This window comes from Globicephala melas, chromosome 14 (genome assembly GCF_963455315.2).
Source record: "Globicephala melas chromosome 14, mGloMel1.2, whole genome shotgun sequence".
NCBI lineage: Eukaryota > Metazoa > Chordata > Mammalia > Artiodactyla > Delphinidae > Globicephala > Globicephala melas.
In genome coordinates this window covers 80,483,479-80,555,567 of record NC_083327.1, presented here as the reverse complement: position 1 = coordinate 80,555,567, position 72,089 = coordinate 80,483,479, and the positions used below count along the sequence as shown (strand labels likewise).

General features: G+C 45.0%; 1 pseudogene; it reads left to right on the top strand.

Moving 5' to 3' along the window:
• Window positions 1-33,205: 33,205 nt before the first annotated feature.
• On the top strand, window positions 33,206-58,728 carry LOC115851210 (coiled-coil domain-containing protein 86 pseudogene; annotated as a pseudogene).
• Window positions 58,729-72,089: the final 13,361 nt, after the last annotated feature.

The window sequence follows — 72,089 nt, the reverse complement described above, 5'->3', positions numbered from 1 at the left end:
ACGCTGGTCACAATTGTATTGACTTCTCAGAATCCATGGGACGCTTCCATGTGATTATGTTTAATAAGGAAGGTCCTGAGCACAGACTTGAAGAGGATAAGGCTCAGTGAACGGTAGAGGTTATTATGAAATACGCATGCCCCGTGACCTCTCTGTAAATCTGCACATTACTAACAAAAGAAAGGCAATGCTTTGTGGTTCCTGCACTGTCGAGATGCTAGTGGATCACAGGTTAGGTGTGAACAAACGTCCTCTCTCTCTTCGTCCCCACCCCCCGATCCAACCTTGTCTTCCGAGGATCCTTGTTCTTTGCAGCACCTGGGCAGCCCCGCATTCATCCAGTGATGAGGTGGGTCTGTCACTGTCATTTCAAAATGCTTGTGTCGTGACATTAACCAGATATTTGCACACGCCGTTTAGGATAAGGGCAAAGCACAGTGGATGCATCCTGGAATTTGAATTGGGTGAGCAAAGCTTTTTGCAGCTGGAACAGGGGGCCTCAGGAAGGTAGGAGCTTTCAGGAAGAAGACCACCCTGGTTATTAGTTGTTTCAAAGGGTTCTTTCTGGAAAGTGGGATCTCGGACGAGCTGATTTAGTGCTTGGAAATTGTCTGCATGAGAAACACAAAATCCAGAGACACTGACTTTTATTATCTATTGATCAAGTATCTGTTTAGTTAATTAATTGAGTTGTACCTGCCGCCTGGCTTTGCAGGGCTGTGAAGAATGGGGAGGAATTTAAGAGCGGGAGTGGATTTGAAGGTCATTAAAGGTGAAGGGGAAGTGGGACTGGTTAGACCCATTTTCATCTGTTGTCTCACTGCCCCGGGACCACTGTGGTTTGGGGTTTCTCTGCTACAGCACCCATATTGAGCCACCCTGCTCCCATCCCTCTTTTTATGGAATATCTTGCTTTACTTCCTTTATCAAAATTATGTCCATCCTTTGGCCCCTTCCTCCCAGGCATTTTGCTGGGTGTCTAACCAGCTGATCTGTGATAAAGAAATATGAGTGGTGCAATGAATGACCTGTCCTTCCCCCCAAAATGTATTTTAAGGGAGGACTCAGAGAAGCCTTACTCTCAGGTCATGACTATCCCTCCTCGGACAGGTGTAGAAGAATTTTTAGTGGGAGGATGGGTGGTGGTGGTAACTTTTGGGGGGGTCCCTCAGATCACACCCCATATTTGGTACATGCAGGGGATGACGGGCAGCAGAGGCTCTAGAGGTGGGTTCACACAGTCAAGTGGGTCTCATGGTCCTGGGCCTGGAATTGAGGACTGGCTGTCTTCACCATGTGCTCCAGCCACGTGGTGACCTCTGTGGGGCTGCAGCCATGGACTCTGAAGAGTCCCCTTAGGGTCCGGGGAGCTAGAGGTAGGAAGAGTCCCTGGAGAGGCTCCGTTTCCTCCCAGGCCTTTCCCGGGCTCAGCCCTGCCCTGGCCATGGCCCCAGTGCCATGGCTGCTGGAGGAGGATGTCCCTGATGTCCCCGGGTGTGACAGGCTGCGGGGTGGTGGGATGGGGACAGAAGCCCCTGAAAGGACCTCCTGCAGCTCCCTGACTCCTGTTGGTAATTCCCACACAGAGTGCAGGGAGCTGCAGGTCAGCAGTCACGTGAGGGAGGCCTTCCCGCTCCCGCCCAGCCCATCTCAGCGGGTGTGTGGGTGCAGAGCTGCTTCTCAAAGGGGCTGCCCCGCAGTCCCCGGCCCCAGGCCCAGGGAACACTTTGGGGCAGGAAAGGTGAGAGGGGCTGAGCCTGGCTGGGTGTCCAGACCTGGAAGAACCAGGTCCCTCCTTCCCAGTGGAAAAAAAATTAGGGGATTACTGAAGTACCACAGAAAACCCAGCATAATTTTATTTCCAAATTTGGTGTTTCTATCTATTCTATTAAAAAACCAAACCAAACCCACTGAGGTTACTCCTTGGTGGACGTGCTGGTGAAGGTGGATTAACGCTCTTAGTCATCCCTTCCCTTGAGTGCCCTGCGATTTCCTCAGGTCGGGTCCTCAGATCATCAGGCTATGAGTTCTTCTGACTGTGCTTCCCTGTGCTTCCCTGGGGTGGGAGGATGTGCTTTGATATGTTATGGTGTCGTGATGCCCTTTGACTTGACTATTAAAACTGCTCGCCAGTCACCAAGTATCTCCCGAGACTCCCTGACTGTCCGCCATGCTCCTCACCCTGCTTGGGGTCCTTGTATCTGTCACCATTTCACACCCCGAATCCTGCCCGCAAGATGAGAAAAATTTAACTATCATAGCGTGTCGTATAGACAAAATTGTGCTCCCCGTCGAGTATCTTAGAAACTTAAAAAAAAGAAAATTTCAAAGTGACTTTTCATACCCTCCAATCACTTGCAGATCTGGCGAAAGGTGAGCTTGAAAGGGACAACACATGGTGAGTCAAAACTCACTTTGTAACACATTCAAAAGGATCGTGTCCCCTCTTAGAGTGAGAGGTACTTGGGCAGTTGAGTCATCACAACAAGAGCCTGTGAACTCTCTGATTTAGAGACGGGAGGGGGCAGCGTTGATGCCACGCACCCTGTTCACCTCGAGGGCTTGCGGGGGAGGGTCTGAACCAGGGAGCTCAGTGCAGATACCCTGGGACATTTTTAATTCCTTTTAAGAGGACGAGCCATAAATCTCTCTGTGTTGTCACACATTTCCAAAGTGAAGGAGCCCCCTCAAGTGTCTCAATCAGAAGATGTTTCTGTTGGGGCCAGAAAAACGAACAAAAAGCATGACCGTCCCGGCCTGGGCCGAGTGCAAGACTCGGCCGCCAGCTTCAGGGGACTCGCAGGAGCCAGGAGCCCAGAGGCCAGCAGTGACCTCAGCTCTGCTCCTGCTTCCAGCCCGGGGCACGGGGCCTCAGGGCTTGACCTTGACGAGACCCGTGCCCCCTGAATCCCTCACTATGGCCCCAAACCCCAAGGCTCCCCATCCCTGAGCGTCTGAGGAGGTCAGAGGGTGGAAACTTTATTGACTCACCGTGGGACTTTCCAGTTGGGAAGCCAGACTCTTCTTCCCGTATATAATAAAAAATAATTACTGTTGTGATTGAATTTTTGTGCTAACCACACCGGTTCCAGACATCTACATTAAACTAAGCTGTAGAACCTTTCGTAAAGATTTTTCCAGAGCTGCAAAGCTCTGAAAAAACTAGGAAATGTCCAACAGCTGCTGCAGCCACGAAAATATTACAGGAATGAAGACATTTCAAATAAGAGAAATGGCTGATTTCATTAACGGCCTTAATGAAGAGTAGTTTCTTTTGGCTAATGTTACAGAAGTGAGGAATGAGCCATTAGTTAAAACTATGAAGATAAAGACCTTTCATTAATCAAGTAGGAGACTGGAGAAGGGGGAGAGAGGGTTGGTCCCGAGCTGGGAGATTACCTTCAAATTCAGCCTGAAAAGCATGCTGTTTCTGAGTATCCGGTGTAGTGTCATGGAAAGTAAGAAACTTTATCATTACCCGATACTTGTAGCAGTAAATAGGTATGGTGGTCCTATCTTAGAGTAGAATATTTAATTAAATGGGAAACGAATGACCTTTTTTAAAAAGAGCACAAACTTGTAGCATTTGTAGAAGTGTCTCTGCCTCTCTTGCTCTGTGCGCTCACAGGTCACCAGGCCCGTGTGTCCTAGGCAGGACAGAAGGCGTCTTAGCTGACCCGGCCACCCCTCCCCCACTGTGGACTCCTTTCACCTTCCCGGGTTATCCTTCTCCTGCGTCCTGTGAGATTATTTCAGGGGACACAAATCAGGGTTCTCTGGAGAAACAGAACCAACAGGGTGTATATGAGAGAGAGAGAGCGATTCGGGGTTGGCAAGTCTAAAGTCTGTAGGGTAGACCAGCAGACTGGAAATTCAGGCAGAATTCTTATGCTGTAGCCTTGAGGCAGAATTCCTTCATTTTAGGGAAAACTCTGTTTCTGTTCTTAAGGTTTTCAACTGATTGTACGAGGCCCACCCGCATCATGGAGGATAATCTACTTAAAGTCACCAGATGTTGACCATATCTACACAATACCTTCACAGCAACATCTAGACTAGTGTTCTACCAAACAACTGGGTACCATAGACCTGTCAAGATGGCACATAAAATTAACCATCACACCTCGTATCCGTCTCGAGAACATTCCAGAACGCTTTTGAATTCCCAAGGGAATCAGGTCCCCACAGCCACACTTGGTTGAGCACTGTGGAGAGCCGGGGTGGGGGTGGGGGGGCGGATCGTGGTAAAAGGTGGGTCAGTGGGATAGCGTTATTAATACTATTTCCCAGAGGCGGAAATGGAAATGTCATTTTCCTGTGTTCAAATTTTAATAAAATTTCCAAATTATAAACACTGAGAGGATACGACACGGATTATTTAGGGTTTAAAGGATATTGCCATTTAAAATCAGGCAACAGGTTGCTACAGCTGTGAAACCAGGTTATGAAAGTGTGAAACTCTGCCTGTCCTTTGTTCACTCAGCCACACCATTCACACTGGGTGGCTAGACGTGTGTGTGGCCGGAGAGACAGGCCTCCTGCTGCCCCTGGGCGTGGTGAGGCCAGGGCACCACCTGCGCTGCAGCCGAAGGGGATCTATTTGTGGAAGGCGAGCTTTTTAAGGCTCTCGGGACTCTGTGTTTTGCAAAGCGCCAGCCAGTCCTGGAGAGATGGGCTCCTCGGCCCCAGAGCCACAGTCGTCCTGTTGCTTCTGTCTGCAGAGCCCCAGCTTTGCTCCACCCTTCTTGCCCTTGCTGCCATCTCTAATAGGGACATTCATGACTTCCTGACTTCCGGATTCTTGGTCTCCAAATCCAGGAGAAATGATTTCTGGGATTCCTTGTTTCTTTTTTGGGGACAGGGTGACTGCGACTCTCTGCCTACGGAAACGTCCTCTTCCTTCCAGGGTGAGTGCTAACCCTTGTCTTCAGTTAAGCTCTCCTGGGCCCCTGTAGCCAGGGCTGACCTCCCCCGCCTCTCATCTCCTTATTCTTTCCATCATTCATTTAAAAACTGTCTGATCCGGCTGTTGTTGATTTTTAGGTCCAGATTTTGTCTCTTCAACAAGGTTGGAAACTCTTTGAAAGCTTAGCTCCAGTGTCATAAAACCTGCCCTGTACTGCACCCCGCTCTCCTGCAAACACACCCCCTCCCCACCTTAAACACACAAACAGCTACACCCACCCAGGCATGTACACACACACACACACACACACACACACACACACACACACTGTTCCCAGATAGAGCAGAGATATAAGAAATACCTATGAGTGACGCTGATGACTTAAACCGCTTCACAAACTGGCATAAAATTTGACATATAATGACAGTTTTTACAGAAAAGAAGTTCACTTCAGAGCGTTATTTTATGTAGTTTTACCACATTAAAATTGCATTTATTGAGCAATTACTATGTGCTAAAGACTATCCTTTATGTACGCTGTCTTGTTAAACCTCACAACAGCCCTGCAAAGTAAGAATTCATATGCACATTATTTAAATGGCCAATTGTGACTTACCATGCTTAAATAATTTGCTCAAGGTCATGCAGCTAATAAATGGTGGGATTGGGGGGTTTATACTTATTTGCAGCTACCAAACCATAGCTGTGTACAAAGTACAGTGTTGGCAAGGGGAGGAAACCATGAGAGATTCCCTTCACTGTGATATACTTCCATGTGGGATGGTAGGAAAAGGCAAGTCTGGGATCAAAGGGTTTGGCCCACATATGCATTGGAGGTTATATAAGCCTAGGCAAAATCTTAAAGTCATATGAGTCTAGAGGTTTAGATTTCTTAGTCCATAAAATGGGGGTGAAACTAATTTTCCTACCCTGTAAATGGCATCAACATTGCAAAGTACTGACTATAGTTCCAGGGTTCACTTAGAATCATCTTCTATTTGCTCTCGTGGAGCATTCTTGACTTTACAATCTACCCAAGATGTAAATTCTACATGAGATTTGGCATTTGTCTCTGGACACTTTTTGCATCAAACAAACATCTTGCCTTTCAGAGGCTGAAATCCAAAGATAGATGAATCGTAAGGAAAGTCAGTCCGACTGCTTCTCAGTTTTCTTCGCAATTCTTATTGTAACCACCTCTGCATCATACAGAGATCACTTCTGGTCTATTATTGTCATTTTCGATTTTAGTATATGATTTTGTTTTTCATTTATATTTTTATTAGGAAGTAATTTTTCTTCATGCAGTGCCACTTCTGAGGCAGTACACATTTGAACTGGCAAAGTTTGTCATACTGACATTAGCGTAGTAAGTAGAAAAAGTCATTCCTAGTTTATCCTTGATTGGTCAACAATAAATTGATGTACCAATGCAAACAGAGAATGGAGAAGGGGGTGCAGAGAGAGGAAGTGGACAGGCATTTTAGAATTCATCAGGATATGAATACTAGAGTCTCTTTCCCATTCTCTCTCTCTCTCTCTCTCTCTCTCTCTCTTCATAACAACAACAAGAAGCACTTTTGGGGGGAAGAGTTCTTAAAGGTGTACTGCACGTATGAGAGACTCATGTTTATTTTTTCTTCTAAAAATGGACCACTAAAATCATCATCAAATGGGGTACAGACTATTGCTGAACCAGACTGTTCAAGTGTCTGCCCACCCTGATCCCCTCACCCCACCCTGGTTGAATCCATCACCAACCACCACGATCAGAGCATCCCCTACTCCTCCCAACCCCCCCTGACTCCCATCTCTCTGTCCATCCCGTACCTGACCTGCCAGGGTATCATGGGTGAGTCTCAGAGGGGCCCACCGGCAACTATGGACACTAAGGCTGTTCTAAGAAGGAGTGTGTCATGGTGGGAGAAGTGTGACTCCATATTGCCAACTCGTCCTGGTTTGCCTGAAACTTTCCCACTTGTAGCACTGAAAGTCCTGTGTCCGGGGAAACCCCCCTCAGTCCTGTGCAAACAGCTGGTCACCCTACACCATAATCTCTGTCCATTGGAGCAGGCCCTACCCCATGTCCAAAAGATATACATTTTTAACTAGAATGGACTCAAAATTTGACTGTGTTGGTTCTCAGATGAAATTATGAGCCTAAACGTTTTCTGAAGTCGCTATTTTTTGTCTTAAAAATCTTCTATGGTCTTATTAAACCAAAGTGACGTAAGAAAGTAATGTTTTTGAGTTGTGCCCCGCCCCTACTACTGTGCTGGACTTTTTCTTAAGAACCTGCATTAGTCCTAATGATACTTCCTTTTTCCTTCCCTTATGCATTTGGAATGACAGGTACTTCTACGTCTCTATTGCCTCCTCTCAAAGACATTCCTTGTATGTGTTTCAGGGATAACATTTAAAAATAAAGCTTATCTTCTCTTTAGAGCAGCTCTGGTAGAACCTGACTCACGTTTGTATTGACCGATGGCTCTTCTAGAGCAGCTGTGAAACCCCATTCTCTAACCCTCAGTCGTTTTCTTTAGCCCTCCAGCGGGGTGATTTCCAGGTGCCACCAGATCAGCACCCAGTCGGGCCGCTCAGGATGCTTTTCTGTATTAACAGCTCCAATCACGCACACACAGTGTCTCGCCCTGTCCCTCCACCGTGCGCTCACCCTGAGACCAGGATGTGCTGCTGCTCCTTGCCTGATAATCACCTGTAGCCCTTCAGAACCACCCCTCCGTGATCTCACGCAGCCTCCCTGGAGAATGAGGGCACACACGGAATATCTCTTTGTGAGTCACAACCAGTGATCCTAAGCAAGTCACTTAATCTCTCGGGGTCTCAACCTATTTTAAATAGAGGATTAAAGTACCCAATGCGTAAAATTGCTAGAACATTAAATGACAAAATGTTCATTATGAAAGCACACTGTAAACTCTGAATCGCATACCAATATAATACACAACTATGCTTATTGGATTTAGTTGCCATATAGGATAAAAATAGACTACCATCTGGCTTAGTAAGGATTTAGTGTTGACCTGAGGGGAGGCAAGACCCCAATAACTTCTGGAGGCTCTGCTCTTATTTTGAAATAAGAGTAGATGCATTTAGGAAAAGGAAATAGTGAACAGACTCACTGTTTTATAACAGCAACAAATGTGCATTGAGTTAGCCTCCCATGGTGGGTCGGTTGGTCGGATGGGTCGTTAAGTTAGAAACAGGGGGGAATGGTGTATCAACTCAGCTATGGTGGTACAAAGACCCCTCACAAGAAGTCCACAGGCAGGTCCTTGCTTACTTCAATGTGCACCTAGCCTAGGGCACAGTAAAGGCAGGGATGGAGGGTGAGGGGATGCAGTGGGATGCGAGGCAGCCCTCCATTTCCAAGGAGACCTGAGAGCCAGGAAAGAGCTTGCAGATGCTTCAGGAGGAGCTCTGAGTAGGAATTTGCAGGACATCTAAAAGCAAAAATATTTGGTGAGATCCACTCAGGATGGGGGTTCTTGCTGGTGTCTTGCAAATCTGACAGGGGTCTCCTGCGGAGTCCCAAGCACCTTTATTCAGATGCAAACAGGGAAAACCCCCCATCACACTGCTCTCTTTGGGTTTTCAGTTACTACTAAATACAGGGTCCTGTATTCTGTAAAGTGTTAGTGACACAACTATCTGAGTAAATCACTCAAATCTTGTTTTAAGTACTACCCTACATGGGGTTAGGGTCTAATTCTCCTGCCTTCATGGTAAAATTCTCTGTACACCATCCAACCTTAACTAACCACTAGTAGGAACACTGTATTAGGAATACTTTAAGTTCCAAGCAACAGAACGTCTGACTAAAAGTGACTTCAACCCTAAAGTGGTTTAACTGTCTCACATAATAAGTTTGAAGGTGAGGGTCCAGGTTTGGTGCAGAAGTTCATAAAATGTCATCAGTATGCAGACTCATCCTTCCAGTCCTCGGGGTATCAGCTTTTTATCCGCAGGCTTGTACCCACAAAATAGCTGTCACTGAACCGACATCATGTCCTTGCAAATTTAGAAAGGAAAAAAGAGCCTGATTAAAAAAGGGATTTCCTTTTACAACAAAGGCAAGTATTTCCTGGACGACCCCCTAGCAGCTCCCTCAAACCATCTCATGACCAGATCTGGGTCAAATAGCCACCCCTGGTTGCAAAGCAGTCTGGGAAAACGGGTATGTGGCAAAGATGAAAGCTTGTCGTAATTGGCCTAAACCCATCATGAATCATTGTCTGGGGCTGATCAGATTGCCACCCTGAATACAATCAGGGTTTTGTTAGCAAGGAAGAAGGATGGGATAAATATTGGTGGACAGAAGATTTTACCACAACTGAATAAAGCAACTCTAAGGTTTTAAATTCCAGTGGTGATGTAATCACCTTTATTTTGCTACAAGTAAACTGTCTGTCTTAAGACCCAATGACAGTTGTGATGGATTTTAATATGTATGACTTAACAATAGAATTTGAAACAAAAGCAGAAGACATTGGACTGGTGTTATGAACCAACAATAATCAGACTGAAGGGGAATTTACTAGCCTATGTATCAACTATCTCTATATATTCAGAGCCATGAACAAGATCTTGCAAATGAGTCCAAATGAATTATTCGTATACATTTCAACTTCAGTTATTTATTCTTATAAGACGAATGCAATGATAAATTTCAGTGAAATATTTCTGAGGAACAAGATAGGTTGTGAATTTCTGTGTGGAGATTTATAAATATTGGCACAAGACGGAAGGAATATTTCCATTAAAGCAAATGACTTATAAACTGTGTCAGTGAGTAGCTGATCTCATAGGTTAAGTGCTATTGGGAAATCAGCCCCAAAGAACCTAAAGCAGGTGCTCATTCAGATTGTGAGTTTCAATCATGGGATAAATTCTCAAGTTTACTTCCTGTATGGAGACGAGACACCTTGAAAAAGTCACATCTGCTCCTGGTTACATTGAGTGCCAAGAAAGAAAAAAACTTAGCAAAAGGCATCACCATTATTGGAAATACCTCTGAGCAATTCTTACTTTCCCTTTGCTTTACTTTCTCTATTAATTTTTATCCTTCTTGCCGTGGTGTATGCAGCTGTTAAACCATCTCCCATCCTGTCTGATGCAGGAAGTAGGGTGTAAACAAACACATCCAATCAACCGAACTCAAAACTTATAGTCCACCTGTGTTCAGTGACATTGCAAATATAAAGAAAAGTCTCCCCACCCTTGTACAGGCCGTTTAAACCTTTGTGAAAGTTGTTCTTTGCATATGTGAAGCATCCCTCAAAAAGCAATGAGAAATACAAGTATATACATTTCAGAGTTCCACATCTAGAATGGCAATATGAGTTGCTATGTGGGCCTGTTGCTCTGCGAAACAAGCATAACCGAAGAAAACGATAAAGAACAACAAAAATCATTCAGACTCGCTGGAAGTTGTCCTGAGGGAACACAGCAAATCAAGAAAATTTACTCAGGAAAATCTGCCTAACATCTGTAAGGACAGTGAGAGTCTTTGGCATTTGAACCATGGCTTCTTCTTTCTCTCACCTTCTTTAAAAGACATAAAATTATATAAAGTAATAATTTTGCAATATGATTTTGGATTTCTCATATATTATATATGTGTAATATGCTTAACAGTAATAGTACCAAAAAGAGGGGGAAAGAATATAGCTATATAGGAGTAATGTTTCTGTCTCTCACTGGAATTAAGCTAGTATAAATCTGAAATAGATTCTAAGTTAAGACATAAAAACACTAAAGTAACCACTAAGAAAAGAATTTTTAAAATATAGGGAAAATCATTCAAGGAACAAAAATGTCACACTTGGCAATATTTAATTAATGCCAAGGAAAGCAGGAAGGAGGAATAGTGGAACAGAAAGGTCATATATGGAACATAGTGAAAAAGTTAAATGTCAGATGTAAACACCTATATCAATAATAACATTAAATATGAATGGATTTTGATTGGATCACAATCCAATCAAGAGGCAGAAATTGTCAGACTGGATAAAGATACAAGATTCAAGTGAATGCTGTCTACAGGAGCTACCTAAAGTGTCTTGAATCTAAAGTACTCAAAGATGTAAATAGGTTGAAAGTAAAAGGATGGAAAAGATATACCATACAAACAACAACTATAAGAAAGCTGCAGTGAACTTACTGATATCAGGCAAAATAGACTTTAAAACGAAAACATGTATTAGAGATAGAGAGGAACATTTTATAATGATAAAAGCATCAATTCATCTGGAAGATAAAACAATTACAAATATATATGCATTTAATAAACAGAGCTGCAAAGTACATGAAGCAAAACCTGACAGAATTAAAGGAAGAAATATACCATTCAACAATAACAGTTGGAGACATTCATACCCAACTCTCCATAATGGATATAGAACAACTAGGCAAAAAATCAACAAGGAAATAGAAGACTTTAGTAGCACTGTAAACTAACGAGACCTAATGGACATCTATAGAACATTCCATGCAACAGCAGAATATACATTTTTTTGAAGCGTACATGGAAACTTCTTGAAAATTGACAATATGCTACTCTGCAAAACAAGCCTAAATGAATTTAAAATGATTGAAATAATGCAAAGTATGTTTTATGAACACAATGGAAAGAAATTAGGGGTCAATAACAGAAAGAAATTTAGGAAATTCACGAATATGTGGAAATTAAATAAATACTCCTTAATAACCAGTAAGTCTAGAGGAAATCATAAGGAAAATTAGAAAACACTTTAAGATGAATAAAAATGAGGACACAACATACCAGAACTTATGGACTGCAGCTAAAGTAGTGCTTAGAGGGGAATGTATAGCTGTAAGTGCCAATAATAATATAGAAGAAAGATCTCAAATTAACAACCTAACCCTCCACCTTAAGGCACCAGTAAAACAATAGCAATCTAAAGATTAGGGTGGAAATTAGCAAAGTAGAGAATAGAAAACAATGGAGAAAAATCAATGAAACCAAAAGTTGGTTCTTTGAAAAGATAAAATTGACAAACTTGAGCTAGAAAAGTACGTGTATTTCAAGAAAATGAAATCAACGTTTACCTTATAATCTAGAGTCATCTCCCTGAAAATTCGGTTTTCTAGATAAGATAGAGTATAGAATGTAAAGTTGAAGGTCACAGCATAAATAATAAATGCCTGATATGGAAAGCATTTAACTGGCTTATATGATAGCTTCCTGTGCAACAGGACTCTTTCTTTCTTTCTTTCTTTCTTTTTTTTTTTTTGCGGTACGCGGGCCTCTCACTGTCGTGGCCTCTCCCGTTGCGGAGCACAGACTCCGGACGCGCAGGCTCAGCGGCCATGGCTCACGGGCCCAGCCGCTCTGCGGCACGTGGGATCTTCCCGGACCGGGGCACGAACCCACGTCCCCTGCATCGGCAGGCGGACTCCCAACCACTGCGCCACCAGGGAAGCCCAGGACTCTTTCTTAACAGGGCTCAGAACTGATGCCAGGTCGGCAAATCCTGTCGCCCCTCTAAGAGGAGGCACTGGGTCCAGTCAAGCCCTCCCACGTGGTCACTGCTACTGTGGACCTTCCCACAGGGTCTGCACAGCCCAGGACACAGCCGCACCAGCCCCCTAGACCCACACCCTCCTCTCAGAGGGCCCCTTTGCCATTTATTTCCTCGGTCAGTGTCGGTGCTCCAGTTGCCCTGGTGGGATGCAACACACCTTTTCTATATGTTATACTCTGGGGTAGGTTTGCAGTAAGAACATGAATGAAGTACAGTAAAGGGTGAACAATACCCACAGTGTATTCGGCTAAATGCCACGCTTCTTGGGATGCCAGATGTAGCAAGAAAAAAACCCCAAAAGAAGCCCAGTTAAACTAGAATTTCAGATAACCAAGTAATTTCTTGGTGTAAGTATGTCCCATGCCATATGTGGAAAATATTTATACTAAAAAATTATTGTTTATGCAAAATTCATATTTAACGGGGAATCCTGCATTTTATCTGGCAACCCTACATTCTCTGGAAAGGAAAAAATCCAGGAGATGCCTTACAAGGTGAGTTGGTATTGGGTGGGGGCCGGGGGGCTACATCTCTCTACAAATAATTTATTTTTTATTGAGGTAGAGTTGTTTTACAACGTTGTGTTAGTTTCTACTGCACATCGAAGTGAAGCAAAGTTCCCTGTGCTCTACAGTAGGTTCTCATTAGTTATCTATTTTATACGTATTAGTGTATAGATGTCAATCCCAATCTCCCGGTTCACCCCACCACCCCACCCACCTTGGTGTCCATACGTCTGTTCTCTACATCTGTGTCTCTATTTCTGCCTTGCAAACCAGTTCATCTGTACCATTTTTCTAGGTTCCACATACATGCGTTCATATGTGATATTTGTTTTTCTCTTTCTGACTTACTTCACTCAATATGACAGTCTGTAGGTCCATCCACGTCTCTACAAATGACCCAATTTCATTCCTTTTTATGGCTGAGTAATATTCCATTGTATATATGTATACCACATCTTCTTTATCCATTCGTCTTTCGTTGGACATTTAGGTTGCTTCCATGACCTGGCTATTTCTACAAAGAATGTTTTTACTGATGGGACTATGTTCAGCCTCCCAGGGACAAGCAGGACCAGAGGTGAGATTGTGGATTCAGTGGCTCCGAAGCAGTGGAAGGAGTGACACAGGCCTCTGTGCAAGGTGGTTTGCCGTGTGCAATCCTGATTTTGGACCAAAATCCCACCTATGTGAGAGTTCAGCACTCTTCTATCTACCTGTCCTGAAGAACTATCTAATATTTCCAAGGTATTTTAATTCATCACAAATCCTCTACACTGGCCACATGCTGGTCATGAGGAGAATTTCTTTGACTTTGAGTGCCCAGGATTGAGCTATGATAAAGTGATATTCATAAAAGCACACTTCTGTGTTCATGTGTAAACTTTTATATACTGTCTTCTATGCTTACTCTGACTAAGACCTGTGTAATAGTAATATCAGACGATTGTAATACCTCTGAAGAAATGGAGACAGCATCCCTAAAAATTGAGTTTGATCATACAATATGTTGTGGTTCAGTGTCCCATGACGGCTGTAGTTAGAACTCCAAGTTTTGCTCTATTATGCAGACAGTAAAAGACATCTGGCTTATGTGGGAACAGGAGGAGGGGAGAAGAAGGGAGAAAAGAGAAAAAAGGGAGAGAGATAGTACACAACAAAAAGAGACAAAGAGACATAGGGAAAAGGATGCCCAATGCCTAATTTCTCATCAGGTATAATGAACTTTTCTTTAACAATTAAGATTTTAGTCTTTTTAGACTTGGAAAATCTTTGAAAAAAATCAAATCATCTTAGGAACACAAGTAGAAGCACCATGGAATTCAAATGGCCAAGCCAGAGTGGTTTTTTTTTAAAAATTTATTTTATTTATTTATTTTTGGCTGTGTTGGGTCTTCGTTGTTGCACACGGGCTTTCTCTAGTTGCGGCGAGCGGGAGCTGCTCTTCGTTGCGGTGCACTGCCTTCTTATTGCTTCTCTTGTTGCGGAGCACGGGCTCTAGTCGCCCGGGCTTCAGTAGTTGTGGCACACGGGCTCAGCAGTTGTGGCTCGCGGGCTCTAGAGTGCAGGCTCAGCAGTTGTGGTGCACGGGCTTAGTTGCTCCGCGGCATGTGGGATCTTCCCGGACCAGGGCTCGAACCCGTGTCCTCTGCGTTGGCAGGCAGATTCTTAACCACTGCGCCACCAGGGAAGTCCCCAGAGTGGTTTTGATACAGTGATTCTCTCTCTAGAGTTGATATATCTTCCATATGTAAATACACATAAGTAAATATATTTATCTATAATTAAATATAATGAATTAGGTTTTGCCCCCAAAGGGTTTACGGATAGTCTATCAATATTTTTTGTGATATATATTTGTGCCTCCTTGAAGGTGATTGTAGAAATAGGAATAGATCCTGAAGCAATGGGGTTTGTTTTCTGATTCTTTCCTCACCCAGCACGCTCTGCTCGGTAGAGCGAATATCCCTGCCCTCGCGGAGCTGATGCTCGCTCTTCCCACACTACCCGTGCTCTCACGCATCAGCTGCATCTCATGATAAGCATCAGAAATTTATTTCCCTTTTGGTTTGATTCTGTGCAGGACTGGCCTCGTGGCATGCGGTCTGTGTCATCACCGAGGCCCCGGCTCAGAAGGGCCTCATGCTTAGATTAATGCCCCGCTCTCTCCAGCCTGGAATTCTTCACACTTTCTGTATAAGGCCCTCCCCTATTTTTTTTTTCCACTGGATCCAGTAGCCAGTTCCAAATTGAATCACTCCTCCCTTGTGCTTCCAAGAACTCGCCGTTTTTTCTTCCTCATCACAGCGGAGGATGTAACTAAAGAACGTGGTACTCTGCCTTCTGTCCTGACCACTCTTCTGTGCATTAAATCTCGGTTTTTATAACCTTTGGGACCTGGATAGCACTTCACAGCCAAGAACTTTCCAACCATCAGACTTCATTGTGGTTTGGCTGACTATGGGCATGTTTTACCTCCTTACTGCAGTTGGTAGAGAACAGGAAGAAAAACAGGATGCCCAGGTTAGGGATGAAGGCGGCAGGAGAAATCAGATTTTCGTAACTCTGGTCTCCGGTCCGGCAAGCCGGACAACCAGGAAGCAGTCAGGAGCCGCCGATGTGAAAATGCTGGTGGCTGGATGGTCCGACCTCCGCAGAAGGGCACTTTATCAGTGCTGCAGCCTGGAGCCGCCGATGTGAAAATGCTGGTGGCTGGATGCTCCGACCTCCGCAGACGGGCACCTTATCAGTGCTGCAGCCTGGAGCCGCCAATGTGAAAATGCTGGTGGCTGGATGCTCCGACCTCCGCAAACGGGCACCTTATCAGTGCTGCAGCCTGGAGCCGCTGATGTGAAAATGCTGGTGGCTGGATGCTCCGACCTCCGCAGACGGGCACCTTATCAGTGCTGCAGCCTGGAGCCGCCGATGTGAAAATGCTGGTGGCTGGATGGTCCGACCTCCGCAGAAGGGCACTTTATCAGTGCTGCAGCCTGGAGCCGCCGATGTGAAAATGCTGGTGGCTGGATGCTCCGACCTCCGCAGACGGGCACCTTATCAGTGCTGCAGCCTGGAGAGGCCGTGGAGAGCTCGGTCTGGCTGCCTCTTATTCATTTGTTTTGGATTCTCCTGTAATTTACACTTGCTGCAGATTTGTGTTTTCAATAAACGACTAGAGTAAAACACATCACAGCTTTACTTGGCCAGGGTTGGCTGAAATCCACAGCTGGGCTGGTATTCTTCAGGGCATGACAATCTTCTACCTTTAAGATACTCATCAAAGCTCTAGAGGTAATGAGGGTTTCCCTTGCTTGTGGGATTTAATCCATCCTACCTTGTTAGCAAGCTTTCTTCACCTCAGTCTGTTTTCTTGTTTGTTTGTGTTGTATCTGTGTGTGTGTGTGTGTGTGTGTGTGTGTGTGATATACATATAGATATAGCTCATGTATATAAAGGACGTATATATAAATCACATATTATACATATATATTTTTGGCACAAAAGAGGTCTCAAAAATGTTTGTTGGATTCGAATCTATATTTTGATGAATCAGAAACACTGTTCTCTGAAAAGTTTAGAACAGACCCTGGCTATCTGTCTCCTTGTTTTCCAATTTGACTTTGTCTTTTGTAGGTCCACTGAACAGGCATCATTCCCCTCCCTCTGTAATGGTTTTGTGGAGTTGTATTTTCCGAGTGGCGAAAAGCTTTCAGCTCTAAAGTGAGTGATCAGATTAAACTCAGGTGAAATGCCTCAGCAGGTTATCAGAAAGATCAATTTCCTATTTTGCAGTCTGTAATACCCATTTTAGGTAACTCACAAGTATTCTTATAATAAAGGCTATTCCCCTAACAAAATTAGAGATGGCATGATCTTCCCTTTTTTAAAAAACAAAACCCACAGCTTTCTCATAGAGAAAAAAAAAGTCTAGTACCCGTGATCACAACGGCCATTTAAATATACAAAGGCAAGGCTCCCCTAGCCCTAAACATACCCGCTTTCCCTTTTTAGAGCTCTAGACTTTCCCTCTTCATTCTCAGACGTTGAAAGCAGTTCATAGATTTTCAGGAACGATGACACATTTTCAAACATTCCCTGGAAGGGTGTAACCCTGCATTTCTCATTTATCTACTCCCCTTACATCAGCCTGACACTTGCCACCCCAGACATTTTTTCCTGCAGTTCATTCAAGGGTGAACCAAAGAGAATTGTCTTCTTACCCAGAGGGGAAACCTGTGAGCATCAAGGAACAAGCAAGGTGTCCTCAAGGAAGCAAGCTTGACAAATAAGACACGGCTCCATTATTTCTATGCCTTCTCCAAAGCTGTTTTGTTTCTAATCCATTTTTTCCATACGTTTTGACTCCTTCGGAAAAGTCTTGCTACTTTCCTGAGAAAAGACTCAGAGGGGAGCAAGCTTTCCGAGCCCACTGCTCAGTGTGTGCAGGCCAACATGGGGGAGGCCGGTGGTTTACAGAAATGTGATACACTCTCGGCTTGTCCTTCGTCAAGTCCTGTATCCCCACGGCCACTTCGCTAGCATTGAGACTTGCGGGCATCTAAGGAAACACTTTTTGGAAGCCAATTATTCTCTGGGCTTCTTGACTGCTAGGATGATGTCGTCCACACCCCTCTTGTTTTATTCCAGATGTATAACAGTAACACAGGCTTTGGCGGTCATTGCTTGTCTTTTCATAGTCCTCTAAATGGCTTGCACTTCCAAAGGTGGAGCTGCCACCATTTCCAGCACTGACACAATCGGAGGTCCAGTGCATATGGGGGTGGGAGTGGGGATAGGGTAGGTCGACTTCCATTCACTGGGGACCCCAATAACATTATAGACCCAAGAATATGTCTAGTTCTCAAGTTAGTAGCTTATTTAGCACTTCTTAGGGATCAATGAGAAGAGCTTTGGACTCCTTCACCAAGTTAGGGAAGGGCTACTAAAGGCACTTACAGGGTTGCTCAATTGCCGAGATGCTTGCACAGGTATAGTGACTCTAACTAGCAGCGTCTCCATCATGTCCTACCTCAGTCACCCCACGTGAAAATAGCGTGGTCGGGAAGCACGCATAACTTCGATACAAATCCCCTAGACCCTTCTTCTGGCCAGATGGTTGACCGCCCATCCGTGTTATTTCTTATATTGAGGTGCACATATGCTGGGAGTGAAAAGAGTGTGGTCTCGAGAAGGCAGTGTATTAGTTATCTGTTGCCGCCTAACAAATGACCCCAAAACTTAGTGGCCTCAACGATTATCCTCTATTATTTAGGACAGTTTCTGTGCATCAGGAATTCAGTTAGGGCACAGCAGGGGTGGCCTGTCTCTGCTCTGTGCCTCCTGGGGTCTCAGATGGAAAACTCAAAGGTTGGGTGTTGAAATCATCCGAAGACTCACGACTCTCATACCTGGTCATTGATGTTGGCTGTTAGCTGGGGGCCCAGCTGGGGCTGTGGGCCAGGACACACCCATGTGACTCTCACCCCCACGTGGCCTGGGTGACCAGCTGCTAAGTGTGACCACCTCAAGACAGAGAGAGAGCCAGGCAGAGCTGTATGCCTTTACGCCCTGGCCTTGGCAGGACTGTGGCACCCTTCCCACTGTGTTCTGCTGGCCAAGGCAGTCACCAAGGTCTGCCCTGGCTCGAGGGGAGGGAACGTGGACCTCCCCGCCCCACTCCGCTTTGCAGATGTGTCGATCGTACTGCCCGAGTGTGTGGGATGGGTTGTGTATTGGTTCAGCCACCTTTGAGGAATTCAATCTGTCGTGGGTACCTCCATGTACACTGGCTCTCCAGTAGAAGTGAGGGGTTCATTATCAACATTAAATAGCAAAGGCACCTCCTGAATAAATCCTACTGGAACTCTGTGAGACCTACAGGGACTCCAGGCCTCCTGTGGGAAACAGAGGTCAGAAAGCCCAACAGTTCAGTGAAAGCCCTAGAAGACCTGGCCAACTGGAAACGGCTGATTGCCCGACTCTTTCCCCAGTGACGCTTTTGGATAAACGTCTGGAGAGCACAGGGCTCAGCTAGTGGAGAGCCAGCTAAAGCAACCCTGTAAAAACAATGCCCTACGTTGGACTGTGCTTGATGTTTTTAAGCCCTATCCCATCCGATTCACCAGCGAGCAAGCCAGTGGAGGTGTGCATGGCCTTTCACAGAGATTCCGTGGTTAAACAAGAAAGACACTCCTCTGTCCAGGGATTTTACTTTCTGGTCGGAGGAGACGGACAACAAACAAAACAGAATAAACAAAGTGACAAATGAGTGAGAAAACGTTCGCGAGGGATGGACATTTTGGTAACACTGGCCCAGCGTGGTGGCGGGGATGCACGCAGCATTACACCTAGCACGAGTCTTTAAGAACTGTCACAGCATCCGTGGGTTCCCACCTCTTATTCTCTTCCCTCCCTTCCTTAGCCCAGTGTTCTAGACATTATGAAAAGGAAACCGATGAAAAGATGAGTAAGAGCTTCTGGGCGTTGAAAATATTTTCACAATATTTTTGAGTTTCTCAGATAACGCTGCATATAAATGTTGTTCTCTTCACCTGGAAGAAGGTAAACTGCAACTCCTTGGGAACCTTGTTGAAAGTCTAGGCATGAGGCTCCACCCTCCCCTGGGCTCCGTTTTTCCTTCTTTTCACCTTGACTGATGAGGTGATCTCTCAGGGGGTCTCACCTCTTCATCTCCCACCAAAACCCCCAACCACATTATCTATAAAAGACAGCAAGGAAAACACTAGATGCTCACAGTTTGCTATGCTTATCATTCTTTTTAGGTGGTGGGATTGCGATTTCTAATTTTTGGTAAATTGTGTTTTTTTTTTTCTTAGTGTTTTCTGCACGCTCCACGAGTTTTCTTCAATGAGTGGGCATTACTTTGTACTCAAGAAAAGAATACACAATTTTTTTAAAAGCAAATATTGTTATTCCTCAGCTTAAAACCCTTCATTGGCCCTTCATAGACTCTCCATTGTCTAAAGCAGAAAATCCAAAGCCCCTGGCTTGGCCCCTTCCCCGCCAGGACCTGCCCCTCCTTATCTACCTTCTCACTTCTTCCCGTCTCAAGCTCCTTCCCACCCACATCCCACTCCCTGCCCCAACACCACACCTGCCCAGCCACCCTGGGACCTGCCAGGGCCCTGCCACCCCCTCGCCCTCTGCTGGAATCTCCCCTTGCTCCCTGCCAGCCCCCCTGCACCCCTCCTGGCACACTCTATGCTCTCTTAGGAGGCATTTCAAGCTCACCTCTGCTGACTCTTCCTCTCCCTCTGACCCTCCTCTCTCACCCAATCTTTTTCTTTCCTTTTTTTTTAAAATTTAAGTATAGTTGATTTGCAATGTTGTGTTAGTTTCAGGTGTAGGGCAAAATGATTCAGTTCTCTCTCTCTGTATATATATTCTTTTCCAAGATATTCCAAGATATTGAGTAGAGTTCCCTGTGCTATACAGTAGGTCCTTGTTGGTTATCTATTTTACATATAGTAGTGTGTATCTGTTAGTCCCAAACTCCTAATTTATGCCCCCCTTTCCCTTTGGTAACCAGAAGTTTGTTTTCTATGTCTGTGAGTCTGTTTCTGCTTTTCAGATAAGTTCATTTCATCATTGTTTTTAGATTCATCATGTAAGTGATATCATATGATAGTTGGTGTGAGGTGATACCTCATTGTAGTTTTGATTTGCATTTCTCTAATAATTAGCAATGTTGAGCATCTCTTCATACGCCGGTTGGCCATCTGTGTATCTTCTTTGGAAAAATGTCTATTTAGCTCTTCTGCCTGTTTTTTAATTGGGTCGTTTGGTTTTTTTTGTATTGAGCTGTATGAGCTGTTTTGTATATTTTGGAAATTAATCCTTTGTTGGCTGCATCGTTTGCAAATATTTTCTTCCATTCTGCAGCCACATGTAGAAGAATTAAATTAGAACATTCTCTAACGCCATGTACCAAAAAAAAAAAAAAACCCTCAAAATGGATTAAAACTGTTTTGTTTCTAATCCATTTTTTCCATACGTTTTGACTACTTCAGAAAAGTCTTGCCACTTGACCAGACGCTATAAAACTGTTAGAGGAAAACATAGGCAGAACACTCTTTGACATAAATTGCAGCAATATTTTTTTGGGTCCATCTCCTAGAGGAATGGAAATAAAACTAAACCAAACAAATGGGACCTAATTAAACTTAAAACCTTTTGCACAGCAAAGGAAATGGCCCAAACTCTCTAAAACAAACTGCATGGCGTCAGGCAGCCTTTCAGGGCTGTTTCCTCACTAGACTGGAAGCACCCTGACGGTGGGCTCAGTGTCTTTATTACTTATGTAGTTTTTTCTCTCTTTTTGTCTTTGTGGAGTTCTTTGTGCCTAGTACAGTGTCAAACACACAGCAAGCGACCCATACAATTACTCCCTGAATGTCTGCCTGAGCTTCAAGATGCCTACATAGCAATTAGAGATCACTAGAGTCTTTTTTCTTTTTCCAGTAAAGGCCGCTTGGGAATAAAACCACCAAGAGTCCTACATGCAAAGGAACATCCCAAACACAAATGACTTTCTTGTGCTGTTGGCTGAGCAAGGTTTCCCCCCCGCCGTGCTGCCTTGTGCTCTTCCAGGGGTCCCTTCCGCAACAGCCCAGAGAGCTGGGACTTCTAGACTGTTCTTTTCACGTTTCCCCAGAAAGTTCCCTGGGGACTCTCTGACTGGTATACCATAGGTGCTTGTTTAATGCTCACGGCAGGATGAATTTCACACTTAGGTGCTCCATGTGCCAGGAAGTGTCCCATCAATATCGATAGAGGCATTAAAGATGGATGCGCGTGGCGCCCCTCGGAGAGCTGTGCAGTTTGCTTCCCGCACTGGGGCATGCGATCGGGGGGGTGGGCGGGGCTTCCACCCCATGCCAGCACCTCCAGGCCCCCGGCCAGCCGCGGGGCTGCCCGCGTGGATCCGGGGCGTTCTGCTTCACGGCAGCAGAAAGTAGGCCAAGCGTTTGAGAAGCGCCTGCCTTTCTTCCTTCCCACGTTAAACTCCAGATTCTCGGTTCCTTTTGAGTTCTCCTTCTCTGTCGTTTCTCCAGAGCTTTGCCAGTCCTGAGACTGAAGCGTCGCAGAGCGTCAGGCTTCAAGAACGTGAAATGATTCTGTCCCATCACGGCTTTGCTTAATAACATACTCTGCAAATTCAGGGAGCTCATTTGGGTAAAACACAGTTTTTCCTTTTCATGTGTTTGCTGCTTTCTCCAAACAGACTCTCGGAAAGACTGCAACCTCATCAATTCAACAATTTGGAATTGAAAATTCTAGAGTCTGGAATTTCGTGTCTCTTCTGATTGAAAAAATAAAAAACTTCTTTGAAGTGTATGAGTTTGTGCTTGGCATTGCTTTCAGCTGGCATCGTTCCGTTCTCACAGACCAAGCTAAAGTGGGAAATACTATTCCTCAACCCTTCCCACAAGATTCTCTGCCTTCTAGACCTTCCGCACAACCGGGACAAGAGTCCTCCCTAGAACGGAGTGCGGCTTCCCTTCCAGCACGCCGACCACAGAGGAGAATCCCCCGCCCGTCTCCTCTTCATCTTCCTAACTACCCTCTCACCACCCAAAGTGACACACGCTGCGGAACACAGCTCCTTCTGAAGTGTCAGAGGTTGGATGATGGGGCAGCGTCCATCAATCACGTCTCCTCTGTCCTGGGCGGCGCAAGCATGGGGCAGGAGGTGTGTGACGTTTCAGAGGAGGGGACAGTTCCACCCAACCGGGAGACGCGTGTACGTTGCTCCGTCCATGGACTCTGCCTTCCTGTCATGGCGATGATGACAATGGCCAGTTTACATGTCATTTCTGCATTGAACTGGGTGCACAGACACCACTAGACTCCTTTACTACATCCCAGAACAGCAGAAGAAAGTACCACTTGGAGTTTGGGAGAAGTAAGGGTCCACTAAGTACGTTAAAGGGCTGCTTTATCCTAATGAAACCAAACTCACAGCACCTGCTATCCTAAGAAAGTAACATGGCTGGGTCTCCTGAGCGTCCTCATCAGCCCGTACTCTGGGGATTGTTCGAGAGTGCCTGGTGGGGACTAAACCATTGCATTATTCTGAAGCTGAAAAGACCGAAACTGTAGGAGCAAAAAAGGTTTTTTGCTTTTTGAGGTAGAGATTAGCATATCTCTATTAGAGACATTTGGTCACAGAAAGACTGCCTACCCATTGCCCAGAGGAAACCCTGAACGCAGCAAAGTAACCCAAAGATGCTCCAGGCTGAGACGCTGTGTTCAACAATATCATCTGAGCACATCACTGGCACCGTTGCCCCCAGAGCTGGGCTGTCTTATGCCTGAGCATTATTGTTCTTGGGGGGGTTGTGCCTAAGCACTTCTTCCCAAGAACTTGGGAGCTAAAGACAAAGTCAGTGGGAACATCTGGCTGATCTTCTCTTCCCCTGACCCTGGAGGGAAAAGTACGAGAAGGATGGGAACGACGTGGCTCACACCCTGGGCTGGAGGTTGAGGTCTTCTGCGTGGTGTTTTCTGAGACTGAATAAGTAGCACTGCAGGAACGGGTGGTGGATGATTGTGGACTTTCTTGCTTCAGAGTGTTTGATGGACTGTGGTTGTCCTGTTTAGACCATGGAGCCAGACCACACACTTTAGGTGGGAAGGGACTTTGCCCTGGAAGAGAATGGGTGTTCCCAACCCAGTCATCAGAGGAAAGGTGAATCCTGGGGTGGGACATCTGGGGAAAGACGGCTGTAAGCGAAGGAGAGTCGCGGCAGTTCTGCTGGTGGGTGGCATCCAGGGCCTGGTGCATGGCTGTGGGCTGGGATCCAGGTGGGGGCTGTCTGATAGGGCACCCCTGAGGTCACGCTGGGGCCTGTGTCTGGACCCTGAGAGCACACCCTCCAGGAGCAGCTGTGGGCTGAGCTGTGGGCTGAGCTGCACACTCTCTGAGCTGTGCTTTCCTAATCCCAAGGGCTCTTGGTAAAGTGTCACCGTGAACAGACTCCTGTCTCACTCTTGATGTGGGGAGCATGAGTGTCAGCGTGGTGGTCTCCCTATAGGACCACCAGCGACTAAGGCAGCAGTGGGAGCCAGGGGTTAAGCCAGGGGATCTTAGCAACTCATTCTGGTGGTGTGGTGTAGGAGGCAACTTCAAAAATGGCCCACGATGACCCTGGCAGTTACACTCTTATGCAATCCAACCCCTTGACTGACTTGCTTCTAACCAAGAGAAGAGAACAAAGGTGACAGGGACTCTCCTCTCTGATCAGGTTATATAAGGTTGTGACTCTGTCTTGCTAGCAGACTCTATTGCATTCTTGACTTGCCCTCAAGAAGCCATGTTGGAGAGGCCCATGTGGCAGGAACTGAGGTGGCCTCTGGCCACCAGTCAGCAGGGCACTGAACCCTGCCAGCAACCACTTGACCTTGAGTATGAACCTTTCCCCAGTGGAGCCTTCAGATGAGACCCCAGCCCTGGCTGACAATTTGATTGCCACCTGTGGGAGACCCTGAGGTAGAGGACCCAATTAAACCATGCTTAAATTCCTGACTCACAGAACCTGTGAAATAATAAGTGTGTGTTTTTTAAACTGCTAGTTTGTGATTATTTGTTATGCAAGAACAGATAAACCAGTACAGGTAGTGCCCCCCAAATATCTGGGAAGGTGTAATTGGGAGATGCTACTACTGGCAGTTAGAGCACCAGGGAATTACTACAGTGAAAATATGCTATTAAAAGGAAGAAAAATTTATTTTATAGTCACAGGTTGATGAGGTTAGAAGAGACTGGTTATTGGAGAAGTTGCCTGTGAAGTATTTATCTGCTAAAACTACGCTTCTCACCCTTTGCTCAGAACCCACCTCTACCCTCATTGTCATTCCATTACCTGGACCCTGCCTCCCTGCCTTCCTTGTTGGGTCAGTGCCTCAGCTGGACCATGGGCCTGTCTTTGATTTTAGTTTATCCGAATGTAGTTGACTTCCACTGGCTCTTTACATTCCATCAGGTGACCAAGGGCTGCTCCCCACCCCCTACAACCACCCCGTGCTCAGTTCTGGGTTTGGGGACATCATATCCCAAGTGGAACCAGAACTTCAGAGCCCTCATATGGCTACAAGGGAGATTAGACATGGTATGCAACTGTTCAAGAAAGGCTTATAGCAATTAATGTGTAATCAGTTCAAAATGAGTTAGTCGCAGGAGCAAAGAACAAGATTTAAGGGAATATCATACAACTTTTAAGTCTGAAGTCTTTGCCCCACACAGGATGACTGTTTCAAAAGGAATTCAGGGTAGAACATGGGACAAAATCCAGGCCAACCCATGCTGGCAACGTCACTTTGGCCTGTGGTCCTTTTACCAGATGTGATCTTTTGGTGTCTGTTCTTGACTGTTGGCAATTCCAGATGAGAGTCTGGAGAAAGCTCAGGGGAAGTTTGTCATCCAGGAAGTTGCTACCTCCTGTCACTCCATACTTCTCAGCTTTACTCTGTCTCATGAAGACCGAGACCTAATTTCTCAATACGTTTCACTTGGTTGGAATCCAGCTGAAGTGGAGAATTTGGATATTTCAAAGTTTGAAGTTGGAATTATATCATCTTAATTCTTTATCAGCCTTTTTAGCTTAACTTCTCAGATATGGTACCTGATGGACACTCCCTTCAAGTTGCCTTCTTGATGTTGCAAGTTCTGACATAGCTGCAAGGTTTGATGAAACACCGAAACACCTTTCAGCAATGAACAAAGTGCTGTGTTTAGGAAATTGCCCACATTTTTTGTGTCGTCAAAACTATTTTTCCTACTTAATTTGCTTTATATCCAAGTGTTTGGATTAAGTTTATTTTAAATATAAACTGTTTGGAAGGCTTTCTTTACTACCCCAGTCATTTGTACCTCCTCATTCTGAAGAACCATAAAAATACATCACCACCTAGAACTGAAGAAAGATGAAAGGGCGCGCGTGTGTGACCACGTTCTCAGGCTTGGCCATTACACAGAGGTTCCTAGACAAAGCTTAAATCAGACAATGAGGCCTGCAGCATGCATAATCTCCTGCAAGTTCTTGCATATCGTGTTTTTGGTCTTGGGAAGCTGGTTGGTTTCTAGACAAGGAGGGAAGTGAGCTGGGTGAACCTAGGGGTTAACAAAACTGGGTACTACAGGGCGCTGGTGATGTCATAGCTCCAGACTTAGTGTTGGGCCAGGTAATTCCCAACCCTTCTATCCTGATAAACTTAGCTGCCAAACCCTGTCCTCATCCCACCATTGGAACGGGTGAGTCAGCGAAATTCTGTGGAGTGGGGTCTAGAGTGGGGGGTGTGCTCATCTGGGGCAACATGGAAGTTCAGACAAAGGGAAAAAGCAAAACTGGACTGTGTGTGCTCAACTTCCTTTCCTTGCAGTGGGTCTCCAGGGATCTGGCCTTGGCCTGGGTTCTGGGAGCTAGCCAAGCATGGAGGAGGGACGTGGCTGCCGACCCAGAGCCCAAAATCAACGTTCAAACTCAAACAGGCAGAGAAAGAAGAACAGGAAGGGCCTGGGAACAAAGGTTGCAGCATGAGCACCATGAGTGAGGCCAAGGGCGCAGAGAAGGAGCAGAGGGCAGAGACGGGGAGATGCTGCGAGGTGCAGGGACCTCTGTGGGGCCCTGTGATCTTGTTTCTGGGTGGAGAGGGAGCAGGAAGGCAGACTGAGCACAGCAAAACCCGGGCTTCCAAGCCAGGAATGGAGCCTGAAGGGTTGCCAAGATGGAAGAGAGGCCAGAAGCTGATGTCAGAGCCACAGTCTAGAGTTAGCAAGACAAGACCAAGTTCAAATGAGGACCAGTAGCAAGTGAGATGGGCTGGGTAGAGGGAAAGCTTTGGTCTTGACAGGAAGCCCGTTTCAGTTTCTGTCTGGATGAGCAAATCAAACAGCACCTGATGTATGGGTGGGTCAGGTATGTATTGACAGGGTCTGGGCTGGAAGGGGTACTTTGTGCTTAACATGGTTGCTCCTTGCACAACCAGCGATGGAAAAGAGCATCAATGGCTCAGGACAATTTCATCCTCGTGGTGAGTAAAAGAAACACAAACCATAAGACCCTGAGACCCTGAGTCTGTTGCTTCCCATTCATTCATGGGGAACAGCACCTACCTATGAGAATGAGCCAGCTTTGAGGGCTACAAGGCAGAGGCTGGATTTCATTATCTGGCCTGGAGCTCCAGGGGCCAGGCTGAGGTCTTGCAAGGGAGGGGAGGCAGGTTCTGAATTAGGACATTCAGTGGACATGTTCTGGAAGCCTGTTTGGTGCTTGTCATCCAGGCTGAACCCTGGGGGTGCTATTGCTGCTGGAAGAAAAACTGCTGAGGAGGGAGAATGCCTATAGGCTAGAGGATTCATTTTTCTTTGCTGAATTTTAGCCATTTTCAGATTTTCCTCTTCAGTTATCTTGTCATTAGGATTTTTTTTCTACCTTATTTTTTCCCTCCTCTGCCACTAGAGGATTCATTTTTCTTTGCTGAATTTTAGCCATTTTCAGATTTCCCTGCTTCAGTCATTTTGTCATTAGGATTTTTTTTTTTACCTCATTTTTTTCCTCCTCTGCCAGTAGGAAAATGTGTGTCTCACATTTCTCTTGAATGTCATCTCCACTTTCACCCAAGGGCAGGGGTGGATCTGGTTTTGTGGGGCCTGAAGCTTACACAATTTGGGAGTCGTCCTCTTTAAGAAAAAGAATATAAAAATTTTAACATGAAATTAGGTACCTAGTGAAAATATTAATTTGGCATGAGAAGATAAGCTGCAGTATGTTACCAATTTTAAAAAGCTGTCAAATAAAAAACATCGCTAGACCTAGAAAAATATCATACTATTTTTATTAATTAGCTGCCTGACTGTAATACCCTTTTCCTACTTTTTTGGCTGCATAGTCTTTTTGTTTTGGAGGTCACTCATTCGGTAGACACTTATTGAACGCTTACTGTGTGCCAGGCCTTGCTCTAGGCTCTGAGGACATATCCGTGAACAAAACAGCTTCTCTGTATCGTTGCGATTTTAGTATATGTGCTGCCGAAGCGAGCACTGGACTGCATAGTCTGATCACCTCTTCATACAGCAAGAATTTTATACTATTTTTTGTAGAGAAAATGAAAAGCTACTTCAATCATCTTTTGAGCCTTGTTGTTTTACCATCTGATAGTTTAGAAAAGTTTCCTTTAGCTTCTCAACTCATTTTTGATGATGTTGTGTAAAGTTTTGGGATCATTATCAAACTTGGGAAAATCTCTATCAATCTTCCTTTCCCTAGGGGCTGTTATGGACACACTCAACTTTTTGGATTCCTGCTGCAAGTTCATGCCCTCTGAACACAGGAGTTCTTTTTTTTTTTTTCTCCTCACTTTTATTTTATTTTTTAACATCTTTATTGGAGTATAATTGCTTTACAATGTTGTGTTAGTTGCTGCTGTATAACACAGTGAATCAGTTATGTGTATACATATATCCCCATATTCCACCCCTCTAGGTGGTCACAAAGCACTGAGCTGATCTCCCTGTGCTATGCGGCTGCTTCCCACTAGCTATCTGTTTTACCTTTGGTAGTGTATATATGTCCATGCTACTCTCTCACTTCGTCCCAGCTTACCCTTCCGCCTCCCCGTATCCTCAAGTCCATTCTCTACGTCTGCATCTTTATTCCTGAACACAGGAGTTCTGATCAATTCTATTCTGCACTGTTCCCAGCAAAGAAAAACAAAGCTGCACAATGTGTTTATAATTCCACACACTGCATTATGCAGTATAATCCTGGTAAGAGAGGATTTTAATTCTGAATAGGCATCAGGGAGAACTAAATCCTCTGTTCCCAATTCTCGTTCCTGATGCTGGAGGAACTTCTATGGGGTAACTTCTGATTCTATGCACTGGAGCTCACATTCATGTTGCAATAATTCCTGAGTCTTTGTACATCTGTGTCTGACCTGGAGGACTCAGCAGCGGGGAGGCAGGAGAATTCCTGGAAGCTGCTCCTACATCAGCTGGCAATGATATAATTGCGCGTGGAAACGGCTGTGAGATATATCTATATACGTGTGTGTGTGTGAGAGAGAAACGATACAAATGTATGTATCGCACGAAGCTCAACTCAACTTCTCTTTAGACAGATCACCCGCAGGCCCGCTGACTTTCCAGCTCCACCTGATATGGGGGGAGGTATGACAAAGGGGGAAGCTGAAGGGCAGAGAGACAACGGTCTTGGCCGCGAGCAGCCAAAATATCCAACTTGCGTGCACTTTACCAAAACCACGTGATCTTGTGACCGTGTTGCTGAGGTCCACGCAAGGTTTTCTTTTTGTTTGTTTGCGGTACGCAAGCCTCTCACCGTTGTGGCCTCCCCCGTTGCGGAGCACAGGCTCCGGATGCGCAGGCTCAGCGGCCATGGCTCACGGACCCAGCCGCTCTGCAGCATGTGGGATCTTCTCGGACCGGGGCACGAACCCGTGTCCCCTGCATCGGCAGGCGGACTCTCAACCACTGCGCCACCAGGGAAGCCCAGCACGCAAGGTTTTGGAAGGAACTTAATAAATGCAGAGCCCAAGTTCTGTGTGCTGGTGACTGGAAAGACACGTCTTTTCTCAAGTGTATTCAGGAGTCCCGTTTTCAAGTTCCTAGATTACATTTTCATTCCTAGAGAGAGCCGTTTTTAATTCCTTGTCTTTTTTTGCCCATTTTCTTATTTTTCTCCAGGTTTTCCTGGTAGGTACTTTGGCTGGCTTCCCACATGGTGATGTAAAGTACTTAGGATTTTTGATTTATGTTTATTGTTGTTACTTGAAAACTGCAAAGTTTTCAAATTCAAAAGTTGATTGTGTTAGTGCAGTACTGAAACGCAGGGAGCAAGCGGCTTACATTCGGGCCACGTGGCCAGTGTCTCTGCTTGGGCCAGCGCCTCCTCTCAAGGATTCAGGACAGTGAGTGACATGTGGGCTCAGAAAAGTAAGGTTAACACTTAAGTGGTTACATTGTAAATCACTAGATTGAAAAAAAAAAAAAGTCTGAAGAATTTAAACCTCCAGGAGTTCTGAAATGTTGTAGTGTATATGTTACAAAATACGATGTTGGCAAGGGTATGGTTGTGTAAGTCCATGCGTTCTCACTGGGATCCGATGACTCAGGGTGCAGGGGGTGCAGAACACTCCGATCTGCGTGGCCTCCTGAGCAACCTGTGTTCACTGCCAGCCACGCACAGCCTGGGGGCACCTGGCCGCTCACAGACCAGGACACGAAGTCACTTCCTCCACAGATGCACCTGCAGCCGGGTCCTGAGGAGCGTGGAAGCTGCCCCAGGTCCTGTGGCTCCAGGTAAAACTCATTTAAAAATTAAGTTCTGGGCTTCCCTGGTGGCGCAGTGGTTGAGAGTCCGCCTGCCGATGCAGGGGACACGGGTTCGTGCCCCGGTCCAGGAAGATCCCACATGCCGCGGAGCGGCTGGGCCCGTGAGCCATGGCCGCTGAGCCTGCGCGTCCGGAGCCTGTGCTCCACAACGGGAGAGGCCACAACAGTGAGAGGCCTGCATACCGCAAAAAAAAAAAAAAAAAAGAAAAGAAAAATTAAGTTCCAGTATTTCAGTTTCAACTTTTCAAAAAACATGTTAAAAACTATTCAGCTTTATTAATTAACATTTTTAAGTTCACACATAGTCTAAATAAATCCTTTCCCAATGCACTGTATGGTCCTAGCTCAAAATACAGATTGCAAGAACTCAGAGGCATTCTTGATATTCTGATATAAATGATCTGAGAATTGTGATTCTTACAGTTTACAAAATAGAGGTTAATTATTTAGTAAACATGGATGTATAATAATTTTATGACCTTTTAGGGAAGGGTTAACTATACTTTTCTATACCTAAGGAGGTAAAAGACCTGTACTCCAAAAACTATAAGACCCTGATAAAAGAAATTGAAGATGACACAAAGAGATGGAAGGATATACCGTGTTCTTGGATTGGTAGAATCAATATTGTTAAAATGACCGTACTTTGCAAGACAATCTACAGATACAATGCAATCCCTATCAAATTTCCAATGCGGGCTTCCCTGGTGGTGCAGTGGTTGAGAGTCCGCCTGCCGATGCAGGGGACGCGGGTTCGTGCCCCTGTCCAGGAGGATCCCACGTGCCTCGGAGCGGCTGGGCCCGTGAGCCATGGCCACTGAGCCTGCGCATCTGGAGCCTGTGCTCCGCAACAGGAGAGGCCACAACAGTGAAAGGCCCGCATACCGCAAAAAAAAAAAAAAAAAAAAAAAAAAAAATTTCCAATGGCGTTTTCCACAGAACTAGAACAAAAAATTTTTAAATGTGTATGGAAACACATTTCTTTCTTGAGAAAGAAGAATGGAGCTGGAGGAATCACACTTTCTGACTTTTTAAAATATTTTCAACACTAACACAAAAAGGACCTTCAGGAACTCCTTTTGTTCCAAGAAATGGATGTTCTGCAGTGTTTGTTCCAATGAGAAGGGTCTTGGGAGGTAAAGTAGCTGGTTCCCCATTTCCCTTCAGGGCAGGACCACAACTCAGACCCCGGAAAAAATATTTCCCATTGAAGAACCTCCAAGCAAGAAGATTCCAGAACGCATTCATTCATTTAGTCATTTAACAATCATCTACTTAGCATATTTGGTGCCACAGATGAGATGCTGGGGATGGGAAGATATGGGAACCGGCCTGGGAAGCCCTCCCAACTGACGTGGGGCAAAGCAGCTAGACGCACAGTCCTTGGGAAGATGGAAAGAGTGAAGAGCATCGCACATACTGGCGGTCTGTGGCCCAGGTCTGGCTCCTGACGTATTTTGTTTGGCTTGAACAGTGTTGTGCTAGATTTGTTTTTAAAGTTATGGAATAGTTGCCAACCTCTAAAAGTCTGGAAAATTCATGCACACTCATGAGCAACTCACTCCCCTCACACATTTACAACCAGATGACCAATGTCTTTTTATAAACTCGGGAGGACTAGAGACAACTGGGCCCACATTTCTGCCTCACTAGGGGCACGTACTTTGGTTCTCCATGGTCCCCCCCACCTCACTGCCCGTGGACGCCCCTGAAGGGCCACCTGTGTTAACAGCCAGACCACTGGCTGGAAGCAGCCACAGATGCAGGCAATATATGTAAGGTACATTTTCTAACAGCTACGTTTTTCTAAAAAAGTAGAAAGAAGAAGGTAAAAGTAATTTTAGTAATATATTTTGTTTAACCCAATACGTCAAAAATGGGATGCCACTGATATAAAGATTATTGAGATACTTACGTTCCTTATTCACACTAAATCTTCAAAATTCAATGTTATTCTTACAGCACATCCCATTCCTACTCTCCCCATTTCAGTGCCACAGGTGGGTGCAGACAGGACAGCGGAGGGTTACAGCATGGTACAAGGTGCAGGGCTGGATGGTGGAAGACTGGGCTGGAGAGAGAGGTTGACCCCAGATCATGAGTGGCCTTAAAGGGGTTGCTTTTTGTACTTCCTTTTATCAACAATTAGAAGCCACTGGAATTCTGTTTGGGGCCTTCAGTTCAATGCTTTGAAAATCCTTTCTCGTGTCTAACGTTTCTCCTCTCACATTTTAAATCCACTTACTCACAGGCTTCTGAATGCATATGGAGAACAGCGGAGCAGGAGAGTCTAGAGGTTTCCAGACTCTTTCCTGTAGAGTGCTGGGGATTCCAAGTCGGGACCTCAGAGGGATGGGGGATGGGACAGCTGGGCCCGGGCCCCACCTGGGCAGCAACAGGAGGAGCTTCCTCAGTGTTACATGTTGCGGGTCTTATGTGCAAGATTTTATTTATAGAAAGAGCTCTACTGTTTTTTGTCTTTTTTTTTTTTTTTTTACTGCTTGTAAAACCCTTTTTGATATTATCTTCCAGAATACATATAATAAAATAGTCTTTTTCATGTTAGCTGTTTAAGTACTGGGTGTGTTTCCCATTCTCTTCATATGTCTTTTATGGATTCTTCATTCACTTTAAATCCCTTTATCTGGGTTAGTCAGATAAAATTGGGTACCAAAAATACTCAAATTATGCCAAGAGAGGCCTTTAAAAGATATAGTCGCACGTAATGCCTTAAAATCCTAAAGGGGTTATTTAGTTACCATTCATCTTCAAAAATCTCATGTTAATTAGTAATTATGTATCTCATTGTATAATTGTAAGATTTTAAAAGTAACTTCGATTTAGAAACTCTGGCCGGGCCATGGATACACCACAGAGGCGCAGCCGGCGGCTGGAAGGCCTAAAGCCTGAGTCCCCCGAGAACCCTACCTCAGTTCTGCGGGCCAAACGGGCCCTTGTGGAGCTCGAGTCGAACCCAGAAGAAAAGAGGGAGCCCGGGTCTCCTCGGAGGGTGCGGCCAGCCGGCCTGGGATCTCCCAGACATCAGCCGGAGACACGCCCGAGATCACCCAGTCTACGGGACGGGGCAGGCTTGGGGTCCCCCAGAAAGCGGCCAGAGCCTGGCCCAGGGTCCCCCCTACGTCAGCGAGACCCAGGCCTGGAGTCGCCCCCAAAGACAGCCGGAATCGAGTCCTGAATCCCTCCGAAGCCAAGTGGGGAGTGGCCGAAGTTTTCCCAGGACCAAGAAGAAGCGGACTCGGAGGTGCCCAAGAGTAAGGAGGAGACCCCCGCGGGGTCCCCCCGACATCAGCTACAGCCGGGCCCGGGTCACCAGAGCCCTAACCGGGTCCTGAGCCCGCTCAGCCGCTGCAGGGCTGACACCCCAGAGCCCGGCTCCCCCCGGGATCCCCGTGAGCCGAGCAAGCCACCGCCGGCCGGGCAGCCGGAGAGAGACGGCCTCGGGCCAGAGAAGCGAGAAGGGTCTTCAGCCCAGGCCCCAGCGTCCAAGACACCGAAGGAGGAGGACGTCCCTAAAGTCCCGAAGGGGAAGCCCAGGTCCGGGCGGGTGCGGAAGGACCGCTCAAAGAAGAACGTCTCCCAGATGGTCCAGGACAAGCCCCTGCGCACATCCTGGCAGCGGAAGATGCAAGACCGGCAGGAGACAGAGCTGGCCAAGGACTTGGCCCGGCACCTGGGGGAGGAGAACCCGAAACGCCGCCCGGAGAACGAGCGGAAGGCGGAGATCGTCCAAGCGACCCGTTACCCCGCCAGGCGCAGGCGGGCGAAGAAGCAGCAGCTGCGCTCCGCGGAGAAGCGGGACACTGGCCCAGCTGCAGAAGCGCCGAGCTCGGCATGGCTGAGGCCTTCTGTGGCCAACCGCCGTGTCACACACGGCAGCCCTCGGGCCACTGGCCACACGCCTCTGCTGACCCAGGACTCCAACTCCGTGCCTCCCAAACAGGGGCTCCACCGAGACGGGGCTCTGAGCCTTCCAGAGGGCGCACAGAGACCCAGAGGTAGCCTGGGACCTGGCAGAAACTGGAGGGAGGAGGGTCAGCTCGCTCCTCTCCAAGTGCCTTCAAACCACGGAGAGTAATTTCTGGTTCCTCGGGGAGCTGGTGACTGGAGGGTGACTCCCCAACATATGTATGTTCTGTCTCAGAGTCCTGGGTCTAACCCAGGCCAGGAGGCTGGAAGTCAGGAATCCTCCTCTCCACACACACACCTCCCCAAAGGCTGCTTTGGGTCCCTCTGCATCCCACTGACCCTGCCACCTAGCGGACTGAATCCAGCTCCGCCCCACTTTTCAACACTCAAGGTTAAAATGGGGAGGTTGCAGGGGGCAGGGTCTATCTAGCTCCCCCTTTCCTGTACCAGACTCTGCAGAAGTCCCAGGGATCTGATTAACTCATGCCATCCAGACTACAGCAGAAATATTTATTGAACGCCTGCTGTGTACAGGCACAATTCTAGGTACCAGGGAATACAGACAAAAGTCCTCGTCCTCAAGGATCTTTCATTCTGATGGAGAAAACATAATAAACAAATATTTATTTGTTTAATAAACAAATATAATAAACAAATATTTACATTTTTACATAATAAATGTAATTTGTTTACATAATAAAAATGTAATTTGTTTACATAATAAACAAATATTTACATTTTTACAAATGTAAAAAAACCCCCAAAAACCTGTTAAACTTCATTTTTATTAAATAAATCAGATGATCAGAAACAAATTTTCTACAAAGAGGAAGTGGGGTATGCAGAATTGGCTTCTAAACCTTCCAGCCAAACTGACCAAGCTCACCCGCTCCCTTCCCCAAACCCATTTGCAAGTTGATCTCTTAGCAAAAGAAAGAAAAAAGGCTTCCCATTTTTGTGACTTATATGGAATAAAGAACACGTCTCTGCCTCTAGACTGCGGCCAACTCTGACTTCCCTGTGATGTGTGCCTCCTCTCTGTGTGGTGAGAGGGTGAACTCACACGGGAAAGCTCTTCGGGATTGCTGGGGACGGACCGCTTCGGAGAGTTTATCTGCCTCCGTTGCTGAGTTGTCTGGTCTCCTTTCTTCCTCTTCTCCTCACAGGCTTTCTTTTTATTTTCATTGATAATTGATCCTATCTGACCTGCCAATCAACTGCAACATTTCATGATGGTTCCAGACACTCCTCCACGGCACCAGGCTGTTTGTTTTGGGGAATTCCCTCAATCTGATGCTGAATCTGATGTGTCCAGGCAAAACCTGTGACAGAAACCCACCCAAACCTAGAAGTGTTGGCAAAGGAATTCCCCAGGGTGTGTTCAGTTGAAGGGCTTCTCTAAACCTCCTCTGTATCCCGCACTGTCTTCTGAAAGGCACCAAGGGAAGCCACATGTGACTGTAATTTACAATGGCTAGTGAACAAGGGCTGGGCTGGGGAAGGCATGCTGAGGGACTCCGAGGCGGACAGCGCTGTGCCCCAATACCGGTGTTTAGACATTCAGCCATTCATCCCACTAAATGCATTAAGGCCCTCATCAATCCAGGAAGGGATGGGCGCACAAGGCATCGACCAGAAAGTGAATCCAAGGCTGGAGAATTGAGTCTAGAGAGAAATATGGGGAGGACACGAGATGGTGCTCCCATGTATGTCACACCCACAAGCAAGTCCCAGCTAGATTGCACTGATTCCACCCCTTCGCTCTTGCACAAGAAAGTGTAGAAGAATGCAAAGGAGAGTGCTGCTCTTGTAGGCACACATCTGAATCAGTTCTAATTTACATAAAAGAGTAAATCATTTGCAAATTTTAGTACTTGAATATCGACCTATCACGTTCCTTAGAAATGATCCCAACAACCTATGTGTTTCGGCAACAAATTCAAGGGTAAAGCAGACGCCAAACATCCCAGCAGGAAAAGATAGCACATTAAATGGGGATAGTTAAGGAAATTTTAATACTGTGATTATTTGCAAAAAATATGGGTAAGCTTAAATCATCATGGAACAGTGGAGCACAATGGGGCCAGATACAGCAAGGAGACTTTATCCCCCTAAGCCTGAAGGGAGAAGGGTAAAAGGCTCACCAGTTTCCTGAGGGAGAAGGAGGGTCACCTGGTGGAAGCTGCAGCCTTCGGGGAAGCCACTGACATCTGTGGCTCAGCTCCCATCTTCTGAGCTCCTGCTTATAAATGCGGCTGTAAGCAGAGGGCAAGGGATGATGCTGACGCAGCTCATAGATCCCAGCCCCCCTGGGCACAGAGCAATCTGGATAGTAGTTCAGAGGATTAAAGGGAAAATGTCCAGCACAGGAATCAATTCCAAGAGGAATTGGGTGTGGGGGGGAAATGGGGGTGTTCCTCAAAGGGTACACACTTCCAGTTATGATATGAATAAGTTCTGGGGATGCACTGTCCAACGTGGGGACTCTAGTTAACAATACTGTATACTCGAAAATTGCTAAGAGAGTAAAACGTAAATGTTACCACCACCACCATTAAAAAATGATAATCACGTGAGGTGATGGATATGTTCGCTAACCTTATTGTGGTAATCATTTCATAATATATATATATACACACGTATACCTGTAGGTATCAAATTATCACATTGTACATCTTACACTTACACGATATTATATGTCAATCGTATCTCAACAAAGGTGCGGAAAAAAAGAGTGGTGTGGAGCTAACCTATAGGTCTACTTATCAGGTTTAGAGGCATTTAAGGAAGTTGGGATCGAGAGGCTTATTTGTATAGCCGAAATAGGGGTAATACAGTTGACCCTTGAACGACACGGGTTTGAACTGTGCAGGTCCACTTATAATGGCTTTTTTTCAATAAATGCATACTACAGTGTTATTTGATTCACAGTTGGTTGAATCTGAGGATGTGGAACCTCAGATATGGAGGGCCAGCTGTAAGGTTATACTTGATTTTCGACTGTGTAGAGGATCGATGCCTCTAACCCCCTCATTGTTCAAGGGCCAACTGTATTCAAGGTCAGAGACTTCATGGGACCCAAAGGTATGTTTAGAAGGCTATGGAACCCAAATGGGTAGGGATCCCACTAGGGCGTGGAGGGTTGACTTATCACAGCCAGTAGGAGTGTGAATAGGTCTCTCTGTAGGCTGAACTATAATCTAAGCATTTTGGCTCAGGGCAAGGTGAAAGTCTGTTGATATAACTCTGACAGCCATGTAGACTATAACAAATGGGGTAGGCCAAGCAACAAAGGCAAGTAATGTTATGCCTGAACTTGAAAAGCATGTTCTGGGTATATAAACATACAAAATACATATGTTTGTAGGCATGGAAAAATTACAATAACTTATCCATTTTTCCTGGGGATTTAGGAAAATGAATTGGGTCATTTTTCAGGTCCATTGTTTCTGGTAAAGTAACATATACGCACACAGATAAATATACAAGTATTTGCAACAGTCTGAGGTTTGCCACAGTAACTTAACTCTAAAATTTACAGTGGTTCTGCTTCAAAGGCACCATATTTACCATGGGGTGCTGTCTTTACTGAAATGCATTTGGGTGTGTGTGTATTCTTCACTAGAAGAACCGCCACAAATTCAGCAATGGCTTGGGAGTGTCAGTTCTGCCAGCATCCAAGGACTTGGACCGATGAAGCTCTCTTCCAGGGCAATAAGACCCTTCACACATATGATATTCTTAATAGAATTCTGTGGCTATCATCTTTGGAGATCATGGTTAAGATAGTTATGATTTTTAGCCGTATTTCCTTAAGGAAAAAAGTAAAAGTCATCCATAAAGTTCACCATAGAACACTTCAACCAAAATATTTTTTAGGAAAATGAGAATTGGCTTTAATAATGGAGAAACTAGTAAGCTATAAAATGAATTCATAATATGGATTTCACCAATTCTGAACTCCTTTGTTGGGCTGTTGAAATTGACCATGCTACATAAAATCAACAAGTTGTAATACTATAATGAAGACAACTGAGGCATTCGGGGAAACTATCGACATCTTTTGTGTTAATATAGAACATCAACAGCCGTGACAGAGTATTATCTTAAGATACAGTGCATTGAATAGTGTTCTCCTGAAAGATATACGGAAGTCCTAACCCCCAGTACCTGTGAATGTGACTTTATCTGGAAAGAGTCTCTGCAAATATAATCATGTTAAGATGAGGTCGACGGGCTTCCCTGGTGGCGCAGTGGTTGAGAGTCCGCCTGCCGATGCAGGGGACACAGGTTCGTGCCCTGGTCCGGGAAGATCCCACATGCCGCAGAGCGGCTGGGCCCGTGAGCCATGGCCGCTGAGCCTGCGCGTTTGGAGCCTGTGCTCCGCAACGGGAGAGGCCACAACAGTGAGAGGCCTGCGTACTGCAAAAAAAAAAAAAAAGATGAGGTCGTTGTGGGTTAAGGTAGATCCTAAATGCAATGACTGGTGTCTTAATAAGAAAAGGAGAGAGAGATCTAGATACAGAGAGAACGCACTCAGAAGGAACAAGTCCACGTGAAGACAGAGCAGAGACCGGAGTAAGGCAGCTCCAAGTAACGCCAAGCAGTGCTGGCAACACCAGAGGCAAGAGAGGCAAGGAACTTCCTCCCCTAGAGCCTCTGGAAAGCCTGGCCCTGCTGACACCTTCATTTCAGACTTCTGCTTTCCAGGACTACGAGAGAATAAATTTCTGTTCTTTCAAGCCACCTGGTTTGCGGGAATTGTGTTGAGTCAGCTCTAGGAAACTGATGCAAACGTAAACAAAAGTTTGAACAAACTAACGTTTTCTGTTAGTAACAGGAAGTCACCAGGGCACTTCCCTCTCTGGCACTCCCCATCCCCAGCCCATGACTGAGTCCTTTCAGTTTCCCCCCCTTGGTCTCTTGGCTGGCCCAAGTCTCCTTCTTCCCAATCACCCCAGTCTGGACCCAGGCTCTGGCACCAACACTGTAGGGTACTCTCTCCAAACCTCCCTGCTCCCCTGCTTCCCCAGGCTCCAGTCCTTTCTCCTGCAACCATTTTGTGCTTTTCGCTTCTCACAGAATAAACCCCCAAACCCTTGCTGTGGCGTCTGGTGCCCTATGTGGTCTCGTCCCTTCTGGCCTCTCCGGTTCCAGATCATCCCTCTCTTCTCCTTGCTCCCTGCTCTCGGGATGAGACGTTGCAGCCATGTTTCTGCTCCCGGAATTCTCCGAGCTCCATCCTCTCCCAGGGTCTTTGCTTATGCTGTTCCTTATGCCTGCAGCAGTCACACCTCCCCTGTGGGCTTTACTCCATGTCCTGCCTATGGAGTTGATCAATCTTGCATCCTTTGAGAGTGCTCACAGCTTCCTGAACTCTGTAATGTTCCCCCCTTTTTAACAGGAAAAAAACCCCGCAAAAGATGTGCGTTTAAGTAATCTTCATCCTTTGTACCATCCCTTCTTCTCACTCTTGGTCCATCAAACTTGAAAGAGTTTGTATATGATTGACACAAGAAAATGAATTTAGTTATACAATCCCAGGCTTGTGGGATTACTAAGTGATGAGCGCCTTTATCGCGAAAAACATTTTCGCATTAAAAAAGGAAAGAGACCATAAAAAAGCTCATGTCTTGTCTCTAAAGCTCTTTGTAAACACCAAGTGTCAAAGGGGCGGCTCTTTACAGCTGTCTGGCCTGCCTCTACCCCGGGCAGCTTTTCAGCTACTTTCCTGATAAGAAAGTTGGCTCTGATTAAAAGTGAATTCGTGAGACCCAGTCTACAAAAAAAAATTTATAGGAAACTGCTTTAGCTCAGGAACAAGAATCAAGTTTCCGAAAGACACGCTGCTCCCCAGTTAAATAAACCGTCCTCCCTGGGCAGTGCCTGGCCGAGCTCTGTCCTCTCTCTGGTCTGTCTCCAAACCTGGGCCGGTTTTGCCTTCTCCACCCCCAAAACTGCCCTTCTGGGCACCTCCTGGAGAGCAATCCTGTCTACAAGAGTGGCCCCCAAGACACCCCCTCACCCCCACACTCAGGACAGTTTACAAGTCCTTGCAGGTGACCAAACCCACTTCAAACGTCGTGCTGGTGTGTCGAGTGCTGCCGTCTCTTTGCGGCAGCTGGAGGCGCTCCGCGGAGAGCAGTACGGGGTCTCCAGCTCCGGGAGAAGATACGGCTGTGGGGGCCGCCTCCTCCCAGGCCTTACCCAGTTCTCCAGGCCGGCTACTTCTGTCCCCAGATGTGCGCTCAGATGTCTACTTCCGTCTGCGGAGAGGGGGCTTCCTGGGAAGCGGCTTGCTGCGGGGTCTATGGTGGGGGGACAAAGGATGCTAACGATGTCCCCTGGTATGCTACAAAATAGAGTGTCTAGCAACCAACGTGACACGCACAGCTACAAAGCACCCCCTTAACGATCCCAAATGGTATTGCTTCGCTGGCAGGCTGCCAAGAGCAGATTTGTATTTTATTTGTTGATTTACTTGTATTTTATTGGTTACTTTATATATTACATTTATTTGGCTGGTGCAAATGTATATTCATGTGCTCTTTTTTTTTTTTTTTTTTTTTTTTTGCGGTACGCGGGCCTCTCACCACTGTGGCTTCTCCCGTTGCGGAGCACAGGCTCCGGACGCGCAGGCTCAGCGGCCATCGCTCACGGGCCCAGCCGCTCCGCGGCATGTGCGATCTTCCCGGACCGGGGCACGAACCCGCGCCCCCTGCATCGGCAGGCGGACTCTCTGTCACTGCGCCACCAGGGATGCCCTATCCACGTGCTCTTTGAGGTTATGTAAAAGATACAGGCCTAAGTGAGGGTTTACTGCAAGGACCCTAAGGGGACAAGGCGTCACATGGGACGTGCGAGCTGGGGCGTGAAAGAAGCTTCACAGGACACCAGAATCGCAGTTCAGGACGGTCGAGAACCAGGTCAAGCGTCTTGTGTGTGCACCTGGCCTCGGCCCCACCAAGAAAGATGGTCTGAACGAGCTGTCTGGCCACACCCAGCTTCCTTCAAGGCCACCTCGTGCCCCTCATTGTCTTTGGCTTGTGACGAGGACCACGAAGAGCAAATGCGCTGCTTGGAGGGCTTTTCCCGGGAAGGGAAGTGTGGCCCGGCAGCCGCAGGCATTCAACGGAGGCTTCCATTCTAGTGCTCGGCATTCTTCCAAATACCTTAATTCTCACAGCAAACATAAACACCGAGTATTATTATGGCAGTTTTAAATATGAAAGAGCAGCAGCCTGCAGGGTATCAGGTCAGTTGTGGATATCGGGAATTGGAACCAGGTTAGGATTTACCCCAAAGCAGAGCTGGGGCGGGGGGGAGCAGGGGGCAGCTCCGCAGGCCGCAGGTGGAGTCCTCGTTATTCACACACGAGTAACTCACTCTTTTTTTTTTTTTTAACATCTTTATTGGAGTATAATCGCTTTACAATGGTGTTAGTTTGTGCTGTGTAACAAAGTGAATCAGCTATGCATATACATATGTCCCCATATCTCCTCCCTCTTCCGTCTCCCTCCCCCCACTCCCTATCCCACCCCCCTAGGTGGTCACAAAGCACCGAGCTGATCTCCCTGTGCTCTGCAGCTGCTTCCCACTAGCTATCTATTTTATATATAAGTCCATGCCTCACTCTTATAAATCCCACAGAATCGACCGATTCATTTTTGTGTAGCAGGAACTAATTTTCGCAGTCGCAAACTGGAGTGGGTGAAATTTAATTTAGTTTTTCATAATTAGAATAATTAGATACATTTCTGGCTCTGAGCCCCATTCAGTTAAAAACTAAACGTGACCAGACATGATTTTCTTCTAGGTGTGTCTGGGAAACACCGTCAAATGTAGAGATTTCTTCGCGGTTGTGGGTTTAACGGCTGGTCTTAGCATCAGAGTCCCCTGTCCCTTTCCTTCCTGGGTTACGTGCATGTGAGCCCAGCAGGTGGGGTATGGGGACGTCCCCATCTCAGTCTTCATCTGCTTCTGGCTGCAAGTGCAGGTGACACTTACCCCGTCTGGTCTTTGTCATCAAGATGAGCTACGCCAGGTGTGAGGCCTTCCTGTGCTGACTGGACAACCTGTCAGCATAGATCCTGCAATGGCTCTGAGGGGTCCCTCACGCTCCTGATTTTCATCTCTTTGCTCAGGTCAGTGACCAGCACGTTTGCTCACTTGTTCTCTCTCTCTCTGAGGGAAGGCAGGGGAAATGATGATGCCAGATGACACCGCCTTTCAAACCCTTTCTGTTTTTTGCCTGGCTTTTGAAGTTAATAGTGAATAATGTTCCATTTTTGTTTTCTGGCCCCAGCACAGTGGGGTATCTTAAACTGAGCTGTGTGCCAGCTGCGGAATGAAGGGGAATGAGGCAGTGTTAGGAAATCCTACGGTGGGGATATGCTATGTTGACGGAGCACAGCCGCCTTCCATACTTTCTTAAGTCTCTGCTTGCATAACCACTAATCAGAGGCTTACCCTGACTACCCCGTTCAAAAAAAAAGTCACTGTCAGCCGTCATTCTTTTCCCCGGAACACTATTTTATTTTCCTTCACGGTAGGTATCACCTGCTGACACGTACATTTGTTTATTTGTTCATTTTCTATCTCCCATTATGCCCTCTCCCACAGACATACTGAAATATAATCTCCTTGAGGGATGGACTTCCTTTTTTTCTTTTTGTTTCTTTCTTTAATATAATATTGTGTTAGTTTCAGGTGTACAGCAAAGCGATTCGGTTATACATATGTATATGTATATATCTACGTTCTTTTTTCTCAGATTCTTTTCCATTACAGTTTATTACAAGATATTGGATATACCTCCCCGTGCGATACAGTAAATCCTTGTTGCTTACCTATTTTACATACGGTAGTGTGTACCTGTTAATCGCATACTCCCAATTGAGGGATGGACTTTCTTATGTTAGCTGCTGGATCTCTAGCACCTAGAATATTACCAAGTATGATATCAGCTCTCGTTAAGTATTTATTGAATGAACTAATAATTTGAACTCCATAAACTCTCACTTAAATTGGGTTTACAATAAAGACCCAGTTTTAGTCTCACAAAGTTACTCTGTTGGAGATGTGCTGTTATACGCCCCATTGCCCCCAATCCACCAGCACATGAGCCGTACAACATGAAGCCTTGACAATGAAAGGGGGTGAGGGTTTCCTTTCTTATCTTCTCACGGGCCACAAGATTTCAGGGCCATCTTTGCCTCTCCACCACGTCGAAACAAAAGAAACCAATAGATAAATGCAGTCACGGTTTACATGTTTCTGTGGCCTTGCAGTGTCTGGCACTTTACGGAGTAAGTGGCAGTAATCGAAAGTTGGGAGAAAGCATAGAAGACTCCTGGGGTTCTTCTATGGGATTTGGGTTGGGAAGTTGTTAAAAATCTAGTTGGAAGTTTGAACCAGGAGAGCTAGGTCATCATTTACCATTTGTTAGCCAAATATTCTTTCCCAAGCTAGAAACCACATCTCCCAGCCAGTGGTGGTGTCAACAGGTTACCCAAGGATTATCTGTCCATCCATTTCCATGGTGAATATACTGTAAATATGGAAAAGTACAGCATTCCAGTTTGAATAACAAGATTAACCTCACTCTGTTGATAATTTTTTGCATAGCTTTAAACATAACGGAACAATGGATTGACTCTGCAAAACTGCAAACATTACGTAACCATAGTTGCCAGATATCCAAAATTTCAGACCCAACGCTCTTTAGTAGCAACGTATAAATGGCAACATTTGAAAACATCAAAAACAGTCTTTTACTAAAGACGTGCTCTCTGCTGGCGTTAAGCTGGGCTGCATGGATTTCTGGTTAAATCGTCTGATTCTTCCAGTTTTCAGCTTCGCACAGATTCCCAAAGTGGATCCTAATATTTTCTTGGCTACTGGCTTCACTATCCTGTCAATCAGCCACTCCGGCTTGTCCCCTTGACTCTGCTTTTATGGTCAGTTTTGCATTTGACTTTCCACTGCTGCTTCTCTGATTTGGGTTTATGATGCCCCATAACTAGTTGCGTGCACTAACTAGTGAGGGGTCTTCCATGCTCCACTTGACCTCCGTCTTCTGAAGTGTTCTAAGCAAGTATAAACCCTGTTACTGGTCAACACTTCATCTGGGCTGTGTAGGAATAGGCATATGAGTAGCAAACTGAATACTCAGTGTCCATTAAGAGTTTCATTTTCAACTCAGTAAAATTGATGCCAAGGATAATATGATGTATCTGGAGATATGCATGATTGTTCTCATGCTGTCTGTATTTTTGACATTAATGTTAACTCAAACCTGGCAATAAAGTATTAGCAATATCTTCATACCATCAGCTGGCAGAAAGAGCGAATCGGGGCAGAGGATGTAGTTTCAGTCTCTGGCAAACAGGAGCTCCCTAAACAATGGGGTGCCTCTTCAGGGGGAGGGAGGAGGGGAAAGAGGAGGGAAGGCAGAAAGGCAGGGGGCGGGGGGTCCACAGGCACAAGGACCAGAGCTCTTGGACCTGGGTCCCTGACTCCTCAGTAACCAGGTGTGCTGAGACAGCCCTGAATGTGCTGGCCTCTTGGCTGTGGGACCAATCACATTTTCAGGGGATGAGACGGAAGGGGCTTGAAAATTGTGCAGTATTTAAAAATAACTACTCCATACACAACTACTGTATATAAAATAGATAAACAACAAGGACCCACTTATAGCACAGGGAACTATACTCAATATCTTGGAATAACCTATAATGGAAAAGAATCTGAAAAAGAATAGATATATATAAAACTGAATCGCTTTGCTGTACACCTGAAACTAACACAACATTGAAAGTCAACTCTACTTCAATTAAAAAAAAAAAAAACTACTCCAGCTCTTTGGTTTCTAAAGTTCTATGCTCAAACTCAATTCCCAGCCCCCTGTATGATTCTAGAGGGAAGATGGAGCTTTTGTTGCCCTTAGGTTCCCTTCAGGGGAGGAAAGAGACACCTGCGCCTCTTTTCTGCCACTGGGAGAAGCTGTTACCCTCTGAGAACGAGGCAGCCCTGACATCAGCTTCTGCCCCAGTGAATCCTCTGTACGGAAGGTAAGTGAACAGTGAGAACACAGATGTCTTAGAAATACTGATGCATGAACTTATTCGTGTCTGAGCTCTCAGACTCAGACCTCTCAACACAGGTGGCTTGTTTAACATGTCAAGAGGAGAAATAAAAGTGTTACCTGATTGGCTGGCTCCGGTGACTCCTTTAGGTACCTGCTCACTCATGCGAGGTCACTGACTGTTCGTTGCACCACAGGCTTGGATTAATGAGCCCTTGGAATTACAGCTGAATAGAACTAGTAATTTCATTCTGAGCTAAATTGAGTGCTTGAAATCGAGGCTACTAACAGAAGCTGAAAATTATTAATGAAAGAAAACTTAATGTGAGTAAGGAGTCTCCATGGGCCCTGGAATGGAATCAGATCCAATTTGAATGAAACACCAGTACCGACCTGCTCCACTCCCTCTTCCAGCCTGTATAATCATCAGTCAAAAATCACGTGGACGCCTCAAGTAAGGATTTCTGCTCCCAGGTTCCACTGGGTAAAAAGCACGGCTTCTCTTCATTGAGGGGCTGGGACAGGGGATGCATTTCTCCAATGAGGGATGCAGTGAAAGACAGCCTGAGATCAGAAGTCTTTTGACTCTCAGAAACTGTTCAGAGCAGCTGGGGGAGGAGAAAAGGGCCTCTTATGGGTTGAATTGTGTCTCCACAGCCCCTACCCCACACAAAAATTATATGGTGAAGTCCCAACCCCTGGTACTTCAGCGTGTGACCTTATTTGGAAATAGGATCATTGCAGTTGTAATTAAGTTCAATTGAGGCCATGCTGGAGTGGGTTCCTCATCCAGGGACTGGTGTCTTTAGAAAAGGAATGCCATCTGAAGAGAATGAGGTGCATACGGGGCAAGGGGGCAGGGTGGAGGCGATGTGAAGATACAGGCGGAATGCCACCTACAAACCAAGGAACCCCAAGGGTTGCCAGGAAAACACCAGAAGTTAAGAGGGAGGCATGGAACAAAATTTTCCTCACAGCCCTCAGAAGGAACCAACACTGCTGACACCTTGATCTCGGATTTCTGGCCTCCAGCACTGTGAGACACTATATTTCTATTGTTTAAGCCACCCAGTCTGTTGTCCTTTGTTACAGCCTTTAATACAGGGTCAATGTGGAAAGGCAGACACGCAGCCGCATCCTTGGTCGACTTCGACTCCTTTACTGACATAGAGCATTCAGCCTGGGCTCAGAGTTTGGATTAGTGCTGAAAGGGGCAAAAGTAATTTGGAAATGAGCATACTTGAGGTATTACCTGAGATTCTTTCCACTCTGATTCTTTGTTCCCATTACTTTCCCCACCACTGATGGTGTCGACGGCATTTTATACAGAAATCTCAGGGGAAGCGATGATTAGCTAAGAGTAGCGTCAAATTCTTGACTGAGTTTCTATAGCAGAGACAAGAGTATTGAAAGCCAGGCCTTTGAATTAAAGATCTTGCGATCTGGGGGAGAGTTTTCTTTTGGGGTTCATAAGCTTGACTTTGACTATAAGCAGGAAGAAGATCTATGGAACTTAGGGCACGCGATCTATGTAAGTGGACTGGGGAAGAGCACTGATGTGATGACGTAAGGACCGTTTTCCCACACCAGAGGAGAGAAGAATCTCTGCCAGCGATTGGAATAAAAGCACCAGACGTGACTTGGTTTGAGCTTAGATGCTGGTGAGTTCCTGAGGAGAGAGTTCTACTCTGCTTCGGGTCAAACCCCTGATGGTGGGAGAATGAAGGAACTCTCAGGAAGGTTGCAGGGAGGACCTGAAGCTGGGGCTCTGGCTTTGTCTCTGAACGCTGCAGAGGCAGCAGGCCTTATGGAAAGACCCCTGCTCAACAGGGAGTTGCTTTGGTAGAAAAGAAATAGCTGTGTGGAGTAGTGAGGCAACCCCCTCCCAGGCATCTCACCATGGAGAGGATGCAAACGTGCCCTGTTCCCCCGAGAGTGGTGCAGAGATGCCGGGGGCGGAGAGCAGCGCACCCGCAGCAGCACACTTCACGAGTCTAGAGTCACCTGCATGACCTGGGGAGTGGGGGAGGGGAGTGGTGTGCAGATGCTTTAATCAGGATGCAGCAGGGAAAGGTGACAATGGCAAAAGTATCAGTTGGAGACCAGAGTGAAGGGGCGGCTGAGTTGCCTGTAATGCTTGAGTCTATTCTATGGATTCAGCCTCTGTTCATGAAGGAGACCCGTGGATGTGGAGGGGAGAGAGGCAAGAAAGGAAATGGAGACCCAGAGAGGGAACCTATGAAGGACCACCTTTCCCCTTTCCTGGGTCAGGTACCACAGTGTCTCACTCCTCTGCCATGTCCTTGTCCCTCCTCATACACATGTTCTCTGTTCTGTTGGCCCATGTTCTGTTGGGTAACAATGTGAGCTGGGGTGGGGAGTCATCTTATCTGAGTGGTTCTGTTGTGATGCTCAGGAAGAACCAGGCCAGAGGCTCCATCAGGAGCTATGCTTGGAGCCGTAATAGGCACATACACGAGCACCCTTCTCTAGCTCTCTTGTTCTTGGAATCCTGCAGGCAGGAGGTAGAACTCCATGGATCACCATGCGTAGCTAACTGGGGTCTGTGTTTTGCCAACTAGGTCTTAAGAAGAAAAAACATCTCTCTTTCTCCTTTCCCAAATTGTGAAGGATTATTGATTATGAGCCCTCTTATGCTGCAATGACTTCACATGAACCTAATAAATGGTGAAGGATCCTTGAAATTAAAAAGAAAAGATCCTTCTAATCCATACCTTCTGGACTCATTCTTTGCCTAAGCCTCTCTTTCTCCTCTTATCACCGTGAATCATTATGAGACACGTGTGCACCTTTAACATGAGGTATAGATCTTCTATCGTTAAATAAGTTTTGAAGATCTGGTTCACATAAGTTGGATTGGAAACCGAATAAAATTTGCAGCTCATCATTACTGATGGCCTCGCTAGTTTGCTCCTGCAGCTGTACTGTTTGCTAAAACCTCAACACAGAGATTTTGTGGTTAATAAGAAATATTTCAGGCTTCATCTGTCAGACCCAAAGCCTATATACCCTAGACAAAGTATACCAGTAAACGGGAATACATAAATATGGCTTACCATATATGTGGACCACTTAAGGTTAATGCATTTTGAGTGATTTAGCAAGAAGTGGTGGATATAGTTACCACTTTATTCTAATTAGTATAATCCTGGGAAATAACATTTTACAACTGAATGATGAACAGAGTGGCAGTTGTCTTTTATCTCAAAAATGCTTTTGGCCAATGCTATTATCCTATGTTCTGCAGAGTCCAGGTTGAGAAAAATGTCTGGTAGACATTTCCCTCACTCAAACGGACCCCCCAAATCTGGATCAGTTTGCACTGGAGAAGTGGGTTTTTTGGGGCCCAGGACTTTGGGGAGTATTCCTAGGAATGGTCATCTTTTGACTAAAAGCTTTAAACGAACTATGCTCTCTTTCTTAAGTCTAGGTGTTCTACAACTACAAATTATTTCACAGCCATTGTATTTGATAAAGACATACATAAAATCTCAAAAAATTGACAGCAAAATGTACAGTAGATATTATTTTTGACCATTTTATAGATGATAAAACTGAGATTCATGGAAGTGAAGTAACCTGCTGCAAGAAATCTATCACCTGTGGAGGCATGATTCTCTGGACTTCGTTATCTCTACAGACCTTTCGTATTTCCAAAGTTAAAAAATTACGCAGGTCTTGGGGGGAAATCTGCCTCTGGTATTTAGAGCAAGAAAACTCAAACAGAAGTACTGAGTGCTTGTTAATTCAATTCAATTAAGCAGCTATGCGCCAAGCACTTGCTGAATACAGTGGGTATTACACTGATGATACGATACAGGTCCTACCCGTCCTGCAGAATCTTACACAAGCCTACCTTGGAGAGCTTGCGGGTTCAGTTCCAGACCACTGCAACCATGGCGAGCTGCATGAATTTTTCGGTTTCCCAATGCATATAAAAGTTATGTTTACACTCTGTTGTAATCTATTAAGTGTGCAATATCATTATGTCTAAAAAAGCCATGGACATGCCTTAATTAAACAATACTTTATTGCTAAAAAAATGCTAACCATCATCTGACAACACTGGATTACCACAAAGCTTCAATTTGTAAAAAAACCACAACACAAACTCTGCGGAGCACAATAAAGTGAAGTGCAATTAAATGAGGTCTGCTTGTGTCTGTGAGGGAAGGGGAAGGGATATGGTTGCGTGAGGCTCGTACGGAAATAATTCAAACAAAGTTCAGACTATAATTGTCAAAAAAGGAACACAAGTGAAACGTCTTGAGGGCCACGTATTAGTAATTGTTGAAGCTGGGTGATGGGTATGTGGCAAAAGGTGTTCATTATGCAATTCTCTCTACTTTTGAATATGTTTCATAATTTCCAGGATGAAAAGTTTTAAAAAATGCTATGGGAATGTATGGAAGGAGGAGAGTTTGCCTCTGTTTGGAATCTTGGGAAAATGATTTCAAAGGAAAAGTGATAATTATGGGAAAGGTCGGAGAGATAGAAAGGATCTCAACAGGTGGAGATGGATTCAAAGAGAAGTTAGTTTCTACCATTTCCTCAGGAATTTCCTGTTTCCCAGTCTCATAAAGCTGGCTCTCTTTATTGTTGGAATCCCTGGTGGTCCTGTATCCTTAGCTCTATCTGGCCTGGTGCACTTAGCCCCACTAATGCCGGTAGCCCTGAATCTGCTGGGGGAATCCAAGCGGTGACAGGTCTGCTCTCCTGGGTCGGCCAGAAGCTCCCCTGTATTTTGCAAGAATCTGCATTCTCCCCAGTGCTGCTGAATGGAGGTGGAACAGGCACTCTGTTTCAACCCAGCCCAGCTGCCTGAATTTAACAATTCTAACTGTACTCAAATTTTCAGTAAGTCATTTTCCTGCGCAAAGCTTCAGTTGAAACCATCTGTTCCAACTTGACAGAGGAGGAAAGCTCCTTACTCTTTGGGCTCTAACATCCCATGCCATGGGAGCATTTATTCCATGGACTCTGACTCGGTGACAGGCTGCATCCCCTGTATGGACACCATCTTACCTTGCTCCTTCATCTGCTGTGTGTTTTTCTGTCTTCTCATTTTGCTTATCTTACTGTGTTTGGGGTCTCCTTTCTGCAGGCTGCAGGCTCGTAGTTCCCGTTGTTTTTGGTGTCTCTCCCCAGTGGCTAAGGTTGGTTCAGTGGATTGTGTAGGCTTCCTGGTGGAGGGGACTAGTGCCTGTGTTCTGGTGGATGAGGCTGTATCTTGTCTTTCTGGTGGGCAGGTCCACGTCTGGTGGTGTGTTTTGGGGTGTCTGTGGACTTATTATGATTTGGGGCAGCCTCTCTGCTAATGGGTGGGGTTGTGTTCCTGTCTTGCTAGTTGTTTGGCATAGGATGTCCAGCACTGTAGCTTGCTGTTCGTTGAGTGAAGCTGGGTGCTGGTGTTGAGATGGAGCTCTCTGGGAGATTTTCGCCGTTTGATATTCGGTGGAGCTGGGAGGTCTCTTGTGGACCAGTGTCCTGAAGTTGGCTCTCCCGCCTCAGAGGCACAGCACTAACTCCTGGCTGCAGCACCAAGAGACTTTCATCCACACGGCTCCAAACTCTGGAACTCCACACTCCAGAAGCCCTCTTTTCGACCTGTGGCCTCTCCACTTCCTTGCAGGTCCTAAGCCCGGACACCATCTTTAACCCACTCGTATGCCACCATCCCATGCTGGACCATACTCTGCTTGGACGTACTCTTCACCTTCTTCAGGCTTTCATTCCAGACCACCAACATGGTGGGCCATCTCACACCCCATGTGGACACCTTCCTTGTCCTGCTCTGCATCCCAGTCCCCATGCTGGGTGACTCCCAACTTGTATGTGCGCTTCCAACACCTACGCTGGGTCCTTCTCTCAAATAGACAACTCTTCACCTGCTCAGCCTGTGACATCCCACGCTGGACCATCACCACCTGTGAAAGCTTTACTTACCCCACGGGATCTGACACCCCACTTGTGTGGATGCCCTCTTCACTCTGTTTGCGCTCTGACTTCCTACCCAGGCACCTCCCACATGGTGACGTCCTCCTTATCCAGCTGGAGCCATGGCATCTCACAAAAGGTCACAACGTGGTGGTGGGGGTGGATGCCCCTGTACTCTTCACAGACTCTGACACTCCCCTTGGCCGCACAGCGGCTCCTCTGCACGAAGCACGCATGCCCACCTTGCAAAGTCCACCAAAATGGGTCTGCAGCTAAATTTTTTAGCAAAGAAGGGAGGGGAAAGGAAGGAGCAGTGGAATAACCTTGGCAAATTATTTTTTGTTCTATTTTGGGGGGAGGAGTCAGAGTTATTGAAGTATGTTTTGCATACATTAAAATTCACCCCTTTTAGATGTACAGTTCTATGAGATTTTATAATTGCTGTGACAAGTAAACAAATAAATATATCACCTCAAAAATTTTCCTCATGCCCCTTTATAGTTAATGCTCATTAATAATGCTTTCTTTCCCGAATTTTTCTTTAGTGGTTGCCCTAGGATTTACAATATATGTCTTTAATTTATCATAATGTACCTTCAAATAATAATTTACCATTCCACGTATATTGTAAGACCCCTGCAACAATATATTTCTAATCCTTCTGTTTCATATTTAGTACAGTTGTTAAATATTTACTTTATATATGGCATAAACCCAGCAATACATTGTTACTATTTTTGCTTTAGGAAATCAACTGTCTTTTAAAGTGATTAACAATAAAAAATATATTTTTTATATATATATATTTTTTTTTACTACGTCCAGGGATTTTTCTTTGTGTAGATCTAAGTTTCTGTCTACTGTCATATTCCTTTTGCCTGAAGAACTTTCCTTAATATTTATTGTAGGGCAGGTCTGTTGGAAATGAATTCAGCTTTTCTTTGCTGAAAAGCTTTATTTCACCTTCATTTTTGAAAGATACAGTCTCTGGGTAGAGAACACTGTTTTGATATTTTCTTTCAGTACCTTAAAGACATTAGTTTATTGTCTTCAGGCTTGCATAGTTTCTGAAGATAAGTCAGCTCTAATTCTTATTTTTGATATTCCTTTGTATGTAGTATGTCTTTTTTCTCTGGTTGCCCTCAAAGTTTTTTCTTTTTTTTTTAACTTTTTATTTTATCTTGGAATATAGTTGATTAACAATGTGATAGTTTCAGGTGTACAGCAAAGTGATTCAGTTATACATATATCAATACATGTATCTATTTCAAGTTTTTTCTTTAACAGTTTCTTGAAGCTTGAATATAAGCTAGGTGTATTTATTTTTATTTTGTTTTTTACTTTTTTATTTCTTATTTATCTTGGGATTCTCTGAGCTTCTTGAATCTGTGGCTTAATATCTGTAATTCTTTTAAAAAAATTCTTAGCCATATCTTTAAAAATATTTCTTCTACTCCTTTATCTATATCTTTTCTATCTGGAACTCCAATGAGCTATATTGTTTTGCAAAACTTTGTTAGTCTGTTCTCTCTCTCTCTCTCTCTCTCTCTCCCCCAATACCCAAAGACTTTTCTTTAGGTTTGCTGATTCCTTCCTCAGTTGGGTCTAGCCAATGAGTCCATCAGAGGAATTCTTTCTCTCTGACACCATTTTATTCTTATTATTTCTTGCATTTCTGTTTGACTCTTATAGTTTCCATCTCTCTACTGAAACATCCCGCCTTTCCCACTAGATCCTTTAACTGAATAATTATACTTATTTTAAACTGTATTTCTAATTGTTCCAGTTTGGGGCCATCTGAGTCTGGTTCTGTTGATTGATTGCTTTATCTCCTGATGACGGGTTAGTTTACTTTTCCCTCTTTTGTGTCTTGTAATTTTTAATTAAATGCTGGACATTTTCTGTAGAACGGTAAAGACTAAAGTAAATATTTGCCTGGAAATATGTGTACTTTATCTTCTGTAAGCCCATTCCCACGTGAGTCAATCTAGTCAGGGGTTGAGTTGGGCTTGGATTTTTGTTGTTGTTGTTGTTGTTGTTGTTGATGCATTCAGAGCACCACAGGGTTCAAATTTCTCTAATGATGCCTTGTGCTTACAGTCCAATGCTTAGGTTCTGTATGGTTTTTCTCAGTGTTTGTGCTTCATCATCTGCTTTAAAAGCCATCCCTGCGTATTTGCATCAGAGAGGGTCTCTCTATCTCTTACACCATCCCCAGAGGTTGACTGCTCTTGCTTGTTATTCTGGGCTTGTTACACGGGTGGGGGCAGGCGGTGTGCTCTCTGTTGCCTTGACCAGCCTCAGCCTTAGAAAGATACTGTTTCTGGACCTTGTGGTGAGACTTTCTCAGTGTTCCTCTTCCTCTTCCACCTGCCTTAGCAGCCAAAGTTTGCCTTGTATCTGGGGCAGATATTGATCAGAGGAGTGTCTACTGACCCCCAACCTGAAGTAGGACGTCTCTAATTATATTGGTATGGGATCCTGGGCCCTGGACTCCTTCCTCCCCTTCCCTATGGATAAAGGGCTTTGTTTTGTTTCGGTTTTGGTTCTGTCTTTCCCACAGCAACAATGAATCTTTACCTGTGTCCTGGGGATGACAAGGTTTGATTTCCTTCTCTGAGAAGCTCAAGATGTTTGTTCTGTGAGAAAAGATCCCCAGGCAAGGGGCAAGGCTTCAAGCCTTTTTCATAGTGGCAGTTGCTCTACTTCCCAACATCTGCACCACTAAGGGGGGCTCTCTGTCTCCTACCCTGCCCCTGAGCTTCCTTGTGAGCCCCCAGTAGAAGTTCATGGACAAAATCCTGGGAGTCAGAGCAAACTCCCCTGATGTCTGAGACTTCCATGCATCTTATAGAGTCATGTTAGCTTACTGTTGGCTTTTAGAAATTCTTTAAAAATCTAGCTCATTTCTTCTTACTCACCTATGTGGCAACTTCCTTTCCTCCCATGTTCTTTCATAGGTGAGCTAGTCTGTGCATCCTGACTTTCCTGGGGAAGCCCATTCCTGCTGGATTTTGTGTTACTTAATTGCCCTGTGAGGTCAGTTCTCTGATAGGTCAAGAAATGCTGTGATATTACATTTTTTCCTGCATTTTTCTCATTATTATAGTGGGCCAATACTCTTGCAGCTTTTTACCTAGAGGTGGAAGTGGAACTCCAAGGAGGTTTTTAAAACTTGAAATGTTCTCATCAGAACTGTGATTTTGAAGGTAAAGTGTAAAGTTACAATTAATGATATAATTACGTGGAAGGAATTTTTAAACCTATGACAAAGAGAATTACAAGATAACAAGAAGAAATAAACCTTATTTTCAACCAATCATTATATTTATAAATATAGCCCAAACACTTTTTGTCTGCAAGAAACCAAGTATGTCTTAATTTTCTTAATATCAGAGTTTCAGGTCTGTGTTCCCCCCAGATTTCTATGTTGAAATCCTAACCCCCCAATGTGATGGAATTTGGAGATGAGGCCTTTGGAAGGTGATTAGGTCATGAGTGTGGAGCCCTCACGAATGGGATTAGCACCATTATAGAAGGTGTTAATCCAGAGAACACTCTCACCCCTTCTTCTACGTGAGGACACAGTGAAAAGACAGCCTATGATGTCTGCTGAAGAAGCAGGGCTTACTAGACACCAAATCTGTCACCATTTTGATCTTGGACTTCCTTGTCTCCAGAATTGTGAGAAATAAATGTTTATTTAAGCCACCCACTCTATGGTGTTTTTGTTATAGCAGCCCAAACTGAAAAACAAAAAAAAGTAGGCTTGTAGGGACTTCCCTCATGGTGCAGTGGTTAAGAATCTGGCTACCAATGCAGGGAACATGGGTTCGATCTCTGGTCTGGGAAGATCCCACATGCCACGGAGCAACTAAGCCCATGCGCCACAACTACTGAGCCTGCACTCTACAGCCTGAGAGTCACAACTACTGAAGCCCACATACCACAACTACTGAAGCCCATGCGCCACAACTACTGAAGTCCACATGCCACAACTACTGAAGGCTGCGCATCTACAGCCCGTGCTCCACAACAAGAAGCCACCGCAATGAGAAGCCCACGTACCACAACAAAGAGTAGCCCCTGCTCGCCTCAACTAGAGAAAGCCCGCATTCAGCAATGAAGGCCAAACGCAGCCAATCAATCAATCAATAAATTTATTTTTTACAAAAGTAAGCCTGTATATTCTGGAATTAATTTTCTAATACAGACTAACACTGTAAATTACATACCCACACATATGTGTGAGTGTATACATAATGATTGGTTGATGATCTTTGGAAAGCAATACATTTTTGTTAACTTTATTTTTAATCGATATGTAATATATATTTAGAAATGCACACAAATGTAAAACTCAACAAGACTATTTTTTAAGATACATCTAACTTCTAAATATATCCTTGTGTTATTAGAAATTGATCATTGTTTTCCGTGTGAAATACTTAATGCCCACAATAGGAAGTAACAAAGGAGAATGGAAATAATTATTTTGTGAATTGAGCTGAATCTGTAGTTTTGAATGACATCTTCTATTTCTCAGCATATTTTCCCAAGTCCCAAAGACTTCTTGGATAAGGCTGAAACTTCTTGAGTATCTTTTGCCAAAAACTGAACGAGAATAAAGATGATATATTTAGAAGCAAGGGCTTGAATGAACTTCTCACATTCTTGCAAACATAGACAAAATCGCCCCTTTGGTTGAAACTGGGTGACATCAGCTCCTATCTCCTGTCACCTGGCTGGTGAGTGGGTTATTAAAATTAGGAATTCCACTCTATATCAGAGAAAAAAGAACTTCTGGTTTGCTCATCTTCTTCCTCCTCTTCCTTTCTTCCTCCCAAAGTTCATCCTGGGAAGCCTCTACTTCAGACGAAGGATGTATGTTCTCTTGAGGCTGACAGAGGACTGGTTTTCTTTATGAAACATGAACTCCTATGGTTGACTTTGACTCTTTGAGTATGTGGCTGCTTTTGGCTGAAATAAGAGGCCTCATTCCATATTTTTCATCAAGCAACAGCTCGCCTTAAGCACTTCCTGGGAATCAAGGTTCCCTGGAAGCACATGACTTCCTGCTTGTCAGGTTTCATTTTTCAGATCTCTGAGCCCACCCTGCCATTTGTAATGTAATTCCCATCAGACTACCAAGAAACATTAGCAGAAATTTTGAGTTATTTTGACCCTATTCTCCAATAACAGCAGAAGAGTTCCTTGGGATTCTTGTGGTTCCTCAGAAAATTAGTCTTTTTCTATTAATTCACTTTTTGTGGATCCATCTAGTATTTCACTTTTTCCTCTAACACCTTAAATAAGTTGTCCCTGGTTTTTACTCTCCATCAGTGCATTCATTCCCAAATTAGGTAAACCAAAATGAAGAACTTGAGGTCAGCTTCATTCTGGAGTATAGGATCTGGTTGTACCAGTAGGTAGAAAGGGCCAAGGTTTGGTTTAATTGCCTGATTCTCCGCTAGAAACATCAAGCCAAACCAGGCCTTGCCCCCCTGTTGGAGTGGGTCTGGAAGGCCTTGGATTCCTACTCTTGTCTTAGGGTGGACTGAGTCAAGGATGAGGATTCCTGTATGCAAAGGTGATAGACAACTTGTAACACACCTGAACTTCTTCAAGCCTGGAATCCAAACTCTCTGGGGAGAAGGAATCCCAGGTATCTGGGCAGGTCCTCTGTGGGTTTTAGTAGTTCTCTCTTCATGCACAGAAATTGAAGTTCTGATAATGAGCACTCACTCATCTTGAGAGACCCAGGATTGCCTTGTCTGACTTCAGCCCTTTAAAAAAGTCATCCCTACAAGGATGATTGAGCCTGATCTAAACCTTGGATAAAAGGCTTCAGAATAAATCTGATCCCACTTAGGGATCTCTCTTAAGGCAGCTCTTCTCCCTGGCCTTCTTATTTTTGGAAGACTTACTGTCCTTTCCTTTCTGCCCCTCTGGTCAGCCAGGCTGGCATCTCTACCCCTGATCTATCAGCCTCTCCTGGACACAATGCCTTCTGTGGACTAGCTCATCCAGGGAGGCCCTGGCTGGTCTGCTCAGCTCTTCCAGATACTTTCAACCTAATGGCTTCCAAATAGGTCTGAGTCCCCCCTCAACTGGCAAAGTGTCATTGAATCAACCAAAATGAAGAGCTAAAAATTCATCTCCTTTTTCTGTAAGATCACTCTTAAGATTGTCAACACTGGTTTTTCTATCAATTAACTAAAAAATACATTTTTTTCTTATTAAATGCAATTATTGTTGATTGTCCTATACAGGAGGAATTATAGATAGTTCACACTCTTGGAAATTATGGATGAAGATATGTCAAATTGGAAGGCTTTCAGTGAGTTCCTCTTCAATTACTCCTCTGGGAACTTTTGGACTCACTCTGCTGAAACTCTGAGAGCTCATTCCCAAGAAAACACTTGTGCAGGGGGTGTTAATGTCTTTTATTTATTTATTTTTAATAAATTTCGTATTTATTTTTGGCTGCATTGGGTCTTCGCTGCTGTACGCGGGCTTTCTCTAGTTGCAGCCAGTGGGGGCTACTCTTCATTGCAGTGCACGGGCTTCTCATTGTGGTGGTTCCTCTTACGGAGCACGGGCTCTAGGCACGCAAGCTCCAGTAGTTATGGCACATGGGCTCAGTAGTTGTGGCTCGCGGGCTCTGGAGCGCAGGCTCCGTTAGTTGTGGCACACAGGCTTAGTTGTTCCACGGCATGTGGGATCTTCCCGGACCAGGGATTGAACCCACATTCCCTGCATTAGAAGGCGGATTCTTAACCACTGCACTACCAGGGAAGTCCCAATGACTTTTAAAATGAAATTTATCTTGAGATTGTTCTTCTGCATGAATACAATCACCCAGGGAGTAGAGAAATTTCTTCTAAGAAGTTTCCATTTAGTGGGTGAGAAAAAAATCATTTGGCATTTGATAGCTGCCAGTCTCATTCCTGTGAGGTCTAAGGCCATGAACTGAATGTTCTTCTTGTCTAACATGGTTCCTTCTTTCAGTATCATCATAAAATGGAGATTCATGTGAATGAACTTCTAATCATGGGAAAGTTCCACAAGTAATAGGAACATATATGGCTTTGGTTCACACATTCTAAAGTAACGCATAAGACCTCTTATTTATGAAGCCCTGGAGTGACGCTGAAGAGTATAGTCCCCCCTGCAACCCTGTGAGGAAGTATGATTACTTCTTCTCTACAGATAAGAAGCTCAGAGAAGATAAAGCCTGGAAGGTTGGAAGGCTGGTAAGTGGCAGCCGCTGAGTTTGATTCGAGTCAGTGCTAGACCCCGAAGCTAGTGTCCCCCCCGCTCTCCTTCCAGGTTTCAGCCAACGCCCCCCACACGTATCCAAGAAGCACCCCTCCAAGCCTCCCAGCCTGCAGTGTCTTTGTGCCACATGACCGGGGATCAACATGGCTAGTTTGGAGTTTGCCAGTCCCAAAGGCACAGCTCACAAGAACGAATAACCCCCCCAAACCAGGGAGCAAAAGCATTAAAATGAAGCACGTCTCTCCCGAAGCGAGCGAGGTTCTATTAGTGACTGTTGAGATTCCTGTTTGCAACCCAGTATGCTTGACAAATGATCCTGGCCTCAGGCTGCTCCCAAGTTTCCATGGGGCTGGTGTTGGTTAAACTGCGACCACAGTTTAGGGATTTGTCTTGTTCTAAGCACGCTCTAATGTGGACCATTTTTAAAGTCTTTATTGAATTTGTTACAATATTGCTTCTGTTTTTATGTTTTGGCTTTTTGGCCACAAGGCATGTGGGATCTTAGCTCCCCAGCCAGGGATTGAACCCGCACGCCCTGCCCCGGAAGGCGAAGTCCTTAACCACTGGACCGCCAGGGAAGTCCCTCTAAGCACCCTCTAAAGTGAGAAGTTTGCTCTTTCCCTCCCACCCCACTCCCATCCCCACTGCTTCCCTTGCTTTTTGAATCCCTGGCTGAGGACACAGCTGCAGGAATCCACAGCCACGACCAAACAAAGCAGGACGTCCTGTTTGCTTTCAGCTGTGGGGAGAGGCCGGGGCCTGTGTCAGAGCGGAGTGGGGACGTGCGCACGCACTTCGCTGAGTCCGCGGCTCTGCGGACTTCTTTGTTTGTCCAGACCCCTGGACTTTCTTTCCTGGGGACTTCAGTTTACACAAGGACTGCAGGTTGTTTAGCTTGAATGCAAAGATAAAAACAAAGCTTCTTAATGCCAACCCAGGGCCTGCTTTATAGCTCTCTATGAAGAGAAAGATCTATTTACTAAGAGTTGAGGCAAGAACGTGCCTTGAAGCTAAAGTACAGATTCCCTAGAGATGTTATAGGGATTTGCTTTTATTGCTCAACTTTGCTTTGCTTTAAAAATTGTCCACGTGTTTGAAATTTCAGTTTCCCCCCACCCCCAACATACATATACCTATCTCACTTCACCTTTTTTCAATGCTTGAATATCACTTCCCCAAAGTCCTGATTCCCATACAGTCTCCAGTTAAACCTCTTCTGTCTGCGTTTTGGGTGAGATACATTTTTTTTTTCACAGAATCCTTTTAAAACTTCTATTTTCCTATTTGTAGCGCCCAAAGTCTGAACACATAATGGCCGAGAGAGAAGTACATGTACTGAATATTAAAATTTTACAAAGGAAAGAAAATCTGACATTTTCAAAATCTCAAATATGGCTTTGAGGTTTTTTTTTTTTTTTTTTTTAAAGAATACTCTCTTCTTGTTATTGTTGCCAAGTTAAGGTAAAAATCGAGATTCATCCGTTTCCTCATGCACTAGTTCAATCAGCATTTATTAAGTATGTCAGTCTGTATGCTGTGCTCTGAGGCTACATGGATAAACATGCCATGGTGCTATCATTGAGAAGGGAACACATATGCACGTAGAGAAGAAAGGTATGCATCATAAATAATTGTAATAAGTGTTGCAAAAGAGCACCGTGGTAAATTGTCTGCAGGATGGGTACCACCGCTGAAGGGTGTAAACAGGACACCATCCCATGTCTGTGTGCAGCCCCCCCCCATCAAGAGGTGGAATCAATTTCCCTTTCCTGAATTCAGGCTGTTCAAAGACCTGATAGACCAACAGGATGAGACAGAAGGGGTGACATCACCTCTGAGCCCAGACATCAAGAGGCTGCCCAGCTTTCCTCCTCTTTGAAGCCAGCCGCCATGTTGGAAACTCAGGCTGGACCCCTGAATGGTGAGGGTCCCAGGGCAGGAGAGAGGCCACATGGATGAGAACTGAGCCACCCAGCTGACACCATGTGAGCAAAGATGAACCATCTCTTCTAAGTCCTGCCCAATTCCTGAAGCATAAGATCAGAGGCAGTGAGATGGCTGTGGTTTTGAGCTCCCAAGTTTTGGGTGGTCTGTTATAGAGCAACACTGGTGATAACCAGTACAATGTGGAATAAAAGTATGAATAATTCTACCTACATCATCTGGGAATGAGTCAAAGAGGCCACAGTGTACAAGGTGACAGAGAGACACCTTATCAAAAATTATCATTACCAAGCTTCCAAGGCAGGAAACGGATTCATATACAGCAATAGTGAACACCTAGGTGATGCTTATTCCATGCCTGGTGCTGTTTTTAGTGCTTTACGCTCATTAACTCATTCAGGCCTCACAGCAAACTTCTGAGGTAAGTGTGCTGCTATTATCACCCCCATTTTACCAGTGGGAAAACTGAGGTTCAGAGAGCTAAAGGACCTTGTCCAAAGTCACACAGCCAGTAAGTGATGACCAAGGAGTCAGCAGCAGGCCCTCCAGCACCAGTCTAGGCTTTTAGCCACCATGTCTCATTCTGTATAAGCCAGAGTTTGGGAAGGAGCCCAGGCTTTGTCACTTAACTATCAGGGTTCCATTGAGGGGAGGATTCTGTTGATACAGACATGTTTGAGAACCACTGGCCCAGATGATCACCAGGGGTCTGAGATTCTGCAGTTTGATTGGCTGTGCTTTCAGACCCAGCACCGCAACCCCGCCCTCCTCACCTAGCTGACTTCCAGATGCCGGATGCCGCAGGGCACATGGCCTCTCTTCCCTGTCTGGCTCTCCCATCCAGCATCAATCTAGCTCTTTTCAAAAGCTGCAGGGGCCAGTGACACAATCAGAACCCTGGGTTTGTCTGTGATCCTTGTGCAGATCAGAAGTTAAGAGGAGATGAGGGTCCCTGCCAGCAACGTGATTTTTTTCATTAATGCACCAAACCAGAAAACAACCTTGTCTAGAATGTAGTCTCTAATTCAGTATTTTGAAGTATTATTGAGATCTTTCTAGAAAAAGACACTTTTATATAAAGTGTCATTTTAAAATTGTATTACATGCTTAAAAGTTTAATTTTTCTTATTTGGGGACCATATTGATCATGGTCTATAACAGCAGTCCCCAACCTTCTTGGCACTAGGGACCAGTTTCATGGAAGACAGTGTTTCCACGGACAGGGGCGGGGGATGGTTTCAGGATGATTCAATGGCAATACATTTATTGTGCACTTTATTTCTATTATTATTACATTGTAATATATAATGAAATAATTACACAACTCACCACAATGTGGAGTCAGTGGGAGCCCTGAACTTGTTTTCCTGCAATTAGATGGTCCCATCCAGGGGTGACGGGAGACAGTGACACCCAAAGTGTGTTGCTTATGTCCAGTCTACTCAGCTTAATTGTCACTTGCCACTCACTGATAGGGTTTTGATATGAGTCTGCAAGTGGTTGATCTATTATGGTCTCTGTGCAGTCAGACCTCTCTGCTAATGATAATATGTATTTGCAGCCGCTCCCCAGCGCTAGCAACACTGCCTGAGCCCCACCTCAGATCATCAGCCATTAGATTCTCATAAGAAGCGTGCGACCTAGATCCTTCGCACGCACAGTTCACAGTAGGGTTCCCGCTCCTATGAGAACCTGATGCGCCCGCTGATCTGACAGGAGGCGGAGCTCAGGTGGTTATGCGAGTGATGGGGAGCGGCTGTGAATACAGAGGAAGCTTCGCTTGCTCGTTCGCTTGCCACTCACCTCCTGCTGTGCGGCCCGGTTCCTAACAGGCCATGGACTGGTACGTGTCCATGGCCCGGGGGTCGGGAACCCGCGGTCTATAACATTTGAGAAAATTCACGTCCGAGAATCACACTGATTCCATGGAGTGAGGTCTACCGCCCACATATGTGTTATCTATATTTGATACCCCCTAGAGGCCCCAACTTAGCTTAAGTGCAGTAGGCTTATAAAGTTTTAGTTTCCTCCCATCGGCAATTGGAAGCAATTCCTCCCCCTAAGAGGAGGGTCCAGCAGGGAAACTGCAGTCTTGCCCCACGGTGGCCAAGGCCTAGAGGCTCAGGCTTGTCTCCTGCAGCGTCTGGGGGCAGTGGAAACTGTCCTTACTGCTGCCCTGGGGTCGGTTTCAGGCCTCCTCGGACAAACACCTGGAAACCTGCCCTTCTCTCTGGGGTCGCTGCCTCCTTGCTTTTCTACTCCATCCTCCACTGAGTTCCACTGCAGTGTGATGTCTGTCCTCATCCCTATTACATTAAGAGTGTCTGCCTTGGATGTTCACAGCCATCTGTACAGAGAACCAGAAAAAGCAAACCTCCTCATTGGTACCGGCACCGCCCACTTCTCTAGGCTTAAGTCTGATCTACCGTTTGCTAAAAGGCTGCCTTCCCTGGGGGGCGGGGTAGAGGAAGAAAGTCAAGAATCCCGTCATGCCGGCTGGGATGGGCTGAGAGAAGCCTGTCTCCCCCCAGATGGATCCAATCCTGGACCAGACTGAGGTGAACCAAATTCCTCTTTTGTGCGGAGATTACACCATCATGTGGCTTCAGACAACTCCCCTGTACAAAGTAAAGAGAATCCTATCTGCTCTGTCAACTTTATACAAAAGTTATCAGGATTAAATGAGAAAAGCCAAAAGTAAACACTGTATATATCATGTACCATGTCGTTGTCATCTTAAATGATAATCGCGTGTTGCAGAGAGAATTCATTTCTCACGTGAAGGTGTGGCCTTTTTTGTTTTCTGTTAGTGTTATATTTTTGGTAAGAGATGAAGCAGGGTAGGTTTAAAAATACTAATCATATTCCGGCCTATGTTTCTTCTAGGACACTACTAATAAAAGCCAAGTTCTAAATCGTTTTGCTGCACAGAAGAGAAGCAATGTATTTGACATCGTAATCTTAAAATGAAAATCCAGCCTCCACTGATTCTCCTCTTTTTCAGTAAATTGCCCTTTGCCAGGTCTCAGGAGCCCCCCAGCACGTCAGGGTCGCCAGTTGGTGAGAAGGTGTCTAAGGCACCTGAATGGATCCGGGAGAAAGTCCCCGACCCAGCAAAGGCGGCTGAGAGACTGGCTGCCGGAGAAGTGGACTGTGTTTTATGGGAAAAAAGGTGGACACAAGCCCCGTGGTAGGGACTCCAAACCCTGATTTAACCGGCAAGTCAGAAAGCCTCTGGCCTTTGCATCCTGAGTGATTTCGCTGGAGGGGAAGGTGCAGGACCAGGAGGCCGGCACCTGCAGAGGCAAGAATGCTCATCTGGGAGAAGACAGAGCTAAGGAAGTTTGTGTTGGAAGCTGAGACTAGAACACGTGTTTCCTGGCTTAGAGCAGCGTCCGCAGAAGGGCGGTTACATTAACCAATCCCCTGTCGGAGCAGCAAAAGCCTGTTCCTTTGAGGTTCACCTCCTACCGAAACATGTTTTCCTAGTGTGAGCAGAGATGTCATGTGTCCTGGAGTTAGCGGGAAGGGGGTTTATCTGCTCCACTGCAGCTGTCTTGAGAGACCAGTGGCAGAAGAGGTCTGACCTTCTCCCCGGGACGCAGAGCAAGTTTCAGGAGAGGCTGGCAGGGAGTTGATGGCCCAGCAGTGGAGCCCTGAAGCCACGGGGCTCCCTCCAAAGGTAGAGGTCTGTCCTTCTCACCTTCAGGGCAGATTGCAGGGCCCATGGTACTTAATCTTCCAAATTTACTTGACCAAAAAGCTTTTCTTTTCCAAGTTTATGCTCTGAAGTGCTTCACCATTTTTCAAGGTGATGTCTAGATATGGCAAATTCAGAATATCCCTCCCCTGTTCACGTGGCTTTCTCTCCACACCTGATCACTGCTCCGAGGGAGCTGCTGTCATAGGAAGAAATGTCTCCAGCATGGCAGGAAATGGAGAAACAGTGTGACGTCAACATTCATAAAAAAGAACGGTGTTTCCCATCATTCCAGCATTTGGCCACTTCTTCAGCACATCTTCAAGTTTAAGAACTTTATAAACATTGCCACAGAATGCATCACACCCTTAATTAAAAGTTTTGAACTTTGTATTAAGTTGGGTGTTTGATGAATTTAGAGGCTCTTCTCTCTGGAAATGACACACATGCCCCCACAGCCAAATGCCATTCCTGCTTGAAGCTGGCAGGCTTTGGGCTTCATTGCCGTGGTGGCAGTTTTCAGAAGACATCGTGAGTTTCCATAAGACACATCAGCTGAGTGAGGCTTTGGAGTATTACCAACAGCTGAGAGGTACCGGAGCCGTTAGGATGAAGAGGAAGCTTCTGCTGTGTGTTTGCTTCTAGGCAGCTGCGAAAAAATTATGTGTTGTGCAGACATAGAGAACAGACTGGGGGTTGCCAAGGGGGACAGGGGGTTGGGGAGGAAAGGATTGGGAGTTTGGGATGCAAACTATTACATATAGAGTGGATAAACAACAAGGTCCTCCTATATAGCACAGAGAACTATATTCAATATCCTATGATAAACCGTAATGGAAAAAATACATAAAAAAGAATGTATATATATTTATAGCTGACTCACTTTGCTGTACAACAGTAATTAACGCAACATTGTAAATCAACTCTACTTCAATTAAAAAAATAACGATTACGTGTTACGTGCAACAAACATTTCTGCGGGCTCACTGTGAGCCAGGCATCCATCTGAGCACGTTACAGATGCTAACTTGGTTCTCGAAACAACCCACGAGGCAGGTACTCTTATTTCCATTCTAGAAGAGGAAACCCAGACACAGAGGCTGGGAACCTTGCCCAAGGACTCAGAGCTCCCGAGGGGTCCAGCCAGCAGTGAGGCCCAGAGACGAGCCCCTCCCACACACTGGGAGGCCTGCCCCAAAAGGGCCCGCTCGCTCCCCCAAAAGGCTCCTGAGAGGAGGACGGTCAACGCGGAGCAGAGGTAATGATAACCCCTGTTAAGGTTTTAAGTTATGGATCATTAACTATGGCTTCCCTGTCACCGTCCCAGGAGCTACCACCTGAAATGAAGTGTCAGGTGACCTGCGAGACCAGGGTGAGGGAGAGTAAATCTCTTGGGGAGAGAAACCCCAGGTCTTTATCTCTTTTTTTTTTTTAACATCCTTATTGGGGTATAATTGCTTTACAATGGTGTGTTAGTTTCTGCTGTACAACAAAGTGAATAAGTCATACATATTTATCTCTTTTTGGAGTAAAAGAAGGAAGAAGAATTGGCCACGGAGGGCTGGGGAATGTTTGGTTTTGTTACCTTCTGAATCCTCAGCTGAAAGGGTTTCCACAGTTGTTTTCACTGTCACATTGGCTGTTATTTCTTTGTTATTTATTTATTTTTTTAAAATAAATTTATTTATTTACTTATTGGCTGTGTTGGGTCTTAGTTGCTGCGCGCGGGCTTTCTCTAGTTGTGGAGATCGGGGACTACTCTTCATTGCGGTGCGCCAGCTTCTCATTGCGGTGGCTTCTCTTGTTGCGGAGCCTGGGCTTTAAGCACGCAGGCTTCAGTAGTTGTGTCACACGGGCTCAGTAGTTGTGGCGCATGGGCTTAGTTGCTCCGCCGCATGTGGGATCTTCCCGGACCAGGGCTTGAACCCGTGTCCCCTGCATTGGCAGGCGGATTCTTAACCACCGCGCCACCAGGGAAGTCCATTTCTTTGTTATTTAACATCGTTCATCCTTAGGGAATGTCGACTGAAATAAAAAAGCACAACCTGAAAGCTGAGAGTTATGTTTTATTTGACGGGCAAAACTGAGGACTTCAGCCCAGGACACAGCATCTCAGATTGCTCTGAGGGACTGCTCCGAGGAGGCGAGGGGAGGAGCCGGGATACACAGGAGTGTTTGCGACAAAGACCAGGTAGCCAAACATCAAAAGATTGCTGTTAATGAAAGAAAGCCAGACACCTCAAGTTAATAAAATTAGCGCTTTCTATGTATGGGAAGATGCAAAGTCTGGGCTCATGGAAATCGTTCCTTTGATACGCACCTCAGCTATCAGGGGCCAGTATCCTGTGCTTTTTCACCCAGAGTCTCCTCAAGGTGCACCGTCAGGGGTGGCTGCAGCGGCCGACTGCTTGATGGTGGGCATCCCGCCTCCATCCTGAGTTCCCCCAGGGCTCACCGCTGGGGCGGCTGTGATGTGATGCTGGATGGCTGCGACATGCTCTGTTTACGGATGCGGCAGGCGGCATTCTTAGTTCACAGTAATAAGAGTCTACACTCGGCCTCGGCTTAAGCTCTAACCACATCTTTCTCATCTGGTGCCCATTCCCCACCTCACGGGCGTGGATGCTTCATGGGCTTTTCCGAAGCAGAGATGTTCCTGTAAAACAGAGCGCTCTGGATCCAGCCACATGCGAGCTCACCTGGCACCAGGGAGTTCTGGGAACAAGACATCTTCAGTGATGAACCCAGGAAAGTTCTGGGCAAACTGGGTGGACTCTAGACTGTGCTCATACCCATCTCTTTGCCAAGGGAAAAGGATTTAAGCTATTAATCTCTATCTAATCTTAGCCCACTTGTGACAAGTACTGCTCTGTTTGTGAATCACCTGGTTGACACAGAGGAAAGACCCATTGGAGGGAACCCCCAGCTACCCTGGAGTCGGGCCAGATCCAACTGGGTTGGTGTTGACTTCACTGAAAGTTCCATGTTGAAATGGGAGTGAGTGGGGGCTCCTGCTGGGAATACTCTAGTCCACAGCACACTCATAGCACACCCCGCTCTGTAGCTGAAGTGAGGCACTGAGTAGATGTGCTTTGAAAAGAGCACCTTCGCCTTTGGCTTCTGACCCCTGATACCAACCTTCCCTAACTCACCTCTCAGCCCAATCATTCACTCCATGAATAGGGCAAAATGCACATTCGCTGCTCTGCTCTGCAACTCCTGTGTGATAGAAATACTAGAAATGACTTGGACTAATATTTGGACAAATATTTATAAAATCACAGAATAATCCAGTGAATATTATCTCACTCATGCTTTGGGCTATTTTCTTTCTGAAATGTTTGCAAAGAATTAGGAGATCTGGAGCACCATCTTAGTACCAGTCTTTAAGCTTCAGCACAGTATACAATTTTTTTTTTTTTTTTTTTTTGCGGTACACGGGCCTCTCACTGTTGTGGCCCCTCCCGTTGCAGAGCACAGGCTCCGGACGCGCAGGCTCAGCGGCCATGGCTCACGGGCCCAGCTGCTCCGCGGCATGTGGGATCCTCCCGGACCGGGGCACGAACCCGTGTCCCCTGCATCGGCAGGCGGACTCTCAACCACTGCGCCACCAGGGAAGCCCCTATACAATTTTTTAAACAGTTGAATTGGGGTGTAATTGACATGCTATCAACTTAATTGCGTTAATTATATTAAATACGATTATAATTATATTAATATATTACATTAATTATATTAAATATAATGTATTAAGTTTAAATATAATTAAATATATTTAATTATATTAAATATAATGTATTAAGTTTTGACATATGTATAAATCCATGAAACATTGGTGCAATTGAGATAATGAAGATAGCCATCACCCTGAAAGTGTCGCCGTGGCCCATTGTAATCTCCTCACCACCCACTCTCCTTTCCCAGGCAACTACTGATCTGATTTCTGTCATTTGAGTTGTTTGCAGTTTGGAGCTGTTATAAATAAAGCTGCTGTGAATAGTTTATGTACAACTCTTTGTGTGGACATATGCTTTTATTGTCTAGGAGTGCAATTACTGGTCAAGTTGTAGGTATATGCTTAACGACAACTTCTGAACAGGTCATAACATTTTACATTCCTACCAGCAGTGGATGAACATTCCAGATCCTCCATATATTTGCCTATACTTGGTAGGGTTAGTCTTTTAAATTTTTGTCAATCTAATATATGTGTGAGTTGTATCTTATGGTTTTATTTTTCATTTCCTTAATGATTAATGATGTTGAACCTCTTTCGTGTGTGTATTTGCCATTCGTATATCTTCTTTGGTGAAGTGTCTTTCAAGACTTTTGTCCATTTTTATTGGGCTGTTGGTCTTCTTATTTTTGAGTTTTAAGGATTCTGTATGTGTTTTGGAAACAAGTCCAATATCAAATGTATACTTGCTTGCAAAGACTTTCTCTTAGTATGTGGCATATTATCTTTTTTTCTTAGCAGTGTCTGTTGAAGTTTTAAGTTTTGATGAAGTCTAAGCTATCAACTTGTTCTTTTATGTATTGCGTTTCCTTTGTTGGAAATAAGAAATCATTGCCTGACCCAGGGTCACAAATATTTGTCCTCTGTGTTCCTTCTAGTTGTTTTATACATTTTAGGTTTTACAATTAAGTCTATAATCCAATTTGAGTTAATTCTTATATATGTCATGAAGCATAAATTGAAGTTTTTCTTTTTCCCAATAAGGATATACAATTGATCCAGCACTATTTGTAGAAAAGACTGTCTTTTCTCCACTGAACTGCCATTGCAGCTTTTTCAAAGTCAGTTGTCCATATATGTGTGAGTCTATTTCTGGATTATGTATTCTCTATTCCACTGTTCTACATGTCCACCAATACCACAGTCTTAATTATCATTTCTTTATAATGTCTTGAAGTTAGGTAGTGTAAGTACTCAACTTTACTCTTCTTTTTCAAAGAATTTTAGTTATTTCATGTCCTTTGAATTTCCATATGAATTTTAGAGTCAGCTTGTGAACTTTTATGAAAAAAGCCCAGATGGGATTTCATTGAAATTACATTGATCAAATTGGGGAGAATTGTTATCTTTAATTATGTTGAGTCTTCTGACCCATGAACACAGTATATCTCTCCTTCATTCAGGTCTTTAAGAATTTCTCTCAAGAGTGCTTTGTAGGCTTCAGTGTACAAGTCTTGGACATCTTTTGTCAGACGTATCCTTAAATGTGTAATATTTGAGTGTAGTTGTAAATAATTTTAAAAATTAATTTCAATTTCTAATTGTTCATTTCTATTATATAGAAATACAGTTGATTCTTTTTTTTTTGTGGTACGCGGGCCTCTCACTGTTGTGGCCTCTCCCGTTGCAGGGCACAGGCTCCGGACGCGCAGGCTCAGCAACCATGGCTCACTGGCCCAGCCGCTCCGCGGTATGTGGGATCTTCCCGGACCAGGGCACGAATCCCCGTCCCCTGCATCAGCAGGCGGACTCTCAACCACTGCACCACCAGGGAAGCCCCAAGTTGACTCTTATATACATTCATTTGTATCTTTGCAGACTTGCTAATCACTTATTATGTCTAGTAGCTTTTTTCTAGATTTCATCTGATTTTCTACATACATGATCATTTTTCTTTCCAATCCAGATGCTTTTTATTTGTTTTTCTTGCCTTATGACACTGGCTAGAACAATGTTTGAATGGAAGTGATTTCAGTGGACATAATTGTCTTGTTCCTGATCTTAGGGAGAAAGCATTCAGTTTTTCACCATTAAGTGTGATATTACCTGTACATCTTTCCTAGATGCCCTTTGTCAAGTTGAGAAAGTTCTTTTTTCCCCCTAGTTTATTGAGAGTTTTTATCATGAATAGATGTGAGAGTTTTTTCAAATGTATTTTTCTGCATTTATTCAGATTATCATATGGTTTTCTTTATAAGTGTGTTAATATGGTGAAATGAATAGAAAGATTTTTGAATGTCAAACCAATTTTGTACTCCTGGGATAAAACACACTTGGTCATAATGGCCACGATTCTTTTTATGTATTGTTTATATATTACCGGACTCGATTTGCTAAAGTTTTGTTAAACAATTTTGCATTTATGTTCATGACAGATATTGGTCTATAAATTTCTTTTCATGTAATACCCTTGTCTGGTTTTATTACCAGCATAATGTTAGCCTCATAGAACGAGTTTAAAAGTATTCTTTTCCCTATAATTTTCTAGAATTTGTGAAGAGCTAGTATTATTTCCTCCTTAAATGTTTGATATAATTTACCAGTGAAGCAATCAGGGTCTGGTGGTTTTGAAATAAAAATTTGATTTATTTAAAAAGCATAAGGTTTTTCAGGTTATTTATTTCTTTGTGAGTGAGCTTTGGTAATTTGTATCTTCAAAGGCTTCTTTTTTGACTTCATCTAAGTTGTCAAATGTACTGGCATAAAGTTATTTATAACATCCCCTAATATTTCTAGGTTCTATAATGATTCCATCCTCTCTAATTCCTGATATAAGTAATTTGTACCACCTCTGTGTGTGTGTGTGTATATATATACATATATATATGACAAATATTACTATGTATACATATATTTTCTTATCAGGTTGGCTAGAGGTTTATCAATTTTATTGTGATTTCCCTTTTCTGTGGAACTTAAAGAAGATCAAAAATCGGGAAAATAAATTATCTTTTAACCCCCAACAAGCAAACTAACTAATAAACAAAACCTCAAAGATAGGTCCAAAGCATTTGGACCAAATCTGGTTGTATCTTTTTCACCTTATAATCATGAATCAAACCCATTCTGTGTAGAACTGCTGTTGCACCTCATAACAGAACAAATTGGATCATATAATTTTATATAATTCTGAAATTAGGGGACATAACTCTGTCAGTAATTTCCTTTATATGTAAGGATTGTTTGACAATAGAAAAAATAGGAAGTGAAACCTTACCCCTGCAGGAATAGTAAAAACTAGTTGCTTCAGATTCTTTCCTGTTCATGCTGAAGAAGAATGAAAATGTTTCTTGCTTTTGGAAGGACCCCAGAGACCAGCCTTGCTACTGAAGAAGGTAGCAACTTTCCTCTCTGAGACAAACCAGAGAGGGGTCAGGTTACAGCCACTCAGCAAACCTCACTGGAGAGACCAGAATCCTTCCAGCGGGAATAAACCGTCTGCCATCAGGGAGATAAAGGAAGGAAGAGGCCAGGAAACTGGAAATGAGGAGGATCTGTGTTGAGAGAAGTGACAGGAAACACAGAAAAGCAATGACTCTCAACTCTCTGAGAATACTGATTGTGTTGCTGGCAATGATGTCCAGACCTCCAATCTGACTCATTCCAGTTCCTTTGCTGTTAGAAGTTAGACATGTAAACACAGTGTCTCTAAGGGTGTTTCAACTGCTCATAACATCTGTTGGCTTTAATTAGGCACAAGGACCCGGCCACCTTCCAGCTCATTCTTTGCAGACCATGATTTTCATACCACTGATCTGGATCATTCATTTCAAATCCAGACAGGAAAGAAAAGATCAAACAGTGGTTGGCACCACAGGGAAGTCTTCATCTGAGGGCAGGGACGTTATTCCAGCAGGAAAACACTTCCTGTTATCTATCCCGTTGCTTTATAATATCCAGGACAACCTTCCTTCCCTGCCCCACAAGATGCAACTAGGACTGGACATTTGTAGAGGCCAGTTCTAGATAGATGTGGAGCAGGGTTCTGGAAGAATGCTTTACCTTTAAATCTTTAAAAAAAAAAAAAGCATAAGTGGCTGGAACATTAAAATAATCACAAGGAATACAAAAGGTTGTTTGGAGTAGATTTTTGATTGCGTTAGCCTCCTAGA